The 66,060-nt window shown below is 40.6% G+C and overlaps 2 protein-coding genes across 2 annotated transcripts; one reads left to right on the plus strand and one right to left on the minus strand.

Annotated features, from left to right (window-relative positions):
- The first annotated feature begins 1,997 nt into the window (after positions 1-1,997).
- LOC120438246 lies at positions 1,998-3,767 on the plus strand. The gene is made up of 4 exons (XM_039608690.1): positions 1,998-2,210; positions 2,352-2,592; positions 3,134-3,217; positions 3,400-3,767. Exons 1-4 carry the CDS (start codon positions 2,081-2,083, stop codon positions 3,593-3,595), a joined length of 651 nt encoding a protein of 216 aa, XP_039464624.1. The 5' UTR covers positions 1,998-2,080; the 3' UTR covers positions 3,596-3,767.
- A 47,332-nt stretch (positions 3,768-51,099) lies between these two features.
- On the minus strand, positions 51,100-60,314 carry LOC120438248. Its single transcript, XM_039608694.1, has 3 exons — positions 59,607-60,314; positions 52,981-53,319; positions 51,100-52,068 (listed from the first exon to the last, which is right to left on the minus strand). Exons 1-3 carry the CDS (start codon positions 59,674-59,676, stop codon positions 51,842-51,844), a joined length of 636 nt encoding a protein of 211 aa, XP_039464628.1. The 5' UTR covers positions 59,677-60,314; the 3' UTR covers positions 51,100-51,841.
- Positions 60,315-66,060: the final 5,746 nt, after the last annotated feature.

Consider the following 66,060-nt stretch of genomic DNA (forward strand, 5'->3'; position numbering starts at 1 on the left):
CCAAAGAGCAGATGATAGCAGCTTCACCCAAAGATGGAGCCTTGTCTGCTCAACCAAACCTAAACCACAGAGAGAAAGCAAAAAATACATGCACATAATGTAGAGAGAGAAAATCCATAAGTCTTGAGGAATATGATAAAAACAAAAACAAACCGATTTTATATTTCTGACTAAAATAAGGAAGGCATCTCTCATTTAGGGGTTTTTCTTTGCTCCACTGAGCTGATGGAAATGGAAACATGTCAGCAGGAGCACTGGAAGGTTTTCCAATTTCTCTGTGCTGCCACTCAGTGAACACTTTGAAATTAACCGTTTTTTAGTGATCAGGTGTCATTCTGGAAACATTAACTGGAAACTGAAAAAGGAAAGAAGTAATATATTCACAGGATTTCACCTGATTAAAATTTCAAACACATGTGCTAGTTTTAGATGATGCCGCAGCACTATAATAGAGAGAAGACTGCCCCCTTCATAAGTCCTTTAAAAACAGACAATCTTTTAATTTAATGACTCAAAGACCTAACCAACTCTTCCATAGAGCTTACCCAGCTGACCGGGCTAAATGGAAGGCTTCATAATTAATTTTAGGAAAAAAAGCATCTCACAGTTCAACATTTTTTGTGACTTTCTGCCTCTTTGGAGCAAAAACAGGCCAATTAAGCACATGAGATATCAGTGGAAAGGCCAGGATCTCCTCTGTTGAGCTCATCAGGACTTAATATTTTCCATATTATATTACCGGTAACATTACCACAGTGAGATGACTTCAGTCTCATGAACAACATTAGCTAATTATTATTTACTAACTAATCTTGAAATGACTGTTCAGTACAGAAATGAAGCCCAACTATCATGTTTTACAGTCCTGTGGTCTCAACTAATCAAAGTGATGTCATGACAAAAATGAATGAACAACAAAACATTTTTTCTCCTTCATTTCTGTCAAACAAAGCTGTGTGAAACATTTCTCGCGGTTAGTATCATGGTTGCTAGGCAACCTGAACAGCGCGACGAAGGCTAGACCGTCCCATTTCACAAGCCTCTCACTTCCGCACTTCCCGTACTTGTAGTACGCACCGTACGTAGTACGCATAGTGTGCGTACTTCAAGCGTGCATACCCTGAATTGGGACACAGCCTCAGTCTGTTCTGCTGCTGCTGAATTTGTTCATGTCAGGTTTGTCTGATGTTTCTCTGTTTGTGTCTACAGTCTCCCTGACTACAGTTTTAATTACAAGGTCAAAGGTCAAGCTGTTCATCAGACTGTGCAGAGGAAAAGTTCTCAACACGTCTAGTTTAGAGGAAACTGCAGAAAATGGCCTCAGGTCCAAAAAGAAGATGGAGCAAAGAGCTACCTCCTGATCTGTCTGACTTAATGAACAAACTTATCGAAAATGCAGCTTCATTCATCAGTGAACAAAGAATGGGAGAGATTGCACATGAGTTTGAGTCACTTTCTGAAGAAATAAAAGAAATGCAGAAGGCAACAGATTGGCAGAGAAAATATGGAGCTATTAGTGGAGGAATAGGAAGTGCATTATTTATTGCATCACCAGCTGCTGTAGCTGCTATTGGAGGTATAACTGCTGTTGCAGGTGGAGCTGTTGTTGTTCGTACCAATTTAACAAAAATTATGTCAGAAAGGGGAGTAGCAAAGAAAATAGAAACATGGGGAAAAGAATTCATGGCGATGGCTGAACCAATGAATAACGGTGTGTTCACACCGAACGCAATAGAGGCGGCCAGAGCGTCAGGTTTACATGTAAAGTCAATGGAAAGAGCGCGATGACACGCGATTGCGGGTCCCGCGAAAATTCGGAAGCAGATTTCCGTCGCGAAAACGCGTGAAACGTGAGGCAGTGTACCGCGTCTGGCGCGTGTGACTTGCGAAGAAAACCACGCGCGTAAGTTTTTGTGTTGCATTTTGTGCATACGCGCATATCGCGTCAACCGCTCGAGTTGGAAAAATCTGAACTCCAGCATCAAATCGCGCCGCAACAACCAATCAGGAGCCTGGTGACGTGGCTGTGACCTAGGTCAAAGGGGCAGATCCAGCCAAAGCCCTTCATTCTTCATTCAGTATGGAGGAAAAGCTCATCACTGCCGTGGCTAATCACCCAGAGCTGTATGATGCTAGCTGCTACTTCTACCGAGACAGGAATAAAAAGGACCTAGCTTGGAGGCACATAAGTGAGGAGATCGGGCAACCTGGTAAGTTCATTCATTCTTCTTTTTAATTTTCAGACTGACCCGATGAAGCCGCGCAAAAGCTAGCAAGCCCGCCTACTGTCCCGCTATTTTCCCAGTGATGTACAAATACCTTTCCGCTAACAAGATAATGTGTTTATTCAGAGGACATCATCTGCAGGAGAAAGTGGAAGAGCCTCAGGGACACATATAATAAGGAGAAGAGGAGTGGGTCTGCAGCAGGATCGGGGAAGAGATGGAAGTTCTTCGCGGTCATGGGGTTTCTGGACCCCTTCCTCACCCCGCGGGAGACTAGCGGCAATATGGTGCGGACCGTGGAGAACTCCCCCCCCCCCCGAGGACCAGGGACAGCCCGGAGAGGCAGCAGGGGAGTGTCAGTCAGAAGGTATGTTTACAATGAATTAATGTAGGCAGTTAATTTATGCGTGTTGTCATATAGGAATATATTTTGTTTGTTAATAAAACAGTATACAGTGGTCCCGCTCATCCGTCACTGCCTCGCCTTTTCGCTGATTTTTTTTTTATTGCACCGTACAGCTTTCAACAATGCGCATTGCATTCTGCAGCCTGACTGACAAATCTCCTCTGTGTCGTGTCTCCTGCGCTTGCCAAACTTATCGTTTTTGGTTTTGATAACCATCACGTCCAATAGAAAAAGGCGCACAAAAACACTCATAACTATGACCCTCATTCGGAGATACACACCTGCACCGCGAGGGAAAAAGCCGCACAAAAGTGGCGCCATAGACGGACAAAAAGCGCGGCATAATAATACTTTTACGTTTTAAAATCGACAAAGGTTTGAACTTTGAGAATAAACTTGTGAGAACTGCGACTACTGTTCATGTGCTGCAATAAATGAGAGACCACTGTATATAATTTCTCTATTGTTTTCAACCTGTTAACATTTAATATTGTCTTAATAGAGCCATCTGTAGCAGAGCCATCCCCTGTTGCTTCTCCTGGCTCCCCAGTCCCTGGTCCCTCCACTCCTGCTGCTGCATCCACAGGTATGTACAGGAAGCACTGATAGCTTTTTACTCACTTGGATTCCCTTGTGATTACCTTTACTAAATATCTACAACCAATCTGTTTATATCCTGTTTTTTTTTTGTTTTTTTTCAATTTTGAAAATGAAAATCTAGTAGCAGCCTTCTCATTTCTTTGTGTTGTTTTGTGCTGTGTTTTACAGGCCCACAGAGGAGGACAGCTCAAAGGCGGTCGAGGGACGGGTCCCAGGACGGTCCATCGGCGGTGGAGCTGGCCATCCTGGAGTCCCTGAAGAGGCCACGCCCGTCTCCAATGGAGCATGTCCTCCTCGGCCTTGTTCCTGCTCTGGAGAGCATGCCGCCTCAGACACGAGAATTCGTGAAATTTCAAATGTATAAATTAGTTTTTGAAAACAGCACAGCTGTGTTAAATTTGGAAACATTGGACTCTAATGATCAGTAGTTTTCTGATGAGGCAGCAGGCTCTCCAGGGCAGAAACAATGTTGTTATATTTCTCCTCCTTCTCCCTGAGGCTCTTCCACTCCAAGCTGGGTCCTTTTTATTCCTGTCTCTCTGTCAATAGTTAAATTTTATATATTTATGTTTAATGTTTTTGTTAGTGAATACATTTTTTACAGTAAACATTTATAATGATTAATGTCTCTGTTCTACTACACAGCAAATATTGGCACCCAACTTGACACATGTATAATTTATTTCATATTATACTAATGACAACATACTAATACAGTGGGATGCAAAAGTTTGGGCAACCTTGTTAACAGTCATTATTTTCCTGTACAAATCGTTGGTTGTTACAATAAAAAATGTCAGTTAAATATATCATATAGGAGACACACAGTAATATTTGAGAAGTGAAATGCAGTTCACTGGATTTACAGAAAGTGTGCAATAACTGTTTAAACAAAATCAGGCAGGTGCATAAATTGGCAACACAAAAAAAGAGAAATGAAATGAATATTTAGTGTATATCAATGTGTGTCTCCTATATGATATATGCAAGTGACATTTTTTTTATTGTAACAGCGATTTATACAGGAAAATAATGACTATTAATAAGGTTGCCCAAACTTTTGCAAAACACTGTATATAGGAACATAGTGAAGACAAGTTATTTAAGAGAGTAAAGAGAGGTTAGTTTATTTTGGAGTAGAGCTCCATTTATTAAGAAAAATTTAAAAAGGCAGGGACACTCTTTAGAGGTTTGTGGGTGGCTCTTAAAAGAGCCGTTGTGGGGAAGTCACTCAGACTTCAAACAGGCTACTCCTTTGGTTGCCAAGACACAGCTCCCTCCGCCGAGAAGTGGGCCATGAATTTCTCCCTTACCAGGACAGCCTCTCTGGAGGAGTTGTTTGCTGCTACACGACCCAGGCCTTGCACGGCTCCACCACAGCAGGTGCCCCTTTCTCGTCCAAACAACGCAAACACTGATAACAGCATAAATCAAATTAAATCGGGACTTGATGAGACCTTTCGAGTATCACTAGAAATATTATAAACAGTCGTCTCCATACCACAGTTTGCTATCTTACTGATAGCAGTAACACCGACGGCATTCACTGTTAGCATAGCACATCCATGTTAGCAGTGTATAAACGGATAGCTTAGCATATATTAGCACAGGTTTCAATAAAGGACTACCCTTTTCGGGGCTCGCAAAATTTCAAAATCCCTGGTAGGCCTTCGGGCAGGCACTCTTCAGTTTTTGGTAGCCCAAAATAAATTTAAGTAGCCCGAATAAAAAAAGAGCAATTTTTTAATGTTTTGTTTCCTTTACAATATTATACATTAAAGTATAATATTGTAACGGAAACAAAAATTAATCAGAAAATTGTTAAAATACAAATCACAACAACTGTATAAAAATCACAGTCATCAACTCAAATACTTGTTTCTAATTGAACAGAAATTTCTATGAACTTGTAAGAACTGTGTAGAACATGAATCAGTCTGTGTCAGATCCTGAATCTGAAATTTCCACTGAAGTCAAGGCTAAGGGGTGAGTGGAACCAAGATCTAGGACATTTGCTTTTTGAAGTTTGCAAAGACTGCTAAATTTTGACAATGGTAGTTCACTCTTTGCAACATAGTACACTTTTGAAAGATTTTTCAGGACTTCTTGTGCTTGGTTTATTTTTAGTATGTTTTTTTGCAATTGCTGTTTGTTCTGGGAAAGATATTGCAGACTGGGCAATAATGCATTTCTTGCATTTCTCATGGGTTCTGATGGGGTCTTTCTTAAAATTACTGGTCCCAGTAACAAAGGCGCTTGGCGACTCAGATATCGAGGGAAACTCACGACACACCTGGCAGAACATCATGTTATTTAGCTCGTCATATTCCAGCCACAGAAATTCTTTTGTCCATGAAACCAAAAAAGCTGAGCTTTCTTTTTGCCTCATAGTCTGATTTGTCATAACTTTTCCGTTTTGTGGTCGGCTTTTCATTGGCTGCCCCTTCTTCACCCTGACCTGTCTTATTTGGCTCAGCAGAACTAAAATACTGGCGTAAATCCTGCTGCTTTTACACACGTACTTACATAACGGTCAGCGATTCTTTGCGCAATCAACCTCTCAGATGTTTAAGCTTGCTGTGGGAGATTTCACTTGTCACGTTTGAATAGTAAGCTAATGAGTGATAAGATGATGCCAGAGGAATTGGTGCGCAATTAATCATTACTCACCAATCAGTGCTGCCGCTCTCTACACACTGTTCGCGCGATCGCAAAGTGAAAGTGAAAGCAAAAAACAAGCACAAATTCAAACGCGATTTCAATATGTCACATATTGACAGAGGCTCATCGATGCCAATGACATAATTACTCAGCTACATTTGCGAAAGAATGCAAAAGCATTGACATATATTTTTCCTATGATAGCCCGACGGGCAGGGCTGAGATAGATTTTGGTAGCCTGACTGGAAAAATCGCTAGCCCCGGGACGTCGGGCTATCGATTTTGCGAGCCCTGCTTTTACTAACCTCAGGCAGATGGACAGGTGCAGGTGGGATTGAGCGCCTGTAGTTGGTGTCTAGGCGGGCGATGCTTGGACCGACGCGGGAAAGCAGGTCCTCAAACTGGCCGAGTGAAAGACGGCGGTATCGCTGAAATTGGCCGTCATCCAGGCGCAGCTCCTGGAGCAAATGGTGAAACTCACCAAACTGCTCACGCATCTGGAGGACCTGATGGACCCAGGTACGGCGAGGACGTCTTACGCCGCTGCTCTGCTCTCCACAGTAAATAGAGGAGGGAGACTCTCTCTTCAAGCGCTAGCTCAACAGCTGCCATCTTGCGAAGATACCGTCTCGCACAACTTCCTCCCACATCCCTCCCACATTTCCGGTTCACGCGCGTCAAAATATACAATTTTGAGGCACGATGGATTTTTCTTGGACACGCGTTGAGGTGCGAATGTGCACGCGTCAAATTAGGGGCGTTTGGGGCGTTTTCGCTCACGTCTATCGCGTTCGGTGTGAACACACCGTCAGAACCTGGAAGAAATAAATATGGCATCTGAAAAGTTGGAGGAAATATCAGCTAAAACTCAAGCTGAAAACACTGACTAATGTGGATGAGTTTCAGAGGATCCTCAAAAAAGTGTCTGAACTGAAGGAGAAGAGTAAAGGAGTTATGATTAAATCTATGTCAGTGCTGGACGTGATGGGTGAGCTAGTAATGCTCATCGGCAGTATCATTAGACTTACTCCGACTCCTGAGCAGGATGAGAAGTTAGGAAACGCCATCATCCAGTCAGCTGATCAGTGTCAGAAGGTGGTTAAAGAGTTTGATGAGATGAAGAAGAAACTGATTGAGTTTACAGGATGTTAAAGCGTGGAAACGTCCTCCACCCCTCCTCCTCTTCCCACCTTGTAAAACATTAATTATACTGCATGTGTGAACCCACTCGAGTCATCATCACTGCAGGTGACATGCAGTCAGCAATGTCTAAGAGTTTGATGTGACCCTGACTCATCCTGACATTACACCAGAGGTTGCACCAACTATACAACCTCAGCCAGTGAGCTTAGAGTTACCAAGAATAAACTATTCAGCTGAGCTGTCTCCAGCTGTCCATGTCCAAAACAGAACGTAATCAAAGCTTAATGTTCAGATGGAGTTAGAAATAAAGTTTTATGAATAAAGGGTCATCAGACTGTGACCTGAACTGTATGAAGGACTTGTCTAGTTTGAGTCTGAAGCTTCTTCATGTCCTCCGTTCAGAGACTGGATGTTGTTGTATATCCATGTAAGGTCTATGTAAGGTATATCCAGCAGCATGACGTCACAGAGAGGTCATATGAAGAGGGTTCACAGCCTCACAAAGAGTTGCTTTCCCCCGTGTTCTCTGCTGATCTCCAATATTTGACTGTTTTTATTCCACATTAACATGAACTCTGAGACTCTCACTGACTGTATTTGTTCTCACTGGAAAAGTTGCATTATTTTTTTGTTGTTGGTTTTTTTTGTTTTAAATTCTTCATATTTTTCATTCATGAGCTTGTGGGGGTGTGGTTTGTGACTCAGCTGCAGGTTTAGGTTGTGGTATCAGGGGAGGCGGGGATCATCATCTAATCTTCTGTGGATTTCTAAAAATATGTAATTAGCATAAATGTTAAGGTTGTGGACAGGTGTTAGTTTGTGAATATATGTTTGTGTACAAAAAATGTGTACATGATAAAGAACTAAAACTGTTTAGTTTTAGTTCCAATTCACTTTAGGATCCAATTCACTTTAGCTAAAGTTATTAAGTTAGCTAAAGAGTTGGGATGCTGTGTAAGACACAAATAAAGCTCAAATACAAAGGTTTGGACACTGTTTTGCATGTTTCCCTACTGTAGGGTCTCTGCAAGCATACAGGGCTCTGACAGGGTACAAGATGACAACTTTGGAATTCTACTAGAAACAGTCGATCATATTTGTTTGTCAAAGCTAAATCCAGGGCAAACTAGGCTAAATTAGTGTTTTTAGCTAACAGCTACAATAAGCATAAAAGTTACTGTACGGCTATCAATTGTTAACATGACGCTTGTTCTTATACATGTAATACATTTATTACCAACCTGAGAGTTTATCCGCTGGTCATTCGACATGACGAATGACTTCTGAAATCTTAATTCAGCTCAAGACGCTGTAGATTCCCGTCAGTAACACTTTCGGTCCGCTAGTAAAACGTAGTTCTATTAATCTGCGCTCGTTTACTCTTGAACCGGAACCGGATGTAAGTTCCAAAAAACTGAATTGTAGAACTGAAACTGAATGGTGAGAGTGAAACTGAAATTATTCGAGAGCTGAATTTTTAAAGGATAAAATGCAGTTTCAAAGCAAATGAATTCATTTTCAATATATAAAATTCAATTTCAATTTAGTGATGATCATTTTCAAACCATAAATTCAATTTCAAATTAGACTAATTCAAATTCAGTTTTCAAAAGCATTTATTCAAGTTACAATTCAGATTCAATCTGAGCAATTCAAATTCAAATTTAACTTATTCAAATTCAGTTTCTGATGGCACAGATTTCTGCCCATACCATGCCCTTCACAAGCATTGATACACCCGTAACGTTATTCGCGCCCAGTGTTTTACATTTGTCGGTGCCTTAACTTTATTTCGAGCTGCATACTGCCACCGTCTGCGTAGGAGACGCACTGCACCATTAAACCTAAATCGACACTTCATGTGCTATAGGGCTTTGGAGCGTGATGTCACTGGAGGTGGGCCACGCCCCTTTCCGCCATGACAGTAGGCTAGACACAGGGGCCGTTTATCAATGCCCAAGTATATGGGCTCAAAATGTGGTCATAAATATTTTGTACTTGTAAATCAGGATTTGTATGTGTAAAAAGAATTTGTGCGTGCGTAAAAAAGATTTGTATGTGTAAAAAAGATTTGTGTGTGTGTAAAAAAGATTTGTATGTGTAAAAAGAATTTGTGCGTGCGTAAAAAAGATTTGTATGTGTAAAAAAGATTTGTGTGTGTGTAAAAAAGATTTGTATCTGTAAAAAGAATTTGTGCGTGCGTAAAAAAGATTTGTATGTGTAAAAAAGATTTGTGTGTGTAAAAAAGATTTGTGTGTGGACTTAGCCAAAAAAAACCCTGCAAGTTACAAGTACGAATTTTGACCCTATTTTTCTTCCTGTCATCTGATTGGTCAATGTCATGTCAATCACAAATGTAACAATCCAATCAGAGAACAGATGGGTTTGGCTGTCGGAGGGGCACTTTTTTGAACTGCAGGTCCTTGAAGGGTAATACAGTTTGAAGCTGGAGGATCTCTATATAAATATCCGATAGCAGCTAGGTCCCCTAACTTTCAGTAGCTGTTGAAAGGATAAAGTTGTGGTATGTCAGTGGTTAGAAATACCATTATTACTTTAGGATTAGTTTAACACAAAGTCAGGGCTGACCCGGGACCATTGCTGTGAGTCACAGTGCGCAGCACAAAGGTCCTTTCACATCGGACGCAGGATGTGCTGCTAATGCTAACTGCTAACTAAAAGCCAAGGATCCAGAATTTGTTGCACTGGCTGCTGAGCTCTGTGGGTTTTTGCAGCAGCTCTGCCTGTACTAGATGCACCTGCTCCTTGTCGTTTCTATCTCTGACTTTATGTCCTCTACAACAGTTTCTGGTTTTTTTGCTAGTTCTTCAAATGTTCAATAAAAACATGTATGCTAATTCATAACGAAGAAAGCTTTGTAATGAAGACTGTCATTTCCAAAACACTGCCCGCCCCGGTGATCCGCAGCGCTGTATTAAACACGTAGACCTGTGACACAAAAAAAATCACCAAACTCGGACGACCACAGACTGTTTTCCTTCGTGGTGATGAAGGAAAACGCTGGGTTAACATGTAAAGGGCATTTATTCCCTTCAAGGACCTGCAGTTCAAAAAGTGCCCCTCCGACAGCCAAACCCATCTGTTCTCTGATTGGATTGTTACATTTGTGATTGACATGACATTGACCAATCAGATGACAGGAAGAAAAATAGGGTCAAAATTCGTACTTGTAACTTGCAGGGTCCACACACAAATCTTTTTTACACATACAAATCTTTTTACGCACGCACAAATTCTTTTTACAGATACAAATCTTTTTACACACACACAAATCTTTTTACACATACAAATCTTTTTTACGCACGCACAAATTCTTTTTACACATACAAATCCTGATTTACAAGTACAAAATATTTATGACCACATTTTGAGCCCATACAAGTACGCGAGTACGTACTCGCGTGCTCGGTGAGTACGTACCCGCCGAGAACGCACGGGAGTACGTACCTGCCGAGAACGCGAGCACGGACTCGTCGGCCGTTTCTCAATTCTCAGGTACGCGAGCACAGACTCGTGATTTGTACAGTCGGAACACCTGCGTGCGTGATGATGTCACAGGTCCGGAGTTTTTACTGCGGTCCCCTCCTAATTTAACTGTGAGTAACATGTTATGAAGCTTAACTTTAATCACAGCCAAACCGATTTACTCAGGAACAAATAAAACACTGAAATAAACCAAACATTAACATTTAGAAGTGATCTAAGTGACTTATATATCATTTTTAACCTCAGTAGTGAAACCTCTATTAATAAAAGTAGTGTACATGTACATACGTGTACATACCTTAATAAAAACAAGCAGGTGAGATGTTAGAACGCTTTTTTTTCTATTCTAGTGGACACTCAATACTATAGACAGCTGCTGGGGTTTCTTTAACCTCAGTAGTGAGAAGACCGCGAGCGGGGGGGGCGATGTGCCGGGAGACGAAATGCATTCTGGGATATATAGCTGTCCCAAGTCTACACCGATGCATGCTCGATAAAATGGGCGGATCGAGAACACATCCGGGACTTTTTCGCGTTCTCGGCGTGATGCGTACTTCGAATTGGAACAGTACTTGGTCTCCGACTGATGACGTATCACGAGTACACGAGAACGCAAGTACGCACAAGTACGCATATTGATAAACGCCCAGGATACAGCTTCAGCTATGGTTCGTACGTGTTGTGTTATCAGTTGCAACGTTTGATCACACGATCGTGAAGGCAAGAAGCTGGATAATGGGCTCTCTTTTCATCGTTTTTCAACCTGGAGGCAATGTGAAGGATCCCATGTATCCGATATTACTAAACAAAGACGTCAGGCTTGCATTGCAGCGGTGAGACGAAGCGGATCGAGTTCTGTGCAATCCCCAGCTTTTTGTTGGTTTGGTCTCCGCATCTTCTTTCGGTGAGTTCTAAATTAATTCATATCACTATTAAAATGCTTTTAGTGTTATTTTCAATGTGCTGAGGTCATAGATAATGAGATAAAACATGCTAATGTGTGATGCTGCAGAACCACGTCATGTCATCGTGTCGACTGAGTAGCTTATGATTTAGCATTATTGCAGGCAAACCAGCATATGAAATGGATGTAACAAATCCAGACTGGGCACCAACACTGCTCATGGGCCTCTAAAAACATACTAAATTGCTCTCATTGTACACTAATCCGCACATAACTTCCAGATGAATCACACACCTGTCATGTGCACTAATTTTATCTTACCGCCTTTGTCCTATCCCGATCTTTGCATACCTTGTCTGTGGAGTCAGCGCATACACAGCAAACCAGTTCAAGAATTATAAATCCCTGGAGGCCCACATCCAATTCACGAACGGCTGGGTGCAAGATTTGTCCATCTTTATGCCTCCACGCTGCGACAACTGTACGTTGTCGTTAAGACAAAGGTAAGTCGGTTTGAACATGATAACTTTCTAAACAACTTCCTTGTTACAGTTTTTGATTTGCACGTACAGCCAACCCATCTATATTAGCCTTGGTTCATTACAGACCTTTTATTAAAAGTGGTTTTTGTGTGTTTCAGGTACTGCACTCACAACAACTGATTGAAACTGCACTGTGACCTCGTTGTGTGGACACAGAGAGACCTTCTGTCATACGCATCTTCCCTGATGTGGATTTCTGGGAACCACGTTTAAAGCAAGCACAAGACTTCTTTCTTAAAGTGTGCCTTCCTGAACTTGTTGGGAAATACTTCTCCAAACAATGTGCTGCTCTAAATAGCCTGTAATGTTTCATTTTGTGGTTCAAGATTGATGCCAGCTGTGTGTTGCCATGTAAATAGTTTGCATTTCATTTCTATGTACTTGCTAAGTACATGTGATAAGATCAAGAATAAAAAAAACAAAACATGTATACTATTCTTTTCTGTTTTATTGAAACTACTTCACACAAAGTACAATTATTTACAATGAACTACACATGCAACACAACAGCTTTATGAATACTCAACAAGAGCAAGTTTCATTTGGCGCTGGTTTGACAACCACACTGGGGCACATATTCACCAAAACACAGCAAACCTTAACAATCTTATCAAGCAGTGTTGTGTTTATTTCTGCTCTGCCCTGTTCATTGCACACACAATGCTTCGTCTGCCCTTTAGCTTCTGTGATGCTGTCTGTCCGATCACCACTGTCCACATTTACAGGTGGTACCTCAACCTCCACTTGTCCAACACAACTGCTGTCCACAGCTATGACATTGTAATTTTGTTGTTGTTCTTCTGTCAGATCTTCATCGATTACTTCTGCACGGGCACACCTTCAGACTCTGCAGCTGCATAAAAGCCTGTAAGATAAAATTAGTGCACATGACAGGTGTGTGATTCATCTGGAAGTTATGTGCGGATTAGTGTACAATGAGAGCAATTTAGTATGTTTTTAGAGGCCCATGAGCAGTGTTGGTGCCCAGTCTGGATTTGTTACATCCATTTCATATGCTGGTTTGCCTGCAATAATGCTAAATCATAAGCTACTCAGTCGACATGATGACATGACGTGGTTCTGCAGCATCACACATTAGCATGTTTTATCTCATTATCTATGACCTCAGCACATTGAAAATAACACTAAAAGCATTTTAATAGTGATATGAATTAATTTAGAACTCACCGGAAAGAAGATGCGGAGAGCAAACCAACAAAAAGCTGGGGATTGCATAGAACTCGATCCGCTCGTCTCACCGCTGCAATGCAAGCCTGACGTCTTTGTTTAGTAATATCGGATACATGGGATCCCTCACGTTGCCTCCAGGTTGAAAAACGATGAAAAGAGAGCCCATTATCCAGCTTCTTGCCTTCACGATCGTGTGATCAAACGTTGCAACTGATAACACAACACGTACGAACCATAGCTGAAGCTGTATCCTGTGTCTAGCCTACTGTCATGGCGGAAAGGGGGCGTGGCCCACCTCCACTGACGTCAACTCCAAAGCCCTATTACTTATGTCTGAGTAAAGGAGCAACCAATCACACAACTGGCTCCGCCCTGTCTTTCTTGATTGACAGACAAAGTCATTCTGCTGAAAAGTCGCATTATGAAATAAATAGGCCATCGGGAAAAACGGGATTTTGAGATAAAGACTGACTTTGAAAAAAGGACATTTTGGATTAAAAATGGCTGGAAATAAATAAAATTCCTCAGGAATAATCTCTGTTATTGTGAAAAATAATGACCATGAAATAATATTTCACAATAATAAGTACATTTATATAGCAGAATGCAATATATTTCAGAATAAAGAGCTTTTTTTTCAAAATGTGTTTATTTCACAATATTATTCTCGCATTACATATCTGTGTCTTACTTATTCACATAGTTATTTATTTCATCATGTCCTATTTATTTATTTATTTTTGAACACTTTGGAGTTCCATACTTTATACAGTAAAGTTACAGTGGGATACAAATACAAATAATATCAGGCTGATCCTGCCACGATTTGTTCCCCCTGTCTAAATCACGGACAAACAGGATCCCACAGCTGTTTATGTTTTTGAACCCATTTTGCACAGAGGCGCATTTTTTGAAAAATGTATTGATAGCAATGTTGAATATTATTACACATGAAAAAAACAACTACAGTAAAATAATCACACCGTGACACCTCTGCCTTTCTAAATGGAGGGAAAGTAACTGCGTGTGTATGTAAGCCTGTAAAACCTGCAGATTAATTAACAGTATTTTGTCTCTATCCGCCATTCTGCAGTTCATCTCATGTAAACAATAACGTGACGTTGCATGACGAACTCTGTATTCCTCGTCCACACGTAAACACAAAAAAGGAGTTTTAAAAAATCTCCGTTTTCGGTGATTCGAAACGCCGTTTACGTGTGGACGAAACAGCTGAGTTTTCAAAAATACCCGTGTAGGTGTGGACATAGCATAAAAGAGTTAGTAGTTTATTTTCTTACTACCTGTAATTTATTGTAGATTACTTGTATTTGCTTAATTGTTTACTAAATGTTTGAGGTGTGTGGGTGTGTGCGCGCGGGGGTGGGCGCGCGAACATTTTTCTTGTAAAACAAGAAAAAAGTTTGGGAACCACTGACCAAAGTAATGCATCATATAAAAGAAACTGGAGGGAGCTGTACAACATACTTTTTTTTTGGTCAATACAATGCCCAGGACGTCACGATGACGCCACAAAGTGTTACAAAAATGACACACTGCATGAATATATTAAAAAATAATCTAGTTTTTACTGCTTACAGCCAAAGATTCCAGACAATGCTGCTTCAGTCCTCTGGGTAAAGATAAAACATACATTTTAGTATGTAATGCTTCAAGGTCAAAGGTCAGGGTAAAAAAAAGGAACATAACATGCAACACTAGATTTAATAATGCTGACATCAGCATATATGATTCATAAAATAATGCTGATGTCATTATTAAGGACTTCCAGAAAACATGCTGAGCTCAGCATGTTTCCCACAACAAATTTCCCACGTGTGGGACTAATAAAGGTTATCTTATCTTATGTTGTAATAAAAACATCTTAAAGCATCAAAGATTTTATTTTGATGATGTATGTTTGTTTAAATGCGTGGACAAAGAACTGAAACTGAAACACACTGATTTATGATGTATTTTTATATGTATGTTCCTGCTGTGCTGCTGTTGGACTTCCTGCCAGTGATGAACACTTCGCCTTCCTCACATCTCAGTTTATATATCCTCTCCTCCACTTTAGTCACATCAGAGAAAGCTGGAGCTTTATTTAAAAAGCTAAAAATCATGAGAGAAGACATGCAAGGCAACAGACAAAGAGAAGGATGAGTCTGAGGGTATGGTAATAGAGAAAAGCTGTGAAGGAGAATCACAGGAAATCACTGGCAGAACCATAAAGGAAAGCTAATAAAAACAAAGGTTTCTCAATGCAGATGCTCTTAATACCTCTAAACAGGGTCAGCATGTTCTCAGCCTGATAAATAAAGCTGTTAAAAAAGAAGGTGAACATTTTATGACCACAGAGAGCCACAATGTGGGACATCAGAGTTCCTCTAATCAGGAGGAATTTCAAACATGACAGCAGGATGAAGCTGCATCAGTTTAAATATTGTTCAGCATGGAGAACACCACACTGCTACATCACCATCTCACCTCATCTTAAACCTCCCAGCATGGACACTGTACACATACCCAGAAACAGTATGGTAATCAGATTACTGACCTGCACCTGAGACCATATGATGAACCTTTGGTCTGAACAGAAGAAAGAGCTTTTATTGAAACAGCATCTTTAATTTCATTCGAAGGAATGAATCAGCTGACTTCAGAACAAAGAAGATGATTGGTGTTTCTTTCTGGGACCTCACTCTCTCTGTGTCTCAGACGTAGATATTCCATTTCCTCCTCTTCACTCTAACACAGTCTTTTCCTAAAGAAATATTTGGAATCCGAGATGACATCACTGCATCCCTGTTATAACTTGATGCTATGCTTCAGTATATTAGACATATGTTGTAGTTAATTTAGTTCATGTGTTTCCTGGTTCAGATTTTTGTGTTAGTGTGTTTTCAGATTTCTGTTGCTTTCTTTATTATTCCAGTCTACTGTGGCTCTTTCCCAGCACGCTCTTTGTTTTTCACTGAGCTTTCAGATTTCTCTGTTTTCACTTGGTGGATTTGGTACTTTGGTCTCATCCACATAAAGGTTTTGACTCGTGAACTGAAACAGAGTTCTTAGTTTCATTGTGCTTCTGCTCTGTTCAGATCACTTAATGTCACCTCAATGATTCTTAAAGATGAACATGTGATGTTTGATGTCATCAGATAAGATGACATTAAAGAGTTCGAATACGTACTCACTGAAATTTCACAGCTGAATAAAAACACCAAAGGTTCATTTTTCAATGATAAACAGATTGCTGATATGTCTGATGCATTTTTGACTTTGCCATAAAAAAAACCTTCACATATAAAAACATCATTTTGTGGAACAACAGCTGGAAGATCTCCAGTTGTCCTCCTGCTTGTGAACCTCCATTGATATGCTGACAGAGAGTCCGACTGCTCTCACACAGACTATTTTATCATGTGATGGTGGATGTTGTTGTGGAGATGGGTCTGCTGTGGAGAAACTACAGCTTCCTGTAGATGGACTAAAAACAGATCATCCCACAGATTTCAGAACATCAGTTCTTCCTGCAGGATAGATAAAAATATCTCTTTGTTACTGAGGTTGGAGTTTGAAAGGAAAATGAAATGTTTGTGTCAGTGAGATCAGCCTCTCATCTTTCCTTTTTCTGCTGCAGAGATGATCAGTCTAACTTTGATTGCTTTAATAAACCTCACAGAGTCTTTATTTAGACAGATTTCTGTTTTTGTTATAAAACTGCATTCAGAGTGATGATCAGAGTTCAGCTGAAGGTTCAAACATATCAGGATACAGAAACCACAGTTGGTGAACAGCACATGCAGCCCTGAAACTGGTTTCTGTCCGACAGGAGGAGGACAGAGACTAGATACAGGATCACCTCTTTTTCTTGTGTAAGTGTCACACAGAGCAGGAGGGCTCCCTGATGTCTGATTCAGTGTGTAAATATCAACACTTCACCAAGTTCTTTTGATTCCTCAGAGGCATCCGATGGAAGACGAAACACTGCTCAGTATACCATTTAACACTTTATTTCACTTTCACAATACTTCTAGAAGGGTGATGCAAACTGCATGACATGTTGCAGCGGATCTCAAAATGGTGGTGTGCCCCTAACAGTTTTATCACAGAAGCTCTCTCATTCTAGTCTAAACAACAGTGTCTCACTAACTTTCCACTAGAGATGGTCCCCTCTCATCTACATTTTCCCAGGCAAGTGTGAGCGAGAGTCTGCAGCTTTCTACTCCCCAAGGACACATGGTCTCATGCCTTTATTTTTCAGGGCTGTGTCAGCTTAATACTACACTATATAACTTTATAACACTTATTTAAAAAAGCATAGCATTATTGAGCCACTGCAAATTATTTAATTAAGATTAAGATTTTCCCTATTTCAGTCAAACACGCTGTCCGTCTGTAGCTGCTACACGGTCGCTAGGTGACAGGCGATAGACCACCCAAAATAAACAGCCGCTCACTTCCGGTCTTCGCTACCTTCCCTTAGAAGGACAGCCACAGTTCACTCAGGGCCTGAGTGAGGACATTTGAGCTGTTCAGACATTTTGAGGAGTGAGTGGTCGGAGCTGCTCAGCCTCACAGCTTGTGCAGAGAAACAAGTAAGAAAATCAAACTATCCGTTGGAAATGTTTTTAAAAGTCTTTCGAAGTTTCTTTTGAAGTCTTTAGGGTATTTTTCCTGAAATAATCCGTCTGAACAGACGGATTTATCTGTACCGTGTCTGTAACGGACGCAGCAGGACCTGTTCTGAGAAACCATCCTACTCTGACAAAACGTCCTACCCGTGTTATAATTTGACCGTGACTTGCGACTAAACCTAACCCTACCCCTAACCTTAAGAAGTATTCTGGATGGGTGAGAGAAAAAGAAGTTAATTCGGCGTTGGTGTTGTGCGCATGCGGCGCGTCTGCGCAGAAACGTTGGGTAGGATGTTTGTTCAGGTAGGATGGATTCCCAGAACACCGGTGTTCTAGATTAACTGGAGTCGCAGATTAACTGGATTTGGTCGAACAGATGTGTGGCAGACTTGCGTTTCAGGAGCTGCTACCGACAAACCAGCAAAAACCCCCTCAAAAAAACGCCAAATGTGTCGTCTGTGACACTTGTGAGGTTATCTCAAACACACTCCGTCAGTCTTGATGCTGTTGAACAACAAAATGTTTAAAAATGTCGCGAGTTTACCTGGTGATATTCTCGTGCGCGACGCGATCGCGAAAACAGCAAACAATTTTTACATGCAAAAGCGTGTTTTAACACGTAGGCTTTTAGATCAGTTTGACCTGAGTAAAAGCCTTGCTGATTGGAATTTGGAATTTTGTGACCAACAGGGCACGGGTGTGTTCTCTTGCCCTTATTTTATACACAAACGTGTCGAAGCAAGTTGACGATAGAACCATATTAAAATATGGAGATGACACAGTCAGTTTTAGTCCATAGGAGCAAGGAAACCAGCCATGGACCTGTTGTTAAGCACTTTGTTGGGTGGCAAGGAGATTTTTATCTCCAGCTCAACATATCAAAAGCTAAGGACATGAGGATTTTAAGAAATATTCCAGCACTCATGAGGCCACAAACAGTCATCTTGGGATTATTATTGATTCAAGACTGAATTTTGACACAAACTGTATAGCTGTTTTACTTGCAGAAACCTTCTCCTTTCAGAATGATGACACTACTTTATAGATCTTTTATTATGACAGTCTTTTCTTTTTCCTTAGTGTCACAGTATTGTATCCTCTCTCTGAAGGATAGGAACAATTTAATACAAATTGTGAACTGGTCAGGTAAGATGATAAATCAGTCAATAGTAGCTTAACCTAGACTCTTGTATGTCAGCCAGTTGCAGAGGAAGAGCAGCTTCATTTTAAATGTTGACTCACACCCCTAATGTGGGGAGGGTTAAGTTGTTCTCTCGGGACGGAGGTTCTCAGCCCATAAAGGACAAACCATTACAGAAACAGGTTTGTCCTGGCTGCTGTTGTTTATTTAATGAGCTATAGCAAATTGTTAACGTATGTGTATTTGGCTATTCATTTATGTTTTTTGTTTTTCATTTATTAGTTGTGGGGTTTGAAGTTTTTTGCTGAAGCTGGGAACTTTTTTTAAAAAAATCCGTGTGTATGAAGATTGTCTAGTGTCTGCATTTGAGAAGGAAGCCTGCTCTGTTAACTGCAGAACAAATCTACCTAAGGGTGTCAGTAAAAAGAACCTGAACCTGCTTTAAGAGTGTTAATGACAGAGAAGGTCAGAAGGCAATTCACTGCATCTTTTGTGGATCAGAGAAAGCGGATGATAGGAGAGGAACGGTGGTAGTGCATGGGGAATTTAGGAGGGCCAGAGGGTGTGAGGGTGGTGAAGTGTGTGGTAGATGAGTTCAGGGTGGGATTACATCATTGATCTGCTCTGAGCCCCTTCCTGTTTGTGGTGATGGACAGTCTGACACATGAGTTCTGGCAGGACTCTCTCTGGGCTTTGACTTTTGCAGACAACACTGATCTGTAGTGAGAGCAGGGAGCAGACTGTAGATATTAGATGTTACTAACAGCATGGTACAAACTATTTTTCTGTTTGTCAAAAGTATAAAAGAAACCTGTTTTCAGGGCAACCTGTCTAAGTTGTTTATTTATTCGCTAACAACATAAAAGAAAAATCTTACATTGCAAAAGTGGACAAGCCCCATGCGCTGACCTTTGTCCAGTGACATTATCAGTAATTATCTGTCTTCATACAGTGGCTTGCAAAAGTATTCGGCCCCCTTGAACTTGAAATCCTGTCGGCTGTCGTGAGGGTGTCACCGCACTCTCTCACACTGCGCATGCGCAAACACAGAAATTGAAGTGAAAAGATGGAGTAGCACAGCAGTGCAGTGTGTGATCTGACCACAAGCGATGGAGGCACAACTTGTAGAACTTTGGAAAGCTCATCTGAGTCTTTTCGATGTAGCCTCACAAAATCATCACGACCACAACAACCGTGAAAATAGTTGGATTTACATTGCTGCTCAATCACAGCTGCCTGATCAATGTTTTTCATTAGCAATTTAGCAAAGTTGATGGTGGTGGTGTGTGTGTCTGTGTGAGTGAAAGACAGAGAGGGAGAGCGAGCGACAGATTTTCTGTTATAACCTTCATTTTTATGGACGCACAGTGTGAGCACTCAGGTCGTATCAGAGCATCGGGCCGTATAGTGTGAGACCCTGCATCGTGACCTATGAACTTCTAACCCCTGCAAGTCAATCGTGCAGTTTGAGCAGGAGCTGAATAACGCCACTGAAAAAAGAAAAAAAACAAAACAAAAGAAAAATCGCAGTATATGCCCAGCTTAAGATGTTCTGGCTTTGCGGAGGGCTTTCTTATAAAGCAGCAAACTATTTCTCCAGGCTAAATGATGATCCTCTAAATTTGTGACACGCCATTTCCTCTCCAGCTTACGAGTCATCTGCTTTAGGCTACGTGTTTGAGAATTATACCACGGAGTCAGGTACTTCTGATTTGAGGCCTTAGTTTTCACAGGCGCTACAGTATCCAGAGTCGTACGTAGTGAGGAGGTAAAATTTTTAACAAGATAATCGACCTCTGTTGGAGTAGTGTTCAGATAGCTGCTCTGCTCTATGTTGGTACAGGGCATTGAAGATGATAACAGTGGGTGGATTACATTCTTAAACTTAGTTACAGCACTTTCAGAAAGACATCTACTGTGATAAAGTCTACTCTCCACTGCTGTGTAATCAATTATTGTAAATGTAAATGTTATCAGGAAATGATCAGACAGCAGAGGGTTTTCAGGAAACACTGTTAAATGTTCAGTTTCTATGCCATATGTTAAAACAAGATCTAGAGTGTGATTAAAGTGGTGGGTGGGTTCTTTTACATTTTGAGAGAAGCCAATTGAGTCTAATAACAGATTAAATGCCATGTTGAGGCTGTCATTTTAGCATCTACATGGATGTTAAAATCACCCACAATAATTATTTTATCTGAGCTGAGCACTAAATCAGATAAAAGTCTGAGAAATCAGAGAGAAACTCTGTGTAAGGCCCAGGTGGACGATAGATGATAACAAGTAAGACTGGTTTCTGAGTTTTACAGCTGGGGTGGACGAGGCTAAGCATCAGGCTTTCAAATGAAGTAAAAGTCTGTCTTGGTCTTTCGTTAATTAATAGACTGGTGTGAAAAATTGCTGCCACACCGCCCCCTCGGCCTGTGCTTCGCGATTTCTGGTAGTTAGAATGACTCGGGGGTGTTGATTCATTTAAACTAACATAATCATCCTGCTGCAACCAGGTTTCTGTAAGGCAGAGTAAATCGATTTGTTGATCAATTATTAAGTCATGTACTAACAGAGACTTGGAGGAGAGAGACCTAATATTTAATAATCCACATTTCACTGTTTTACTCTTTGGTTCAGATGTGGATACTGTATTGTTCTTTCTTTGTGATTTTTTTTAGTTTGTTTTTTGTCTGTTTGGGAGCTGACACAGCCACCTTGAAGGCCTGTGGTACATAGCCGATTATTAGAGATAGGTTGATCATATTTAAGATTGAAGCATTAATTAATGGCAGGACTTCTTTGAGCAGTTTTGTAGGAATGGGGTCTAAAAGACACGTTGATGGTTTGGAGGAATTAATTATTGAAGTTAACTCAGAAAGATCAATTGGAGAAAAAGAGTCTAACATAACATCAATGGTACTAAAAGTAGCTGTAGATAATATTACATCTGTGGTATGATTATTGGTAATTTTTTCTCTAATGATAAAAATTTTATTTGTGAAGAAGTTCATGAAGTCATTACTAGTTAATGTTAAAGGGATTGTTGGCTCAACAGTGCTCTGACTTTTTGTCTTTCTTTCTTTTCTTTTTTTTTTAAAAATTTCCACGTTAACAAGCCAAAGAGTGTTCTTTGAGTGTAATGGATGTAAAACTGTTGAAATCAGTTGATTTATATTGTTCTCTGTCTTAGGCTAAAAACTCAAAGGGCAAGATTTAATTTCCAGATAATTCTGATAGTTATAATAACTCCAGGCTTCCATGGATTCAAATATTTAGACGAAAACAGCAACACGTCTGTAGAATTGCTAACTAGCAAAGCCTCCATAAATTGTTTTACTAAATGCTAATCATTAACAATAAACACGTTAACAATATGACCTACAGAGTGATGTTAGATATTGTATAGAACTACAAGATGATAAGATAATTTAAATCTAGCGTTGTGGTTATATTGACCTTAATTTAACAAGCAGACCCTTGGGGTAAAACCACCAGGACAGATCATTCAGTTAAAAGGACTAGATGTTACAGTCCCTGATAATGCATTGCTTTAGATGGAAAAACTCTTGAGAATGGCTGTTATGAGGAAAGGCAGCCCAGAAACTTTGCCAGCAGCACACATCGTTGTGTGCCTCAACAAAGGCTAATCTACCATTTTCCTTCCTTGGTTAGGGATTAGAGATTGATCTAGATTATCATTTTAAATTTGGGACACATTATCAGTAGTGCACCTTGGATTCTTCAGGTGTTTCGGCCATTATCACTAGACACTCTTATCCAAGGAGGCCCTGATCAGGCCCTGGAGTGTCACTGGTTTATGCTAAATTGTTATTTCTCTTTTTCTTTCTTCTGTTTAGTTTCCTATGGTTTCTTTTCTATTCACTGCAACTGAGAAACAATACTTACCTCTTTAGCATTTATGTAGCCTAACTTCTTCAAAGGGATAGAAAAGGTGTAGGACAAAATGGACAAGATAGAAGAGAGCAGAGAGGAGAGGAGATCTGGCTTCTCACACCTCCCCGCCGGATTGGGCTGCATGCTATACCTCCCCACTGCCTCCCAGAAAAGGGAAGAAGAGCAGAGGGGAGAAGAGCGGAATGACTAGGGATGGGTATTGAAACCTGGTTCTTGTTGAGAACCGGTTCCCACTGTTTCAATTCCTTGGAATCGTTTGCCATTTTTGCAAACGATTCCCTTATCGATTCCAGTCGCCCCGAATGACGTCACCACATTGCGGAGCGTCGGAGCGTACCTGGCAGGAAACACGGCGCCTAAGCGGCTCAAACGCTTAAAAGTTTGTTTATACTTTATGAGAATGGATTGTCATCCGTTCAGAGCAACTTGCAATACTTGCAAAGTAGATATTTCATTAAGGGAGGAAACACTACGAATATGCAAAAGCATTTGCTCACAAAACACGCGATGAACTTAAATGAATGTCTTTAATTCCGCTCCGGACTCGTGAATCTCAACCCAGCAGCAGCAGCGGTAACGTTTGTACGTCCTCTCCCGTTAATGCGGCAGATAAATAATCAACTAACAGTGCATATTATGTTAGCGCGATCTGCTTTATTACAAAACCTGCCATTGTGCATTTAGGTGACCATGATGAGACAGACAGAGTCTGGCTGGCGCTCGCTGGCAGTTGTCGCTGCAGTCCACCGGTAGCGTCTCTTTTCAGGCCCGCATGTCACCGAGCAGTGACTAGTTTGTGGTCAAAACCTTGCAGCCATTTGCCACAGCAGATGGTAAGTGAATGTGTTTAATTGTAGGCAGGGACATTACTGGATATTCTTGTGTAATTGCTACAGAATAATTTATGTTATACTTTGTTATTGCTACAGAAGAATATTTATTTTATTATTTTACGTTTACAATTTTCCCCGGGGACCCCGTGACACCCCATTGAAGAGCCGTAGGCTGTGGATCTCTTAAGATCTCACTGTTGGGTTTGTAAGGCCATGTTACTCCTAAATTTCTATCTTGTTGAAAGAGAAGATATAAAACAGTTCTAAGCTAATCGACCTTAGTGTTCTCCTTTTTAAAAACAAGAATCGATAAAGAATCGAATCGTTAAACAGAATCGAAAATGGAATCTGAATCGTTAAAATCTTATCAATACCCATCCCTACACACCGCCCCCTCGGTCTGTGCTTCGAGGTTCCTGGTAGTTAGAATGACTCGGGGGTGTTGATTCATTTAAACTAACATAATTATCCTGCTGCAACCAGGTTTCTGTAAGGCAGAGTAAATCGATTTGTTGATCAATTATTAAGTCATGTACTAACAGAGACTTGGAGGAGAGAGACCTAATATTTAATAATCCACATTTCACTGTTTTACTCTTTGGTTCAGATGTGGATACTGTATTTTTCTTTCTTTGTGATTTTTTTTTATGTTTAAGTTGTTTATTGCTGGTTTTTAGTTTGTTTTTTGTCTGTTTGGGAGCTGACACAGTCTCTATGGAGATGGGGTTTTTTTGGGGGGGGATAGCAGGAGGAGAGAAGCTGCAGAGAGGCGTGTAAGACTGCAACTCTGCTTCCTGGTCCCAACTCTGGATAGTCATATTTTGGGGCGTTTAATAAATTTGTCCATATTTCTAGAAATGAGAGCTGCTCCATCCAAAGTGGGATGGATGCCGTCTCTCCTAACAAGACCAGGTTTCCTCCAGAAGGTTTATGATTGATGATTTATGAATTATGATCTTACTGTATTTACGTTTACCCTTAGCCAGCAGTTTTAAATTTCCTTCAATGTCACCTGCTCTGGCCCCTGGAAGACAATTGACTATGGTTGCCGGTGTCTCTAGCTTCACATGTCTGAGAACAGAATCACCAATTACCAGAGTTTGACCCCCGGCGGGTGTGTCGCCGAGTGGGGAAAAACGGTTAGACACATGAACAGGTTGGTGGTGTACCTGGGGCTTCTGTTTAAGACTATGCTTCCTCCTCACCGTCACCCAGTCGCCCTCTTTCCCCAGCTGCTTCGGGTCTCATTACTGCTAAAGGAGGCAGAGGAGTAACTAAACATCTGACACAATGACCAGGAAAGTGCAGGAGAGACAGATGAAGATGAAGAGACCATGGTGCTATCAAGTCGGCTACGAGCTAAGCTAAGCTAGCAAAACAGTACAGACAGAGTGAGTGAATACTTTGGCTATAAATTAGGTAGTGAGTACACATGAGCACACAGAAAGTGTGTAGTTTGAAATGTTTATTTAAAAATGCATTGGCTGCATTTTAAATAAATAGCTGTAAAAAACTTTGTTGTTTGCCAAACTGAGTTACTTTTTTGAGGAGTAACTATATAATTAATTGCCCAGCATTGGTCATTATATACTGTATTTTGCAGACAGAGAGTTACAGGACTCTCTCCCAGACCACAGACTCAGACTCATAATACAAGTCAGAGCTTTATGGAAAAAAAAAAAGAAAAAAATAAAATAAATAAAGTTGTGTTTTCGAAATTGGAGTTCAAGTTATTTTTACTTCCACTAGTGTTAACATACTACACAGGCCAATGGCTAGATTTTTTTTTACATTTTCATTGTAAGTGGGCTAAAGCAGTTTAAAAGTAGTTTAACATAAATGTAAATGCTGTAATTTGATTATTTTAATAAACCATGTAACTTGGATGGAGTCGATGCTGGCGTGACCACAGTGCACACGTCTAATGTTGCTCACAGTGGTCCAAGGGATCGCTCAGGGAGTTTGTGTGTTCGCTCAGACACATGAAAAATTAGAGGGAACATTGCATGTTTAGCAGTAGCTAAACATCTGACACAATGAGCAGGAAAGTGCAGGAGGGACAGGTGAAGTAACCATGGTGCTAACGAGTCGGCTACGAGCTAAGCTAAACTAGCGAAACAGTACAGAGACAGTGAGTGAATACTTTGGCTATAAATTAGGTAGTGAGTACACAGAAAGTGTGCTTCGGATGAAGCACGTGAAGATTATACTATGAAAAAAGAATGTATTTAAAAGTTTTTAAATTAATTGCTAAGCAGATAAGCTACTCAAAAACACCACTGTTTGAGCAGGAACAGGAAGTGATACTCTACCACAGAGAGAGCAAACACCAAGTGACAGCGCCACCAAGAGTTAGGAGGACCAGAGCACCTTCTTCCACATGTTTGCTGTGTCCCCCGCATGGCTTGTGGCAAGCTGCAAACGGGACTTCTTATGGTTTTCTGTTAACAATGGCTTTCTTCTTGCCACTCTTCCATAAAGGCCAACTTTGTGCAGTGCACGACTAATAGTTGTCATATGGACAGATTTCCCCACCTGAGCTGTAGATCTCTGCAGCTCGTCCAGAGTCACCATGGGCCTCTTGGCTGCATTTCTGATCAGCGCTCTCCTTGTTCGGCCTGTGAGTTTAGGTGGACGGCCTTGTCTTGGTAGGTTTACAGTTGTGCCATACTCTTTCCATTTCTGAATGATCGCTTGAACAGTGCTCCGTGGGATGTTCAAGGCTTGGGAAATCTTTTTGTAGCCTAAGCCTGCTTTAAATTTCTCAATAACTTTATCCCTGACCTGTCTGGTGTGTTCTTTGGATTTCATGGTGTTGTTGCTCCCAGTTAGTGATGGCCCGCGTGAAGCTGACGCTCCGGAGCGTGTGTCGAAAAAAACAACACACTGGTTCAGAAGCACTGTGTCGAGGCTTGCTTCGTTTGGCAAAAGTCACATGACCAGTGACGTCCGAAGCTTCATTACGCACGTAACTGCTTCGGTACCTGATTCAAATGGATATAAGGAAGTGAATCATTCACGGGATTTGTGGAGTGTGTTGATGGTGACAGATAGCGAAGTACCTGGCAGGACCTCACAGCAGAGGCATGCGCCATAATGTGTTGTATGTTATTATATGTATTTTGCATCTATTTTATTTACCAACATCAAGGAGTCATAAGCAAAGAAAGGCCACACCATGGTGCATGTTTACATAAGGAAAGTTTATTGATCAAAATGTATTAAGCAAATAAGCATTACAATTTTTTCAGCCCCCCAATTGAGGAAAAAAAATAACAATTACATGTTCAAAGCAACGCAACTTTGGCCCAATATCAGAGAGAACTCCACTCTGGAGCAGAGATGGGCAGTAACGCGTTACTTGTAACGCGTTACTGTAATCTGATTACTTTTTTCAAGTAACGAGTAATGTAAGGGATTACTATTGCAAAAACGGTAATTAGATTACCGTTACTTTCACGTAGGAATGCTGCGTTACTGCGTTACTAAAATCGTGATTTTTTTTGCGAGAACGTCTCATGACAGTGACGAAGCGAGTGCGACGTTCGTGACAACAGCTGTCTGCAGATCATAATATATCGAAAAGGGACAGAGTGTAGCATGCAGCGTTTAAAGCGTGGAAGTACTGACCTTATTTTGAGTTTGAGTCCATAAAAGTGACAAAAACATTAGTGTCCACAGCGTGGAAGAAAACGTCTTTTACAGCGAAAAAACCCCTAAACTTCCAAGCAAGCACCGAGTGTACTACGACGTAATGTGAAATTCACAGAGAAACTCGCGGATTCTTCCACTGACCGCTGCAGCACACCTGCACCAGGGTAAACCTCCTCCGCCTACCCCAGTCCTGCTTTACAGGTGAAAATAGAGCAACAGGACCGCTAGTCTTTGATTTTATTTATTTTCTGCTGTGTTTTACTTGCATCTATTTGAAAGAGTGAGTGTAAACACACAAAAAAATATTTTATGTGCTGGAATGTGCAGAAAATAGGTTTAAATGTTAAACAAATTTCTTCCAGTCAGAGAATGTTGCATATAATTTAATTTTTGCTTGATGCATAAAGTTAAAAGATTAAAACTAATAAAACAAGTTTTAAAAAGAGACTTTTCCATTTGATTACATTTTGTATGGTGAATTATGCAGAAAAAGTAGAATTGGGCTGAAAGATCTATCGCTTTATCACCTATTCAGGTTGTAAATCGTGTTTTTAAAAAGTAACTAAGTAACTAAGTAACTAAGTAATTGATTACTTTTGAAAATAAGTAATCAGTAAAGTAACGGGATTACTTTTTGGGGGAAGTAATCAGTAATTAGTAACTGATTACTTTTTTCAAGTAACTTGACCAACACTGCTCTGGAGTGAGCAGTGATAATTAAGCAGTTCGTTTTATTTTGCAGATTCAAGCTGCTCTTCATAATTTTCGCCACCAGATGTCACCGGAGAGGACTGTGTTGAAAAGCTTTGAGTAATGAACCGTTTTTCAATACAAGCTTCAGCGCTTCAGAAAGCTTCATTTGGCCATCACTACTCCCAATATTCTCTTAGACGATGGCTGTGTCCGAATTCAGGGGAAGGATGCTTAAAATGCCATATTTGGAGGCAATGACGTCACAGCGACGCAACGAGGACTGTCCGAATTCAAAGAGCACTCAAAATGTGGCGACAAATGTGTCCTACTTTTCCGCGAATTTGAGGGTTAGTCGTGTCCGAATTCAGGGAAGGCTGCGCCAATGCCATATCTGAGAGGCAATGACGTCGCGCGGCGGCGACGCCGATTTAAGGCTGTCCAAATTCAAAGGGTACTCAAAATGTGGCGACAAATGCGTCCTACTTTGCCCTGAATTCTAAGGATGGTCCGATGTATCCTTCATGTCCTACTATATCCCAGGATTCATTGCGGGTCATAGAGGAGATTTGTTTCTGATAACGATGGTGGTCGAAGCAGGAGAGGAAAACACTTTCAAATGTAAGTATATGAAAATCTGGTTGTACAAAACTTAAATTGTTATATCGGTCATTTTGATAAGCTTTGGGCATCTGCATAGACATGTTTCTTTTCTTTAAAATAACCATAAACCAGCTTGTATCGGGGGTCCCGAGATTTTTCATGTATTGCCGCTTACATACAGCTAATTTTGATTTTTTCGAATTGGTGATATGTTGTGGGGAACAAAGACCAAAAGGCTTAATTTATTACAACGAGGAGAAAACGATCACTTCTTCACTGGGGTGAAGAAATGGGCCGCTACGGCGTGGATGTACAAGAATAAATCAATTTACGCATCATATTCATATGAGTACAGTCCTATTAACCCTCATGCTGTACAGCAGCGGTCCCCAACCTTTTTTGCGCCACAGACCGGTTTATGTCAGACACGGAGCCTTTAAGGTATCGCGGATGAATACGACCACATAAAATGATCCGACCAAGACAAAAACTGTGGTATTTTGTAAATATAATAATAAACGTGAATGTACTGTGTAATTGTGTAACTTTATTAGCAGTGTCCTCCTGAAAATGCGCCAATATTGACAGTAACATCCTCCTCAATGCTCTCTGGTCGCTATGGTAACGTGTAAATATTTCTTTCAAAATAAGACACACAACTACAACAAGGGAAAGACTCAGGGAAACCGAGTTAACGATAAAAACCCTGAAAACCATAAATTTCACTCTCGTGGCCCGGTACCAAACGACTCACGGACCGCTGCTGTACAGAACCTGTGATGTCCAGACGGTGTTCCTCTGGTGTTCTGCTGTGAAAACCTTTGGGCTTAGGGATTAACATAGTTGCCATGGTGTCCTTTCTTCTCTTATTTGTTGTGTGTGATCAGGACAATTCTGGAGAAGATGGGCCTGCAAGGGAAAGTCACCCCCTTGCAGGCCAGAAGACATGAGATAACTTTAAAGAATACAAAGTATGTATGTGTGTTATCAAGAAGATAATTCTTAAGAACACAAGTTAATAAATGTGCAATTACTAAGAGTTGTGGTGTTTTTATTTGCCTGCTGTCATTTTTGATTTCCTCTGCCTTTAGGATTGCAAGTATCCAGGCTCAGGAGAGGGGGTCAGTGGGAAGCCCACTGCTGCTACTTGGCCCTGGTTTGCCCTCATGGATGAGGTGATAGGACAGATGCCTTCCATTAAGCCTCCTGTCCCATTTCCTCTCTCCCTGAGGACACCCAGGGCCAAGCGCAGCAGTGGGTGACCAAAACGACAGTGATGACGAAGTTGCTCAGCCACCCACGACAGGGAGAAAGAGGAAAAGAGACAGGGATGATGAGCTGCTAGACCTCATCAGAGAGGACACGAGGCAGCAAAGAGAGGCTGAGGAGAGGAGAGCAGGGAGAGGACGGACAGACTGTTTTCACTTCTAGAAAGGTTATGTATTGAGAAATTTATTTATTTGAATATATTTGTTACATTGTTATGTGTTGCATTAGTTTAAAGGTTTTATGTTATTAATAAATTGATTCAAACAAACAGTAATTGTCACTGGACTCAATTTGATTTACAGGCATTTGTAACACGTATGAACATAATGCTAACTTTGAACAATATTACTTGGATATTTATTTGATAGCAATAAAGTAAATAACAATAACAATTAAACAAGAATATTTCAAATACACAGTATGTAAAGATGGAAAAACAATATTTTCAGTTGTTCACACAGGATTAACCTGAGTGACCTGTTCCTGGACCGTTTCTTGAACAATTGTAATAGATTACAGGAAGTCTCTGGCAGTGTTGCTGAATCTGCCCGAGCAAGATCAGACGTGGATGGGCTGCTGCAACTGAGACCTGCGGTTTGTCTTTTCTGGTGGGCGAGTGGAGAATCACACAGGGTGGTCTGCAAAGAGAGCTTTAGGATGCTTCCTCCCAGAGGTGTGGACTCGAGTCATTAATTTTATGACTTTAGACTTGACTTGAAAAAATGTTCTAAGACTTGTGACTTGACTTGGACTTTTACACCAATGACCTGGGACTTGAATTGGACTTGAACCGGTTTACTTGAAAAGACTTGATATTTCACCCCAAATCTAAAATTTAACACGCATATTATATAGAAAGTGTGCAGCAATTCAATTCATTCATTCATTTATTCAAACCACACTCCGTACCTATGTGTGCGTGAGCTGTAGCACAGCCAATCAAATTAACCAGATTTTTTAAAAAAAATGCTCAAAAATGCTGCGAGTAGTTATTTTTTTTCAGGTACATAAACTATGAAGTAGTCAACAAAAAACTGAAATGCAATATGCAAAACATGCAAGAAGAGAATCACAGACAGAGATGGAACAACTTCCAACTTTGTCCGACAGTTGAAGTTGCATAAAGAACGGTGGTGCTTCTCTTTTGCTACGATGAGATAGCTGACTTCATCTAACTAGCAAATGTTGTCCAGGCTACATTGGTGATACTGTTTTTTTTTTTTAAAAATGTGTATGATATTTTTGTCATGCGATTTTAAAGCCGGTCCTACAAGCGCATCCAAGAATAACATGCAGCTTATCTCAGAACTGTCAGTGAAAATTATTCTTGGAGCTAAGTTTAATTGAGCTGATTTTATAGAGGTGCAATTTCACAATTTGTGTATATTTTCTATGTTCAGTATTTCATCATGTGTTGAGAAAAACAGATTTAAAAATTACATGGTCTAATATTTACATTTAGCATATAACTGCAACATTTTTTTTTTTTTTTTTTTTTTTTTTAAAGACTCGAAAGGACTTGAAATTCAAAGTTTCAGACTTGTGACTTTACTCGGACTTTTACACCAGTGACTTGAGACTTGACTCTGACTTGCCTGACATTACTTGAGACTTGACTTGTGACTTAACGATAAAGACTTGAGACTTACTTGAGACTTGCAAAACAATGACTTGGTCCCACCTCTGCTTCCTCCCATTGTCCACTGCATCGTCCATCCACAGGGTTTGCAGGGCTGGCTCACTCGTGGCTGCCACACCACTAAGATGTTTACAGAAATATGCAAGCAGGAGATGGTGGATGCTATATTATTAGTATAATACTTGTAACTCTGTAGCAGACAACAGTTTGATAAAGTGCTATGTAAAAAAACAAACAAACAAAAGATTAGATTCTATACGTTTCAAAGATATTTAGTTTATATATTTTATATGATACAATACATGTGTAAGAATGACCGATGTTGTGGCAAAAAATGATCGTCTGCCAAAAAATGATTTCCGGTTTTTGCCCTAAACTGATTGCTCGTATTTAACCTGCTATGAATAACTTGTTGGTCTATAATACGTGAAACATGTCAAATGTGTCCCTCATTAGTGATATCACGTCACTCTGAGCCACCAGCAACATTCCTGTAACAAGGTAGAAGCTGCAATCAGTTTTTGGCAGTGACTTTTATATATCCTTTATTCATCCAGTTAAAAAAAAAAATCTTATTGACATTACTCTTAAAAAATAAATTTCTAATCTGGCCAAGAGGACAGCAGACAGCGCAACAAATATATCAATTGTACCTACATTATAACCAGCGTTATAAAGATACTTGAACAACAGGTAATTATTGTATATATAAAACCCCTTAGTAAACCATGTTCATCGAAGTCTATTTACCAACATACATAAAGATATTACACATATTACACTCGGAAACATTGGAAATCAGTTTTGGCAGGCGAACACTTTTTTGGCACAACGCCGGCAATATTTCAATTATCCGTGTAATTAGCTAAGTAATTCCTAAATGCGTGTAGATTAAAGGAAATGATTTTACCTGGATATGATTGTCTCTGATGAGCCTAAAGTACAAAACGTGCGGGCGGCGACGATAAGGTTTTTCTAGCTCCTCGAGAAATAAAATTGTCCAAACAACGGAGCGACATTTCTGGGTCCATTTTAAAGTTTTCGCACTGTGGCGCTAGCGACCGGGAAAAACACGCAAGTAAGGGCAGAGTTGAAGGCTAGGAGGCTGTCCACAGCCCATCTGTTATGTTGGATACTCATTGTTTGTTCAATAAAGTTTCTATGGAGAAAAAAAGGGGGCTGTCCAAGCCGCTCACTTCCTGACTACCCGTCCGTCTAAGGACACTACCTTGTGACGTAGGTAGGTAGTGTCCTTATGAGCATCCTTCCCCTGAATTCGGACACAGCCAACCTCAGAGGCCGTCACAGAGCAGCTGTATTTGTACTGACATTAGATTACACACAGGTGCACTCTATTTAGTCATTAGCACTCATGTTGCCGAACTGCAGAGCTCCTTCAGTGACAGACTGCTGCATCCTAGATGCATGAAGGAGCGTTTCCGCAGGTCCTTCCTCCCTGCAGCTGTCAGACTGTACAATCAGAACTGCTCCCAACAAACATAGATGTTTACATCAGCGCTGTAACTGCAATAAGTTAATTAACTGATTCGCACTACAACCTGGTTTGCCTCTTATCTGTAGTTATTTTTATTTAATTTAATAACTGTACAATACTCTGTATATAGTAACTATTGTCCTTAATGTAAATATGTAAGAAAAATTGTGTATGTTTCTGTTCTGTGTCCTGTGTACTGTTTGTTTGTATATGTGTCTTTTTGGCTACTGTTACAACCAAATTTCCCCTTGTGGGACAATTAAAGGATTATTCTATTCTATTCTATTCATCAGGCAAGGTCTATGGGCAACTGACTGCACTCAGACCAAAGGGGGCTGAATAATTACGCACACCCCACTTTGCAGTTATTTATTTGTAAAAAATGTTTGGAATCATGTATGATTTTCGTTCCACTTCTCACGTGTACACCACTTTGTATTGGTCTTTCACGTGGAATTCCAATAAAATTGATTCATGTTTGTGGCTGTAATGTGACAAAATGTGGAAAAGTTCAAGAATACTTTTGCAAGCCACTGTATGTATTTGCATTACAACACACATTAATCGCTTAAAGAGTCCAAAGAGGAGCTACAGATGTAAAATTGTGTCTTGGCTGCCAGTTAACATCAGAAATTGCTGAAACCACAAGTGATCTTCAGTGTTTTTAGTAAAAATGATGTTTCTCTTTGTGTGTCCGCAGATTCTCCCCGACCACAGTGTTATTTACAATCCAAACCAAAAGGTCAAAGGTCAAGCTGTTAATCAGACTGTGCAGAGGAAACCTTTCTACACGTCACAAAGGAAAATGTATAAAATGGAACAGAGTTTATCATATTTAAAGAAAGAGCTTAGAACATATGTATTTTTATTCATCGAACAATTTGACAGGAATGAATCAAAGATGAGACAGATCGTGAGAGAGTTTCAGAGGATTTCTGATGAAGTAAAAGAAATGCAGGAAAACACTAACAAAGCAAGAAAAGTAGGAGCTGTTACTGGAGGAATAGGAGCAGGATTCATTTTAGGAGGGCTCCTATTAGCTCCATTAACTGGAGGAGCGAGTTTAGTTGCAGTTGGTGTTGGAAGTGCTACTGCTGTTGGAGGCGGAGCTACTGTTGTTGGATCCAACATAAAAAAAATTTTGTCAGAGAGTAGATGTGGAGAGAAAGTAGAAATGTGGGGAAAAGAATTTATGGCAAAAGTTGAACCAATGAAGGAGAACCTGAAGGACATACAGGTGACGTGTGAAAATTTGGAGAAAGAGTCAGCTGAAGCTCAGGCTGAAAACACTCTGGCTGATGTGAAGGAGCTTCAGAAGACCCTCGCACGAGTATCTCGCCTAAAAAACATGGCTGAGGGACTTTGGTTTGAAGCTGACATCCTTCTGTTTGTTCTGGGTGAGCTGGTAAAGATCATCAAGCAAATCTTCAGCCTCACTGATACCCCTGAAGAGGATCAAAGGTTAAGAGACGCCATTATCAAATCGGCTGATCAGAGTCAGAAGATCATTGAGGGGTTTGATGAGATGAAAACAGAACTGAGAAAGTGTATGAATGAAATATAAGAGTAGAAAAGTCACCTCCACCCCTCCTCCTCCACCCTGTGAGCCTGTACTGTTCACACTGACTAACAAAGTTTTATGAATAAAGGATCATCAGACTGTGACCTGGACTGTATGGAGGACTTGTGTAGTTTGAGTCTGAAGCTTCCTCATAATCTCCATTCACAGACTGGGTGTTGTTGTATATCCATGTAAAGCTGATCCACAGCAGCATGATGTCACAGAAGGTCACAGAGAGGTCGTATGAAGAGGGTCCACAGCCTCACAAAGAGCTGCTTTCCTCCATGATCTCCAATATTTATTTGACTGTTTTACTCCACATTTAACCTGAACTGTGAGAGACTCGCCGACTTTCTTTGTCCTGGCTGGAAAATGTTTTTTATTCATGAGCTAAAAAGATGATTTCATTAATTTGGTCGGACTCTTATTACAAAATAAACCTGAGAAACTTCCTGAGCGCAGAAATGATTTCTAATTCTAATAGAAGTTAAAAATTTCAAAGCTGGAGAAACTGGTGAAAGCAACAAAAATGACCTGGTTGGAAACTATAAATACATTGTTAAAATCACCTTCACATGGATTTGAAAATATACACTTGTTCAAATGCTTTAGTATGTGAATATATGTTTGTGTAAAATGCTGATAAAGAGCTAAAAGTGTGCTCGTCTACAAATGTATACAAATATTTGCAGAGTCTAAAATGTCTGCTATACCACCTTTGTTACCTTAAGACTGGTTTATGATGGGATTTTATGTTGTTTTATTTTTATTCTTTTCTCTTCTGCATGAATCAGAGCTTTAGGAATAAAAAATAAAGATCTTCATGCTCCACACAGGTGTTTCATGAATAGCCTCTGAATGTTTCATGTGTTTCAGTTCTGATGAAAGTTTTTATTGTGAACTCAAACTAAAAGTAGGTGAGAAATAACATTTGTTGAAATACGATTCAAACCAAAAATAACGTCAATAATTTCATATTTTATCATTATCCAATCTTATATTTTGAGATTGGCATGATAGGGGCATTACATGTTTCAGTCATGTGCTCGTTGATAATAACTTTGCATCTTTTGCTCAGCTTTCTGAAAAATGTAATCTCCCACATACACGTCTTTTTAGATATGTGCAGATCAGACATTTTCTCCAATCTCAGACACCAAATTTTCCGGTAGCACCAGCTGCAAGCCCGGGACATATGCTCCTTACTCTAGTTCCGATACATAGAGGATTTATTTGTCTTACACATGACAAAATGGTGACCATGAAAGGTTCTTCAATGGGTTTAAATTAGATTAAAACGCCCTGGGAACAAGATTTAAATCAGTCACCAGAATATTATTATTACATGATAATAAAAATATTTAAAGTCTAATTCTGGATGAGTCAGCAGCAATGACGAGTCGGCGTACAGAGATGAGATTCAGCAGCTGGCGTTCTGGTGCAGTGAAAACAATCTGTCACTGAATGTGGACAAAACCAAGGAGATGATCTTTGACTTCGGGAAGATTCGCTCCACATAGACACCACTCAGCATCCACGGTAGAGACTGTTAACAGCAAGGGCATAGATTTGGCATGGACGGAAGGGACAACATGTCCCCACCAATAATCTGATCTCTTCGAGCAAAGAAAAACAAAACCGATCGAAAGAAAAAAAAAAAAAGATCTGTCAACGTCTCATTCACCCAGCGGTGCAGAAAGGGTTAAATTATGTTCTCTACTGGAGTTCTACCTTATGTCACAAATATGGTCAATGTGATTGGCTGTGCCTTTCAGGGAGCTCTGTTTAGTTTTAGCAGCGGTAAGCCTGCGCTGCGAGGACCTGCAAGGAGGAGAGGAGGATGGCAGCAAAAAGGTAGAACCTGGATATAAGAAAGTATTTTTCAAAGAAACCTGTAAGTCACTTAAAGTCAAGTTCACTCATAAAATGTGTCCGTCTTAATAACGTTACAGGCTATACCAGGCCATACATGCCAACCCTCCCGATTTTTCCGGGAAAATCCCGAATTTCAGTGCCCCTCCCAAAAATCACCCGTCCAATTTCATTCAGTCGCTCATTTCCGGTCTACCTGGCTCTCGGAGGACCCGGCTCAATTAGATCGCGAAGGCAAGGTCCTCAGGCGGACACAGCCTCTGAATTTGGACACCCCCAGCCTTTTTCCGGCCGGACAATAATAACGGTGACATTTAACTATAAGTGTGTATACACACACACACACACACACACACACACACCTCCCCCCACCGACAGCCCTTTTGAATGTCTTGCTAATTCTGAGGTCTCAATGTTGGCAAGTATGTACTAGGCTTTCGCCCACATCAGTCTAAAATTGTATGTAAATGTAACGGAGACCAGGGGTTCCATTACCTTGTTTGTATTTTTTATTAACTGATAGATTGGGAATTACAAATAATATAGTAAAGAAAACACATTTGTTCTTATGAATTCTTTATTAGGTTTATTTTATGTAGGATTAAATTGACAGCTTGTAAAGGTGAAGAGACAAGGGGACTGGCCATCCTACCCGTGTCAGAAAAGAGCCGAAATTAGAGCTGCTTACTAGTGATGTGTCCTGTGTGTTGAAGCTTGGAAACCCATGTCGGGTAATCTCGGGGGAGTTTTTGTGAAGCGCGTATCGAGGCTCGCTTTGATTACGTATGCAGTGACGTTCGAGGCCTCGCGGGCAGTCCGTACCACGTGACCGATTCAGGAACTGGCTCGCCGGTTCGCGCCAGATTCGAAATAAAAATGGGCAGCAAAACACAGCTGATTTCCCATCACATTGAGCTGTGGAATTGGATTAAGTACGTGCTACATAGTTACTTGAGCATTTCTTCTTCGATGGAACCAGCAAGGAAGAGATTTTTTTTTTTTTTATCTCATCTCCTCTAATAAAGTATGCACACAATAATAAATATCAAGAATGATGAGTACCATAATATAAATAAACAACACTACAGATCCTATAATCTGATTTCTGTGTTTTAGTTTATTAAAAAGTGAAGCGCCGCACACTAGTTTGTGTCATTATCCAGATGTACATAGGCATTATTACACAGTTACACAATCATACCAAAACTCTGCCCTGATAGTTTCCACTTTCTCTTTTGTATCAGACATATTGAGACAATATTCGGGATAAATAACCATGAAAACAATTTATTCAGTTTAGAGGTTTACACATCATTATAATCAAAGAGCCTGTTTCACTTGAATCGTCCACTTGATGGCGCAGTAGAGCAAATGAATCATCACAATGCTTCGAACCATGAGTCGACCAGTTGGATGGAAAGCTTCACTTCATCACGAGGCTTCATCTCACCATCACTACTGCTTACATTTAATCATTTGTCGGTAACCTGAACATATGTGAAAAGAAAATTTGGAAAAGTACTCACCTGTCCTGGTTGCTTCTTGCAGGGTGTGGAGCATAAGAGTGAAAGCAGCTCAATCACCTGCTTAAGAGCTCCTGGAGCAAACCAGTGTGCCAGGTTGGGGGAATATGGTTAAGAAGGGTTTTAATTTAGATAGTAATGGGTGAAGCTTATGTTATTGATTTGTTTATAGTACGTGTTGGAAATATGTATGTTTGTTATGTGCTTTAATGTTATTGTATGTTTGTTTGTGTGGAGGGTTATGTTTTCATTTTGATTAGGTAACCCCCATACTTGGGCTAGTCCGGATGATCGCCTGAAAAGGTAGCGTATAAAAGGAAGCTATTTTGTTTTTAGTTGGGGTTGGGTGTTTGTGCTGTTAACATGTGCCTTCTTAAATAAAGTGCCAGTCCATGGATATATTTCATTCCAGTCTCACGCCATGTTATTGGAAGGAACCTATGAACGCTGGCCAAAACTGACTGTAACCATGAATAACGTGATGCCATGTCCACCAGGAGAGACTGGACAGTATAGATGTAAAACAAATATGCCAGCAGTTTATCTCAGTTAACGAGAGGAGAAGGCATGTGTTTGGCTCCTTCACATAGTGGACATTGAGTTGTTGTGTGGGGCACCAGTAGTCCATGTCTGTTGCTGTAACAGTAGTTCATGTTTAGAATAAAAAGTCCCAGCTCACTGATTTGATCGGGGCAATAGTGCCTAAAATGTTGCATAATTTTCCTGAGAGATCTTTTACTTTGTGGTAATCTTAGATGAATAGTTTTATGGACAAAACCCAGCAGGTCATTCAGTGTTCCCTTAGTGCTAATGTATCAGAGATGTTGGTGCACTATAACTGAAGTAATGTTGTTAAGTCCTTAAAGTCATATTCTTTATTGTCATGACTGTATTTTTATTTTTGTATGATACCTGATTTATATGGAATATGGCTGAAGTAAACTAAAGCCTAAAATACTTAGTCATTTGTTTAATAGTAATTTAACATTATATAATTCACATATAAAACTCTGAATTGTAATTTTAAATGGTTTAAAAGCATGTAGAATAGCATATGTAGGCAAGTATGTTTCTCCTTTTTTATCAAGAAGCAAAGACAAAAAGGAAAAAAAAAAGAAACAGGACAGGGTTTGGTGGTTGAATCATCCGTCCCCACCAATGCCAAAACCAAATCTACACCCTTGGTTAACAGCATCAAGCTCCTGAGAGTTCACATCACAGACGATCTGTTACGTTCCCCTAAAAGGGTCCAGGTGGTGAGGGGGAAGTAACAAAAAGCGTCCGGGTCGGAAAAAGGAGACAGAGAGGCAAAATGGTTAAATTAAAGAGTTTTCTTAAAGTTTCTAATTACTCAACTAAAAGAGAGGGACAAGTCGCTTTCACAATTTAAAGAAACAAAACAAAACTCAAACGTTGGTCAGTAAACTGAAAAGTAAGTCAGAAAAGAGATTAGTAACCAAACACACTCCTCTCCACCGAGCAGGAGCAAGCAATTACAAAATACAGCTCATTAGCTGCAACCACCAACATGGCTCTCTGGCCCAGAGCTCACCTTTCTCTGGGCTTAAATACCTTTAATTGCTCATGTGAGTCAGCTGTACAAAAGAAAACGGTGGCACCTAAGACAGGAGAGCTGGTGGGACATGCCCACACAGGCAACTTCAGGAGGTGGCCCTGCTAGGGCCGCAGCACGACCTCACCTGTGATCTCCTCCTAGTACAGCAAACTAACCTGTTTATCCTGAACAAAAGTACTCAACAATATTTTCAGGCAACATTTGAATAACAAAGTTAGTATAGCTTTGGTTGTTTAGCCAAATGTTTCACAATGATGCTGAGAACATTAAAAAGGAATCAAACAGGATGAGAGCAGCAGCCACGAGTGTGTAAATGAGGCTCAGAGTTGGAGGGAAGTGTAGATGAAGGTGATGCTTTACCAGCATGCTCTCTGTTTTTCCCAGAGCTGACAGATTTCTCTGTTTACACTTAGTGAATTTGTACTTTGGACTCCGAACAAGAAGAAACTGAGGCGTTTTGGATTTTTTGTTTTTTATTTGTATGATGCGTCTTTTATTTATTACCTTCATGTCATGTTTTGTTGCTGTCCTTTTCTTTTTGTATAGAACATGTTAAGGTTCATTTTAAGGAGAGAGAGGTGGAGGAGATCGGAATAACACACTGACCCTGCCAGGTGGAGTCAAACGATGATTTTAATGAACACACGCGTGGGAGATGCACCCTGCAGAACATCAGAGGTGGATCTCTCAAACAATGAACAAAACAAAGGTTTTATAGGGTCGGGGCAATACAACGCCCCTTCATACATTAAGCAGATACAATACTTGCATACGTCAAATCAAAACCACAATGACTTTTAACACAGTTTGAAAAGATCATCGCAGGTGCTTCCTGTTGCCACCGGACGCTCGCCTATCTGTCTGGAACATCAGGCACACGTTCTGCAATAAACGGTACTTTTGCAGGCACAACTTGCAGTTACAAGCATAATAACTTTCACCTATAAATGAACCCACTAACTGTATGTGTGTCTCGTCCTTAAATGCTCTCTTATCTCACCCGTTGCAGTTCTGACCTTTCACCAGAACAGAGGCTCATCCTTACATGTAATAACCTAACTAGAACTATAAATGTAATATGTTGAATAAATGTTTTAATCAAGAACCTCTACTAAAAGCTTAATCAAAAGATATAAATGAATAAAAGATAATACAAAATAACCTGCTCAAAATAACTTGCACTCAGACTCTGCTTTCGGTTTCACTTCCTGCAAAAGCATGCCCTGCAAACATGTAGTTTCCTGTCTCATTTTGGCACAGAGTATACTCAATGTTAGGGCCTTTCTTTTACAATGCAGTCTGCATATAAACATTTAAGCTTATAGATTCAACTCAACAGTTTAAAGTGGTTCTAACTGCTCCTGTAATAAAGGCTAATATGATACCAATATGTTTGAACATCTGAATGCAATATCAATACTGTTATTAATGAAATGGTAATGATAATTATAAAAATAGCAGCAAATAATAGCAGCAAAATATCCTCCTACTCCTTACAAACATTATTTCTAAAAGCTTTTTATTAAATAGAAATGTTTGTTTTATTTATATTTAATTCATTCTTTTTATTAACCCATTCGTGCATGAATTATGAGATCCTCAGTGAAGAAATGTATTCCTCTTTGGGCATAAATATATATATATAATTGAAATTTTGTTTGTGAATCTATTTTTCATGGCGTTAAAAACTCATCTGGACATGTATTTAACATATCAATAACAGAAAATGACCAACTGTGGGAAAACTATGAAATAAAAAGTTTTAATGTTTTTCATGTTTTCTCACATTTTAAGATATTCTAAAACTCTTCAAAACAAAAATGCTGAACTTCACACCTGAATGATGAACTGCAGGCTTTCAAGGATTTTATAAATACTAAAACACACTCTTAGAAAGCAGCATGGTCTTTTCAGTATTACTGTCAATAACAATACTTCTGACTTGTGGGCTGTATCAGGGATGGACAGGAGGAGGAGTACAGGAGTGTGGTGGACAGCTTTGTCGAGTGGTGTGAGCTTAACCACCTACAACTTAAGATCACAAAGACAAAAGAACTGATTATGGACTTTAGGAAGCAGGCTCCTCCTCCTAACCCTGTCACCATCAGAGGGGCTGATGTGGAGATCGTTGAGGACTACCGGTACCTGGGGGTACACTTGGACTGTAAACTGGACTGGACCAAGAACACCAATGCTATCTTCAAAAAAGGGCAGAGTCGGCTTTTCCTACTGAGGTGGCTCAGGTCCTTCAATGTTGGTAGGAAAATGCTGACCATGTTCTATCACTCGGTGTTGGAGAGCGTTGTGTTCTTTGCAGCTGTGTGCTGGGGAAGTGGGGTGAAGACAGCTGATGCCAACAGGCTGAACAAACTGATTAGAAAGGCTGGTTCTGTCCTGGGTGTCAGACTTGAGAACCTGGAGGAGGTGTCTGAGAGGAGAATGCTAAAAAAGCTTCTTTCTATCATGGACAACCCCTCCCACCCCATGCACGCCCCCATGATGGACCATCGGAGCAAACGCAGCAAAAGACTCATTGCCCCGAAATGCAGACCTGACCGCCACAGTAAATCCTTTGTGCTGGTGGCAATAAGACTGTTTAACTCTTCCTCACTCTGTAGGTGATTCTCCTGAGACGATTACCAATGTTATTCTGTTCCTTTTCAGACCGTGCAATATTATCCAACAGTACCTCATTGAATATTATATATTTGTTTCATCCCCCCATCATACGCTGCTACTCCCTTTATTCTATTGCACAATACTATGTCACTTTCTAGAATCGCCTGCACTGATAGCTAAGTTATTTATTCTCCAGGACACAGTCATATATATTACTTCGTTAGAGTTATTTGATACTATGTCTTGCACTATCCTACTACTGTATATTACTGTATACTACTATTCTTACTGTATATATTGTATATCTTATTCATCTGTTCCTCTGTCTCTCCTGCTGCTTTGAGCATGTACATGACAAAAGAATTTCCCTCGGGATAAATAAAGTTATTCTTATTCTTATTCTTATTCTTATTCAAGAAGATATTGCAAAGTATACAGAGCACAATTTAAAAAAATAATGTAATAAACATAATGTCATAAAGTGCCAAGTGAACCAAACAAAGAAATAAAAATATTGTCTGAGCACACAAATGTTGTTTCTCTCGTCTAGTTTGCCATCATCCCCTCACATCATCATAACCCTCTCATCTCCACTTGGAAACTAACAAATCAACATGAATTCAGACTTACTTTGTTTACTTTGTTTGTAGAACCATGTATATCACCTGTTAATAATTATTTTTGCTTTGTCCTGTGAAAGCTTTGTTACATTTTCTTGTCAGTCAGACTGAACAGTTGTAACAAGTCCCCAGTTAACCAGCCACTACTTTTTACAGTGTCGTGGGCCATGAATCCACAAACATTTTCAGATCTGAGGGTCACCTCCCTCGTGGCTCCTAATGACGGGAATGTCAAACCTCCAACCTTTGGAAACTAGCTCACCTGTAAACACAACAATTGAAGTGCATCATTATCCACAGTCCAAATATAAATGTGTAATTATAATATAAGACAGAGAAGTGTTGTTTGTATTTACTTTAAAGTACTCTAAAAGTACTTGTTGCCCAAAACACTTAAAATACATTTCAACATTTCTTTTCCTTTTATCATGTAGATAAATTTAGATAAACTGTTGAAATTGCACTTTCCTTTTCTTCTATTAAGATATCTGAGACATTTACTGTGCAGGTTCACTTCTTTACACTTCTTTACACTGACACTGTTACTGGTTCAGCAAACGTAACATCAAATTAAAGCGATGCTCTGATGTCAGAGTTCATGTTGTTTGTGAGCAGATGAACTAACCTATCATGTTTTTTCTTCGAGAGTGCACGTGTTTACTTCTGTAACTCTGATTTGTCCACATTAAAACAAACAAACAAAAAAAGCGATAACAGGAGACCACGTGATTTCTGATTCATGGTGGGACTGAGTGAGTAAATACAACGACATTTCGAAGAGTGACTCGTCGGAGCTGCTCAGACTCTGAGCTTCTGCAGACCAAAAGGTGAGAATCAACATGTTTTCACATTAGACCAGGTTGTTCTGGTTTGAGTTTCTCTGCTTCATAAATGAAATCATCACATCAACTGCTTTTTGTATTTATCCGGGTTGTCCTTGTTAGATGATTTGAAACATTTAAACGCAAAAGAAAACACTTTAAGTGCCCCAACTGTTTGTTGGAGCACTTAAAGTTTTGTAGGTTTATTTTCTTCTTCTTTCGGACAGGGCACACACAGTCCTGACTCCCTTGTGGCAAAACTTTCAAACTTCACCATCATCAGCTGAAACAACCACATCTTAACACCATCTTGACGAACTGCTGATCCAAACCTGATCCATCAGTGCTGGACAGCACAGATACTACATGCCACACAGAGACTGCTGTTTTCTGAACTGCCACACCAGTAAGTCTTCAGTGGAGAAGATGACACAGCCATCACCTGACCTCCTGCCAAATCTGGAGACCATCACAATGCTGCCACTCTCCACACCTCTGAAACCATCAACGATGACTCATGCTGAGGAAACCGTACTTCCTGTCAGAGTCCAGTGATCTTCAGAGCAGAGACAGAGTTTTTATCTTTGCATATAAAAAATACATGTCAGTGCTTTTAATTCAATTAATTAATTTAAATACTGTTTATGTTATAAATAATTCCACACTTAAATGATTGATTGTTGGCACTTTTCAAGTTTTAATCCACATTATGGATGACAAATCTATGTTTTCTTCTACTGTCTCTCTGTGCAGGTACTGCTGTCTTCTGAGTTTTTCAGTTTCCAAACTGAGACATTCAAATCTCATCACAGAGCTTCGGTCTTTCCTCACCATCACATGAGTGTGAGATTGCTCTGAATTCTGGTTATGTGCCTGCAGCACCTATAAGGTATTTCAGTATTGTTCATTGTATAATTTATTTGCAGTTTTTAGTAAATATTTTATATCTTATGTTTCAAAAATTATTTAAATGTTCCACTTTTCTACTACTGTGTTTCTACTAAAATTTCTGCCAGTCTTTGGAATTTCAATAACATTTTTTGTTTTGTTTTCTCTCTGACTGCACCATCTGCTGACAGTTTTGCTTAACCTCCTAAGACCCGAACCCTTCCACGGTATGCATTTTTAATTTCTCTTTGATATTTGGGCTGATTGGGACCTGATGAATGTAAAAACAAAGAATTACCAGATTTTTATTTTTACCTGATTTTTGTTTCTAAGAAAAATAAGGAAATAAGAGGATATTCGTTTAAAAGTTTTGATAGAACAGTAGCAGTATAATGTACTCGTAAGTGGATATCAGGCCCTTGTAGAGTAAAATTGAATATTTTGGTGTAAATAAGCCAAAATGTGATATCCACATATGTGGACGCCAGGTCCTAGGAGGTTAATTATTACATTTCTGTTAAATTATTGCAGTTCTGCCAAGTTGAAATATTTCTGCCGATTATTACATTTCTGCTAAATTATATTATTTCTGCTAGAGTACACTGAAATGTACATAAAAATTACAGTTAATAACTGTAAAATGGCAACGGTAAATTACCATTAAATCAAAAAGAGTAAGTGATTCTAATATGGACATTACATTTCTGTAAATTGAAAAACGGTGATTTGCTTTTATTTTTACTCTGCTAATATGTTGAAAATATATTAATGTACTGTAATATGGCACATTGTCTTTGAAAACAACAGGAAAAATCTGTAACATTATTTACAATTAATCACCCTACAATTTACATAATAACTCTGTATGAATGACAATCTTTCCTGCTTTTTTCATTTGAATTTACGATTTACAACTGTATATTAATTACCGAAAACATACCGTACTTTTAATTTTAACAAAATGTCAAAACATTGTTAGAATTATTGTGAAAATTACGGTGAAATGTTTTTAATATTAACAAGCTCAGGCTGTTTGATAAAACAGTATATGTTAACAGTAAATACAAACAATTACTAATAATAAAAAAAATGTATATTTCTAAGTAAGTTCTAGAGTCTCACCAAGTATAACACAGCTATTTACAATGAAAATTTTTTTTTTGTGGCATAGGGAGGTTTAAATCATGGATTTACCACTGCTCAGTTCGTGTTCAATCTGTTTGAGTGTGATACCACCTGCTGAAATTAAAATTAATTGATCAAAATGAAATACAAAAAAAATAATGAAATAATGTTAATAAATTGGTGTAGTTTGCAAGGTCAAGAGCAGTCAACGAATGTATTATAAAAGCTGTAACAATCAGTTTCCTTAAAGTCCATGCACGTTTTGGAGACAATGCATCACGTGTCTAAACCGTCACCTAAATATATATATATATATATATATATATATATATATATATATATATATATATATATATATATAACTTAGACAAGGAGGGTACTATGTTGTCAGAAATAGCTGTCTGACTGTGAGGTACTGCAACAGCAGAGGGCACCAATACTCCTTGTAAGCGTGTAGTCCGCCAAACCAACGAAGAAGAAGATAGCACCACTTCTAACGGTCCAGACAGACTCCTGCTCAGCAAGGGAGTGCCAGCAGCACCCTGCACCCAACAACCTTCTATTTCAATGTAGGTATATCATTAGACTTGAAACGTATATCAGCTGTAACCATAGTTCGCTTAGTCAGTTTTCTTGTTGGATTGAAAGCGTTCCTCTGTTACAGGCTTTGCCTTCAGTCCTGTTTAGTTTTCTGGAAAGTTCATGCTAATGCAGCAGGTTGAATATTTTAGCTAGCCTTACTGTGAAACAAACGCCAGTTTAATTTACCAGGAGCAGCTAAAGACAATGTTTCTTTTTGATTTCTGTGCCAAGTCAGTGAAGTCGCTGAGGGGTTATGTATTTCATTGCGACCTGCTTCTGCCATCCTGACCATTGTAGAGGAAATTTTAAAAAATATATGAGTTGGGTCTGTCATATACTCTGAATAAGCTCACTACACTTCTTAAAACTAAAACAACATTATCTGATGAGGGTATTTCCAAGCTTTGTGAGGCAGTCAAGGGATTCAGATATGTGTAACAGGTGAGCAATCAGCTGAGTCTTCATCAGATGTACTGTGTGACATTAGTGATGGTCAGATATTCAAAAGTATTACTTCTTCTTCTTTTTTTTTCTTTTCTTTTTTTTTTTTTTACCAAAATCCATTATGTTTCAAACAACTGCTATATCAAGATACCTTTGAAGTCGTTAATCCTTTAGGTTATGGAAATAAATAGATAAAACTGTAGTTAAAGGAACCTTGTTTTGCATGCTGGAGATAATTTGGGCTCACATTGCACTGGTGGCTTCTGCTTTAGTTGTACACAACATTTCTGTAGATACTGTTTAATGACACAATCTGTTTTTCAGGGTGGTGATCCAAATCAGTGTGGAGCAGAATGCACCATAGAGATATACAACTCTCCTGTTGAACACCTCAAGACTGAAGGTACACCAGATATAGAAGGAGTAAAGTTTGAGTCAGTTTTCAACTGTTTAAAATATTTTCACATCTGTCAGCCAGGTTTGCCATTTTGTTTAGGACACAAGATTTTTATGGCATTTTGTCATATGATGTTGTGCTGTTTCTTAAACTTTTTTGTGAAAAAAAAGAATGGTTCACCCACTCCATTCTGAATTGGAGCATTAAACAGTTTAAATGCTCTGACTCTGATACCTCTTCAAAGCTGTGTGAGGTTAGTCCTCAAACAAACTCTCAGCACAAACAAAACTGAAACTTTTTAAGGCTGTTGCCTCTCATAATTGATGACGTGGTGGAGTGGAAGATGGAGCAGATGATTTTTACCCCACTGCATCCAGACTGCAAATGAATCGCGCATGTGCGAAGCCACTGCTGGCATGTGATGCGCAACAGCAGAAGAAAAGGACCTGTGAGGCTCAGTAACAGAGATTTTATTAGAAAACTACAGACATTTTGCGCTGAAAAATATAATTTTTTCCTAATGCATCATGATAACTTCATTTCAGTTTGTTTCTTTTCATTAACAAATAAAGGAGGTTACATATAAGCTACTTTTTTTATTGCTCAAAACTTGTCTGAAGACAAACTGCACTTGTTGGTCCACTGTGATGTATGTGGCTGAAGAAAACAAATTGCTGTTATTTTTAGGATGTACAGTCCTGATCAAAAGTTTTAGACCATTTGAAAAATGGCAAAAAATCATATTTTGCATGGTTGGATCTTAACAAGGTTCCAAGTAGAGCTTCAACATGCAACAAGAAGAAATAGGAGTAAGGCAAAACATTTTTTGAGCATTCAATTTATTAAAAAAAACACTTAAACTGAAACAGGCTGTTTTACAGCTGATCTAAAGTTTAGGACAACACCTCCAAAAAACATGGATAAACCCCCAAAACAGAGAGTTCCAAACTTGAACTCAGTAATTAATTGGTCCGCTGTTCTTCTTGATCACTTCATGCAAGCATTTCCATGAGGTGAGTGGGAACATTTCTCCAAGCGGTGAAGATGGCCACACGAAGGGTGTCTACTGTCTGGAACTGTTGTCCATTCTCAGTTGGATTTAGATCAGGGAAAGATGCAGGATGGTCCAAAAGAGTGATGTTATTCTCCTGGAAGAAGTCCTTTGTCCTGTGGGCATTGGGTACTGTAGCGTTGTCCTGTTGAAAAACCCAGTCGTTACCACACAGATGAGGGCCCTCAGTCATGAGGGATGCTCTCTGCAACATCTGGACATAGCCAGCAGCCTTTTGACACTCCTGCACCTCCTGAAGCTTCATTGTTCCACTGAAGGAAAAAGCATCTCCCCAATCATTGTGGCACCCCCTCGTCTGTAGGGCGTAGAAAACATCTCAGGTGGGATCTGCTTGTCATGCCAGTAAGGTTGGAAACCATCAGGACCATCAAAGTTGCATTTTTTTTACAGGAGAAAAAAAAAGGTATATTTTTATCTCATCAGAGAATTTGTTTTTGAAGTCCTTCAGTCTCAGATGCCATTTGATGGTTATGGGGGTGCAGTCGGCACCACTAATGGCCTTAATTTGGGTTGAGGATTTTTTAGGTCTTCCACTTCACGTTTTTGTTCCATAACCCCCAGGATTATTTAAGAAATGACCGTCTTAACTGCATCCCACCTCAGCAGCGATGGCACGCTGTGAGAGACCCTACTTATGCAGTTCAACAAGCCAACCATGTTCAAAAAGGAAAGTTTTTTTGCTTTTGCCATCAGAACATCCTGACAGTCTGACTACCTGACAGAAAATGACAATGAATCCACAGTTTTGCACAGATTTGGCCTTTTAAAGGAATGTGGTCCTAAACATTTGACCAGCTGTAAAACAGCCTGTCCCAGTTTAAGTTTGTTAAATTTAAGTTAAATGTTTTGTCTCACTGCCATTTCTGCTTGTTGCATGTTGGTGGAACCTTGTTAAGATCCAACCATGCAAAAGATGATTTTTTTTTGCCATTTTTCAGGTGGTCTTAAACTTTTGATCGGGACTGTATTTAATAATCGATTAGTTTCTTCTGAATGGATTAAGAATGCTTTTTTTTCCGCATTGCAGTGCATCACAATTGTAAATCATTATACGATTAATTGTGTCAGCTCTATTAGATGTAAGATTGTATATTTGCTTTTGAAATGGGCAGTTTGATATTAATTAGATCAGTGCCTTTTTAGTCATTAATTTGATTATTAAGCATTAACTGTTTAGGGCAGCACGGTGGCACAGTGGTTAGCACTATTGCTGCACAGCAAGAAGGTCCTGAGTTCAATTCCACCATCAGGCCAGGGTCTTTCTGTGTGGAGTTTGCATGTTCTCCCTGTGTTTGCATGGGTTCCCTCCGGGTACTCTGGCTTCCTCCCACTGTCCAAAGACATGCAGTTTGTGGGGATAAATTAATTGATTAATCCAAATTGCCCATAGGTGTAAATGTGAGTGCGAATTGTTGTCTGTCCCTGTGTGTTAGCCCTGTGACTGGTGACTTGTCCAGGGTGTTCTAGCAAATTATGACGAAAAGTCAAAGAATGTAAGTTTTATGCCAGTTAGCCCTATTATGTTTATTACCTCATTTGTTGGACCTTAATTTTTTTTAGACGACATTCTGGCTGCAACAGCTGCCAATAATTTCGTGTAAATATGAACTTTTGAATAAAAAGGCATGTTTTGTATTATACAGCTCTTCTGTGCTTTGTCAGTAAACGGTAAACAAGCTTATTAAAATGTATTTTAACTGGTTTCCTTTATATTAGTTTTTTATTTCAATGTAATAATTGTACAAAAACCAAAGTTCACTGTGAATTTTACATTTATCAGCAAGTATACCGTTATGTATTCTGCATTATCACTATTTTTTCCACGGTGAAATTCTGGCAACCACAGCTGCCAGTATTTTACCGTAATATTCAACTTTTTAATATTTATTTTATACAGTTTCACTGTATTTTACAGTGCAAAACTGTAATCAGGTTAATGGAGTGTTTGTTGCTTTTACATGAGTTACCATGAACAGGTTTATGATTCTTTATTGTGAATTTTACATTTTTCAACAAACTATACCGTTATATATTCTACATTATCACTATATTTTCCACGGTGAAATTCTGGCAACCACAGCTGCCAGTAATTTACCGTAATATTCAACTTTTTAGGTATGATACCGTATTATTTTATACAGTTTCACTATATTTAACAAAGTAAGACTGTAATCAGGTTAACGGAATGTCTGTTGTTTTCACATGAATTTATGTTTAAATTCATTCATTTACTGTAAAAGAAATAATTATTATTTACTGTGAAATTTAAGGTTACCAAAATAGGATACCGTTTTGTGTTCTACATTTACAATTTATTTTTCACGGTGAAATTCTGGCAACCACAGCTGCCAGTAATTCACCGTAAATTCTACAATATTTTTTTTTACAGTGTACTTCTGCTAAGTTATGTTATGCTAAATTATTGCATTTCTGCTAAGTTATTATATTTTTGCTAACTTGATATGGTTCTGCAAAGGTATTAAAATTTCAGTGCCTTTTCAGATACTGACTTTGATTTCTTCAGTTTCTTTAGATATTTTCAGCTGTTTTCAGCAGACAGCTTCAGCTTTACAACAGGAAATTTTTCTAGTTTTATTTGTATACTATCTGTGTCACCAGGTAATGTTGGTGACACAGGCATGATGTTTGACTCAGTCTGAGGTTTTGTTCACACTGAACCTGCTGCTTGTCATTCGGCTGTTACTCATATTTAAGCCAGAAAAACTGGAAAAAAAACCCTAAATGGTCATGAAAACTGTTCCATGTATTGTAATGACCTTTTTTTTAAACTCTTTTTTTCTGAGTAGGAATCACCATCGCTGAAGTCAATCAATGTAGCAAATAACATTTTCTGAAAAAAGTAGATGCAAAACTAGAGAACAGACGACAGTTATTGCTGAAAACATTCATACTTTGATCCACTTTAACATTTTGTTATTATTTTTATTATTATTACAAGGTTATTACCAGGAAAAGTTCACAAAGATCTCTGATACACTTCACTTTCTCATTTAAAATAAATAAATAAAAGCTTTCAAATCATAGTACATCACAAAAACATGCACAAAAAAGGACGTTCATTTGGTTTACATGTAAATATTTATTGAAAAAGAATTAAAAATGGAAAAAGTTTAAGCAATGCTGCACATGATGAAGAATGTCACAGAATTTATATTATATAGCTTTCTTGTAACAAAGGTTAGATAAGAGGTTATCGAGAGATCAGAAGGAGAGAAACGTGTCAGTGTACAACTACATGGATCTTTACTTTCATAAAACACTTTAAACACTCTATAAGATTCAACCTTTGATAAACTGAACTGACTTAAATGATTATGCAAACTTGTTAATTAAAAAAGAAAAAAAACCCTTCACCTAAAGAGGGGATTGTCACACAGAGTTGCTGCACTCGAGGAGGAAAGAGTCATAGTTTAGATCAAGATAAAAAAAAACAACAACAACTCTGCTTTGAAGCATTTTATACAATTCTTTATACGACCCTTATAATTCCCAAACTGTGCCAAATGTCATCCAGTCATAGCTGATCAATAGATCCTGAACATTATCAGGCACATTATTGATCATATATAAGCCACAGAACTTCATCTAAACCCAGATCATCACATACAGTGTTTGTGTTTTCTGAATGTCTGACATCTAAATTCATCTGCTGATGAATGTAGGATAGTTGATCACTAGATGTAATCACGTTCAGGTACCTTGTATGAACCCTTGTCATTACAATATTTGCACATCATAAAAACAGGAAGAAAAATAACACCAACAACTACAGTAATACTACCACTAACAACAACGGGCACAGCAGAAACTACCAGGAAAAGTAGATTTATTAGTCCAACAGATTCATCCTTCTTCCTTCCATCCTTCTTCCCTCCATCCTCTGTGACTCCTCTTGGCTGACCTGCAGGTGAGAAACAGGTGTGAGGTGTCAGCTGTCAGGTAGTGAAGAACAGAACAGAATCCATTTCCTCTTGTAGTGCAGTAGATTATATAAAAAAATGTATTCAGATAAACTGCTAGCTTTGTTTGTCATGATCCAGATATGGCAGACTGACAGCAGCATCCTCAGTCCTCTGTCCTCACTCGGTGTGTTCAGCTTCACACTCGTTTAATTCAAAGGTTTTATGTGTAAGGATGTAGTTAAAAAAAAAATCTGATACTACCCTTTTTTCAGGTTGCATGCACATTTATTACTGTTGGAGTAAAGCTAGTATAACATTGGAGATCTATATTTTATGTATACTGTATATGCAGTGGCAATGTTGGAATGCTGCAAAAGTAGAGGGATGTTGAGGATGCAAGATGGTGCTACGTATGGACATATACACACTTTTGTGTTTTTTAGGCCTTTTCATTGTGTCTTCCTGCAGCACACTGATCCCCTCCAATCATCAGGAACTGATAGACATCAGCCTCAGCCTGAACCCAGAGTTCACTTAGGATTAGACCCACAGTATCCCAACCTAGACTGCAGGACTACAGTGCTCTCTGTGGGTTTTTGTCGTGTACAGCAAGTGCTGTGGATTGTGGGGATTCAGAGCTGGCTCTTACGGTGCAAAAACAACACAAACCCCCGACCAAAGCCAGATCACTTTCAAACAAAACAGAGGCCCTAAATCAGAGATTTACTACAACTGTTTTGTCCACGAGTGCTATCTACTGATTGTAACTGAATACTGGCTCTACTGGCAACAAAGATGGTTCAAAGATTTCATCACCTCAATCTGTCAGACCAGGTCGATTGAGGCCACTCAGCTCCACAGGGCAACATTCTCACCTCTGATCACACACACACTCAACTCTACTCACTAACCTGGAGGAACAACTCTCAGGTGGATGATCCTGATGAGCTCCCATGAGCGTGTTTCTTCCATGAAGACACGACACTCGTATGTTGCAGAATCATTAATCGTCACATTCTTCAGAATCAAAGACACGTCTCCATCCTTCATCTGTTTGTCCTGCAGATCCACCCGGTTCTTAAAAGATGGATGCTGGTTGGATGAATCAAAGTAATCATCGGGGTACAAAAGGACATTTCCTGTCTCCAGGCCTGGTCTGGTCCACTTAACAGCTTCTATGATGTTGTTGTTTGGAGCTCGACATATTAGAGTGACATCCTGTCCAGACTCAGCTGTGATGATTTTCCGGTCTGAAAGAAAGAGGAAACAACACAGAGCAGAGAGGTTAAAGGTAATTCTATTCACTTCTACAACAGCCAATGAGAGTGAAGATCATACACCACTGAGCCCTTATACACTCTTCTACACACATACACAAGTAGGCAACAAACGTGCACAGACAAACTGAATCAATATAAAATAAATCTGCTCGTTTCTTTATCTTCATCTGTGATTTAAATGTCATACTCAGCACAGATGCCCAGGAAGCGCCCAGGTGGCATCCTTGTCAGATACCCGAACCACCACCTCAACTGGCTCCTTTCAATGTGGAGGAGCAGTGGCTCTACTCAGGGACTCAGGGCGGACCTCATGCACCTCAGGAGCTCTGCCACCAAGGAGTTGTTTAACTGCCTGAGTAACCTCGCGCTCGGAGATAGGTCATATTTAACCAGTACTCTGTTTTCTCTGGTTGATTGGTCTTCTTTGGCCTTATGCAGGATGATTTGTTGGTATTGTGGAGGTAAGCATTAACGGCACAGAGCTCTCAGTTCTCACTCCTTCTTTATTCCTCTCCAACATCCACCACACATGCCCCCCCCGAACACCCAGCAGAACTAGTCCAGGACCCGGGGCTTAAGCAAACGACCGGAACGGCTGAACTGGGGGGGTGGGAAACTGACAGAGGGCAACCCAGCCCGGGAGCGAGGCTGGCACTGGCGGTCAGAAAAAGCTGCAGACGACTCGGACTCCGTTGATTGTGGGTCGCTCCTGGGGGAAAAAACAGAATCCATCAGCCCAGTGGCAGGTGGGCGGCCGCGGCGAGGGGCCTGGGCCGGGACCACCTGATCCTCTTGCATAACATGTGCAGGATTAAGTCTGTCAACAGAGACAACCTCCTGCCGACCGCCAAAGTCCAAAATGAAATGTTTGTTGCCTGGTTTAAGAACCCTGTATGGCCCGTCATATGGTGGACGCAGCAGAGTCCTATGGGCATCGTGCCTGGCGAAAGCGAAAGCGAGCAGAGTCCAACGAACTGGGAACAAAAGTGTCAGGCAGGCAGTGGTGCACAGGACCAGGAACAGGAAATGAGTCTCTTGGGGGGCGAAAAGGCAACAAAGAGGTATCGAAACATGGGGGAGGGCTCTCAGGTAAGAATTCCCCGGGGACCCGGAGGGGCTGGCCGAGGACCAGTTCAGCCGGGAAACCCCAAGGTCTTCTTTAACAGCGCACGCATAATCCCAGCAAAACCCACGGAGGCGGTCGACCCAGTCGCCACCTGTTAAGGAAGCCCGGGCGCGGCCTTAAGTGACCGGTGAAACCGTTCACACATCCCGTTAGCTTGCGGGTGGTACGCCGTGGTGTGGTGGACCTTGACCCCCAGGCCGTCAGCCATAGCAGACCAAAGCTCAGAAACAAACTGGGGGCCCCTGTCCGAGGTAATGTCAGCAGGGGGACCGAAACGTGAAACCCACGTTGACAAAAATGCTCTGGCCACCGTCACCGCTGTCGTGGACGCCAGGGGTACCGCCTCAGGCCACCTGGTGGTGCGGTCCACCACAGTCAAAAGGTGCGTGAAACCCTGTGACTGCAGCAAGGGACCAACCAGGTCCACATGAACGTGATCGAAACGCCTACCGGGGACACGGAAAGGTTCGAGGGTGCCTGCGTGTGCGGTGGATTTTGAGCGTTGGCATGGGATACAAGCCGCCGCCCATTCCTTCACCGTTTTGCGAAGGCCCGGCCAAACAAACCTGGCGCTGACCAGCTTAACCGACGCCCGGACGCCGGGATGAGAGAGGGCATGCACCGAGTCAAAAACACGCCGACGCCACGAAAGGGGAACCACTGGGCGGGGGTGGCCGGTGGAAACGTCGCAAAGAAGGTGCGGACCGCCGTCCCACACCGGGGTGTCCTCCAGCACGAGGCCCGTTTTCGTTGACTGAAGGGCAAGGACGTCCGGGTCAGCACGTTGTTCAGCGGCCATGGCAGCGTAGTCGACGCCGACATACACCGGAGAAACCAACACACGTGAGAGACAGTCAGCGACATGATTGGACTTACCAGCCACATGCTGAATGTCTGTGGTAAACTCTGAAATGGCCGCCACGCTGCTGGCGTGCGCTCCATGGGTCAGAGACCTTGGACATCGCAAACGTCAAAGGTTTGTGGTCAACGTATGCAGTAAATTTGCGACCCTCGAGGAAAAACCGAAAATGTCGTGTTGCGAGGTGCAGGGCCAGCAACTCCCTGTCAAGAACACTGTACTTGAGTTCAGCATCCCTGAGCGTCACGACTGAAAAAAGGCGGCGGTTGCCAGAGACCTGAAACCCGCTGTTCCAACACCCCACCCACTGCCACGTCGGACGCGTCGGTGGTCAGCGCGATCTCCGCCGACGGAAGCGGGTGGGCCAGCAGGGCGGCGTCAGCCAGCGCAGACTTGGCTGCGGAAAACGCCTGGATGCGTTCCGGCAGCCAGTCAACAGGATCTTTGGCTGTTTTACCTTTTAAGGCAGCATAGAGTGGCTGTAGCAGGTGGGCAGCTCTGGGGAGAAAGCGGTTGTAAAAATTTATCATCCCCAAGAACTCCTGCAACGCTTTAACCGATGTGGGGACGCGGAAAAGCTGAAACGGCCCGGACTCTGTCGGGCAAAGGAACCACACCTTCAGCGGAAATGCGGTGCCCGAGGAAATCCAGAACAGGCAACCCAAACTGGCACTTGGAAGGGTTGATGATCAGGCCGTGCACTGCCAAACGCTGGAAAACCTGGCGCAGATGGGACTCGTGCTGGCTCGCTGAGCAGCTGGCCACCAATATATCGTCCAGATAAACAAAAACGAACGGCAGCCCACGCAAAACGGAGTCCATCAGCCGCTGAAAGGTCTGGGCGGCACCTTTCAGGCCAAACGGCATGCGCGCAAAAACTCGAACAAGCGAAGAGGGTAATGACAGCGGTTTTAGGAACGTCTTCGGCGCGCGCACGGGAACTTGGTGATACCCCCGCACCAAGTCAATTTTAGAAAAAATCGACGTTCCAGCGAGATTGGCAGAAAAATCCTGAATGTGGGGGATGGGGTAACGGTCATTCTCCGTGGCATTATTCAAACGGCGGAAATCTCCGCATGGCCGCCACCGACCGTCCGATTTGGGCACCATGTGAAGCGGAGAGGCCCATGCACTGTTCGAACGCTGTACAATGCCAAGGCGCTCCATGGCTGCAAACTCTTCCCGAGCGACGGACAGTTTCAGCGGGGTCGAGGCGGCTGCTGCTGCCGAACACGGGGGCCCAACCGTGGGAATATAATGCTCAACCCCATGTAGCCGTTACCGTGCTAGAGAAATTAGGGACAGACAGCGATGGAAACTCTAAAAGCAAACGCTGAAAAGCATCCCCAGAGGTCACTACATTAGCCCGAATCAGGGGCTCGGCAGCCCGAGTAAAACAGGGTAGCGAAGAAAACGAGAGAGCATCAATTAAGCGTCTGTTAGCAACATCGACAAGCAGTCCATGAGCACACAGAAAATCAGCACCTAAAATAGGTACAGAGCTAGCGGCAACAACAAAGTTCCACTGGAAATCCCGCCATGAAAACAAACAGTCACCAACCTTTCCCCAAGCGTTTTGATGGGAGAGCTATTAGCTGCCATGAGCTGCGGTCCACAGTTCGCTGCTAGTCCGTCGGCAGCGGTAGGGGAAGGAGGCTCTTCTGTGAGCCGAGTCCACGAGAAAACGTCTCCGAGCGCGAGTCCTCTATGAAGAGCAGCCTTTCTGTATTGCCAGCGGTCGCGGCTGCTACGGGCGCGCTGGCGGGTCCGCTTTCCTGGGCCGTGAGCGCAAGGCGGCAGGCAGCGGCGCGCTCTGTCGCCAAAACGCTGATGGTAGAAACAGATGCTCTTTCGGGCGGTGCCGGCGTAGCAATCCCTGCCGCCAGCAGGGGGCGGATGCTCCGGGGAGGCAGGTGGAGGCGTGGAAGGCGCCGCCCGGCGAGTCTGTAGCCAGGGCGTGAACGCCGAAAGTGCGGCTAGCCAGGAGAATGCGATCCGCTTCTTCAGCCAGGGAGCGATAATCCTTCGCAGGCAGAAGCGGGAGTTTGCGAGGACAGCTCTCACGGCGGCCGGTAGTTGGCGGAGGAAGAGGTGGACGAAGAGGAATCCCCCGTCATCCGGCCCGAGCAACGATAGCATGTACTCCATGAGCTCGAGCGCGGTACCGCCACCCAAGCCTGACAGGTCGAGGAGCTGTTCGGCTTGTTCAGCGTCGGAGAGGGCATAACGCCGAAGAAGCAGCTCTTTAAGGGCGGCGTATTTCCCTTGGGCGGGTGGGTCCCGGAGGAGCGTCATCGCGCGACGGGTGGCCAGCGGGTCGGCGAGGCCACCACATGGTGATACCGTGTCGTCAGCCGAGATGCCGCGAAGGGCGAACTGAGCCTCCACGTGAACGAACCATGACGGGGGGTCATGGAGCCAAAAGTCCGGCAGTTTCAGCGCCACAGCGAACGTAGCTGCAACAGGAGGCGGAGGTCCGGTGGCCGCTGATGCATCCATAGCGGAGTCTGCGTTATCTGCGGCCCGTTGCATGCTCGAGTCAGGGGTCACCAATGTGGAGGTAAGCATTAACGGCACAGAGCTCTCAGTTCTCACTCCTTCTTTATTCCTCTCCAACATCAACTGCCACATCGCGCCACACAACACAGGAACACACTTCCTTAACACTGGGTGTGAGTGGAGCCCTCTAGTGGTCCACCACAGTATCACTTTATCTACTATTTACACTTTGTCTGCTAAATATATTTCTAGTTTACTGCCCTCTTATTTATCAGAGTACATGTTGCACAGACATTTTAGTCATAGACTGCGGTCTCAGGACATGATTACATGCAGTTGGCACAGAGCTTGGAAAGTAGGAATTTACCTATTCTGCCCCATCTTGATGAAATACATTACATGAGGATTTGAAGCTCTCTCATTTCACTTCAAAACATGTCAAAATGTTTTTGTGAAATCATCACTAGGATTTTTTTTGTCATGATATTACTGTGTACAGTAGACAAATTTAGCTATTTTTGTATTTGTTTTATTGTTGTAATTTTAATATGTTTGTGTGGAACTGATCTCTCTTGCATCTCAATGGGACTACATGTATGAATAAAGGTTAAATAAAAATAAAGGTCAGTCTGTTCACTTCCACAACAGCCAGTGAGAGTCGAGATCAGATCAGAGAGCACTGAGCTCTGCTTAACAGGTCAACACACACACAGAGTTTTCAATAATATAACTCCTTACAGATTTTAATCACTGTATAACATTGTCAGGGTCTGAAGAGGCAGACTGTGCGGTGGTGTGTGTGGTGGACCCAGGTGCGAACACAAGTGAGCAGACCGGAGCAAACTTAAACTGAAAGCGAGCCTTTACTGTGGCTGATGACAGGTCTCACAACAAAGCAGAAACAGCGTGACTAAACTGAACCTAAACTAAACTGGGAAACAGATACTGATAAACTAAGGAGACTCAGAAAACTATGGCGATGATTGTACAGACTGGCTGCGAGAACATGGAGGGTGGGTACACAGACGACGTGACACTGAGCACAGCAAGACTGAGGACTAAATACACACATGAGGCGATCAGGGGAAGTGGAGACACATGAGAACACAGCTGACTAGAATGGAACATAATGACAATACAGGGGAGAGTAACACTAACTACAATGAACAAAGAACACCAGACTCTTCCAAAATAAAACAGGAAATACGCAGACATAGACATGGAAATGAAACATGGCATGAACTTAACATCACTGCATAGACATGAAACATGACACGTAGACACAGAACCAGGGAGACTGAGTACAGGGGAAGATGGCAGAAATAACTACAAGAACTTGACAACATAAGACACACAGACATAACACACATGAAGGGCAAGAGAGACTAAACACAAGGGTAATATAATTACAAATGAGCTGGAATAACTTAATGAACCTAAACAAACAATAAACATCCAAATAAACTAAAACTCAAAACACTGGGTCGCATGACCCAGGACCATGACAAACATATAATGAATAATGCTACAGTGGCAACAAACATGAAGGTGATGGAATCTCCCATACATTTAAACAAGTTAATGTGCAGAAAACTAGAACAATATCTGTATAACAAATATTTTTACAGGTTCAAACCTCTAAAAAACAGACTTGGCAGACTTTGACAGCTACACAAAGCTTTGTAGTTTTATACTGACTCCTGAAACTACAACACATCACACTGACACATCTGTCATTGAAATCTCATTTAGTTCCTGACAGGTAAAACTCACCTGCAGAGGTAAACATGCAGAGGCTGAATAACAGCAAAGTTGAGCAGAGTGATGCAGCCACAGCAGACATTTCCTCCAGCACCGATGATCTTAGTTTGTTCTAAATGTCTGAGTCTGTTGGTACTTTCAGTGAATAACTGAACCTGAGTTTAAACCTGACTACCTGAGATTACATTTAAGGTTTAAATTAAGCTGAAAGTCTAGTTTCCATAGAAATGATTCCAGATTCAGATACTAATGCTGGATAATAATCTCTTCTATCTCTTCTTAAGGCTTTTGAAGTATGTGAGAGAACTGGATCCTCAGCAGCTCTGTGTGGGTGGAAAAGAGGCATGTGTGTCTTCCAATCTTCTGGTCAAACTGGTCCTGTAATGTTTGTTACCTGGTGTGTGTGTGCGCGCGCGTGTTTCATATTATATGATCTCCCAGGGTGTAAAGGAAATGTACATTTATAAACTCTTAAAAAGAAACTAGCTTTTTTGTGAGGGTAGTGGGAACAGTTTCACTCTCAGTAGGTGCTGGAGGTCGTAGGAAGGAGGGTAGGCAGTTGGCAGAGGTAGACAATGTTTCAGGGGAGACATCTTGTAATTTAAAGCTTGGCTTTGGCAGGTAAGTAGATCCATGGCTTGGGACAGCTCCTCAGCCACACAGAGAACATTGGAAAGCCAGAGAGACGTCATTGGAAAAAAGTATATAAACACATGCATTGAGGAGCCTGATTACTGCACTGGATATGCAGACTTTATGCACAAGCTGCGTCCTTGTGGGGTGGTTAAGTGAATGAGCAACAAGTGCATGGACCAAAGAGCAGATGATAGCAGCTTCACCCAAAGATGGAGCCTTGTCTGCTCAACCAAACCTAAACCACAGAGAGAAAGCAAAAAATACATCCACAAGAGCCACTCATGAAAAATACGTCCAAATACATACACAATACACACTACACAATTTGGTGCTTAATGAGGTTTATGTATTCATGTAATTTATTCATTTAATGAAGTGCTGAGATCTACAGTCCACCAAAATAAAAGAAAATATTATCAGCAACCGAATACATTGATTTAACCTGAATTTATGAATGTGTGAACTTTAATTTATAATTAGGAGCTTTTTCAAAGTTAAACATGTGAAGAGCTCATAAATCATGATGTTTTATTCTGTGAACCTATGAAACGCAATGTAGAGAGAGAAAACCCATAAGCCTTGATAAATATGATAAATATGATAAAAACAAAAACAAACCGATTTTATATTTCTGACTAAAATAAGGAAGGCATCTCTCATTTAGGGGTTTATCTTTGCTCCACTGAGCTGATGGAAAGAGAAACATGTCAGCAGGAGCACTGGTGAAGGAAGGTTTTCCAGTTTCTCTGTGCTGCCACTCAGTGAACACTTTAAAATTAACTGTTTTTTAGTGATCAGGTGTCATTCTGGAAAAATTAACTGGAAACTGAAAAAGGAAAGAAGTAATATATTCACAGGATTTCACCTGATTAAAATTTCAAACACGTGCTAGTTTTAGATGATGCCGCAGCACTATAATAGAGAGAAGACTGCCCCCTTCATAACGTCCTTTAAAAACAGACAATCTTTTAATTTAATCACTCAAAGACCTAACCGACTCTTCCATAGAGCTTACCCAGCTAACCGGGCTAAATGGAAGGCTTCATAATTAATTTTAGGAAAAAAAGCATCTCACAGTTCAACATTTTTTGTGACTTTCTCCCTCTTTGGAGCTAAAGCAATTAATCAGTGGAAAGGCCAGGATCTCATCTGTTGAGCTCATCGGGACTTTAGCAGGGTAGCTCAAATAAGTCAAAGATATAGAAAACAAATGCCTGATACAGTACTCTCAGGAGGATATAATCTTTTAGCCCTGATGTTGTGCTCCTTTCATTTTAAACAGTTTTGTGTTCCCGGCCAAAAATGGCTCTTTGATTAAGATTCATCATACAAACTATTATAATTGATATATTATCTACCTGTTGTGTTCTCAATCCCAACTCATCAAATGTGTGACGCATGGTCAGGCTCCCTCTGCTTCACTTATCGACGCGCAGGGTACCCCCCTCGCATCGAGAATTGACGTGCAGGGTCCTCCTATTGAATACTATAGCGCTCCCTAAACGTTGTTTATTGACGACAAGAGATTGCCGCGGAAGAGCCTGTTGTTCGTATATTTATACATTTCCGAAATCACATTGTAGTGACGTGTACTGAACACAATATATTATATAATGTAAACAACTACCTGAGAAACATCAGATACAGCAGATAAATTAATTATAGGCCATTACTTTTGTATCGTTTATTGCATTTATGGAGGGAGTGATGAATGCTGGGTAATGGCACAGTATAGCGACTGGGTGGCTTTATTCACCCGCTTTGGCTGTTATCAGTCCATACAATGGGCGTTATTAGCAGAAATCAGTCCCACAGATATGGGCCATCTCCACCTGCTAGATTGAAGGTTGTTCTCATCCATCCAGATGGAGGATCACTAACTGGAGCGTGGGAAGACTCCAGAATCCACTCTGGCTGGAATCTGGTGGATACAGCAGTGTTTACAGGTAAGACCATTTAAACGGACAGCATTTATAGAATGACTATTAAAAGTCAGCAAGTGTCAATAATGTTAATGTGGTTATGTTAGTAATACACCGAGTGCTAATATAACAGCTTTAAGATGCATTTGTAGATATTATTACGTGTTTTACCGTCTTTATGGTGCTAGCTTAAAGTTACGGTGTAAACGTTAGCTTATATTGTAGTAAAGCTGTTACTGTTTAAACGATGTTGAGACAGAAAGATTAGCTTCTGTCATGACCAATAAAGTTACTAGTTAATACAGTTTACAGTAAAGTGATTAATCACAGCCACAGATTGACATAAATATCTCGATTAGCTTCAGTGCATCTATAATAAATATGTCCACGTTTCAGTCTTTTCAAAATTCTATATGCGAAAAGTGAGCGCGAGAGCCCTCGGTGCGCCTGCTCGCTGCTGAAGTCAAAGTAAACTTTATTGTCATCTATGCTACATACAGTCCAGTATATAGAGAGACGAGACGACGAGGCTTCATTTACAGCAGTGCAAGTAAACAAACAATAAATATAAGAAGAGTAAGAAAATAAATATACACTTTAGGACTCGGGGTAAAGGGATCAATAACAATTTAAGATTTATATTTTTATAGTTTGATGATTTAAAGTCTCACACACAACCCGTCGAAAGCGGAGGGGGGCGGCTGCTTCCAAATAGAGCACATTTCATTCATAATGTTGTAAATCCAAGCCCATTATGTATTCATGATTTGAATCTGGTTGTGCGAAATCCAAGAAATAAACCCTAGACAAAGTGAATCTGTGAACTAAGGTGTAGGTCTGTTAGGTTATGTTGTGGTGATTCTCGGGTTGGGGGATGGGTGTTCATACTGGAGTGCAAAATTAAAACCAAGATGGACAAGAAACATTCAAAGCCATCAGGTCCTCAGTTTAGGAAAAAGAGAAAAGAAGAGGAGGAGAAACGAGCAAAAGATACAGGTAAGCAGATGTGTCATTGGATAATGGCAGGTCATCCTGAAACAATCAGAATCAGAGTCAGTGGGAGTGTTCGCCCAGGGCGCCAAACAGGCTAGGACCGGCAGGCACTGGTCCTAACTATCACAAGAACATTTATATAAGCCAGTAAAACTATGATAATTTCAGTGTGGAGAGTCCAAAATTATCACTATCACAACCACAGCAGGAGTAAGACAGGATTTACACGGTAGATTTTGTGCAATTTGCAGTAAATTGTGCGGCACAGACTTTGTAATTTACATTTGTGTCACTCATTTAAATCTTCTTCTCCTGAAAGTGAAACTCTTACAAATAAATATGTCATATCTTTGAGTCACAAACTGACACTGAGTCTCTTCAGTAAATCCAGCAGCTTTTTAACTTGAAAAGACGTCTTTGAGCTGCTGCACATGTTAGTAAATCTGACCCCAAATGTACATTTAGGGTCCTTCTTCTTTAACATTCAAATGTTGTGATGAAGGGAACTTTTTAACAGGCTGTTCTCGTTTGTACAACAGTAGAGTGTCCGTCTTTAAAAAAATGTATTTATTATTTAAAGGGTTTAATTTCTATTGTTTGTCCACTCAAGGTTTATATGGATTTTAAGAAGTATTTAGTTAAATACTTATGTAGTAACTAAGTTACTTTTCTGACACAGTAATTAGATAAGTATTTTAAATACAATATTGACAAAGTATTTAGTAATTAATTACTTTTTTAAGTAACTTACCCAAAACTGCTTATGTGCAAATGTTTAGTAGCAAAGAAAATTAAAACATTACTGTTGGCCATATGTCGGCAAAGTTATGTGACATTAGGGATGTTTGTACTAACTTGGTTTTAAAGTCTTTAAAATATACGAGGCACAATAGTTGACTTTAATATTACAGAGAATGTGATGATTTTATAGATAATTAAAGTCAGTCATCCACAAACACAACAAGCTGAAAGTCAGTGATGCTGCTCGGTTTGCAGTCCTGAATATGACGGCACAAGCAGGATTCACTGCACTGTTAATGTTAGCTATGTTATACTGCTGCCTCTGTTCGGTGGTGTCGAGCCAAACGGACTTTAACGTGTGTTTGAACGAGCTGACGGTTCACTCGTTAAGCTGAAAGAAAGATGCTTTAATCACAAGAGTCACACATGTGTCCACTGGACCATCTGGGAACTCTTCTTGTTTAGCACTCGTAATAACACAAACACTAAATCCTCCTTCTCTTGTGCTGTTTTGTAGCAGTGTGTACACCTGAGACTGTCACCTGTCTGTCTGTCCTGCACTCTCTCTCTGTTTCTTTCTCTCTGATTGTGGAATAAAAGTATGAACATGTATTTATAAGTTACACTTGGACTGCTAGAAAAGTTTAAAATAACTAATTGTCTGTCCTGAATCAGTCTTATTAGGTAATGTTCAAACAATTTTATCATTCCAGTGTTTTCAGTGTGGGAGAAAGTACTCAGGGCCTTCAAGTTACACACTATGAAAGGCAGAAACAAGTTTAATATTCAGAAACATAAAGTATGTATCAGCAGCAGAATGGAGCTAAAAATAAATGTTTGTTTCAGTTCTATGAAGCGTTGAGTATTTTGGATTAGTAGCACTGCTGTGTTTGTTGCATCATATTGCTGTAATTGTTTATATGCTTTATATATTCTGAGGTAAGTGGATACATCATATTCTATAAAGATGTTATGTGTTTGTATACTTTCTGCCCAGTTTGAGACATTTAGCAGAAGTCACCCTGTTTAAGGCTTTGATGTCTATTCTGTATGACTTAAAGCAGTTATGACATGGTCTGATTTTCTCACCCAATAAAGGAATATTTCATATATCAGTCTGATCTTCATTCTATCAGAAACAGTTTTCACAGCATTTTCTTTTTATAAATATACAGGGAGTGCAGAATTATTAGGCAAGTTGTATTTTTGAGGAATAATTTTATTACTGAACAACAACCATGTTCTCAATGAACCCAAAAAACTCATTAATATCAAAGCTGAATGTTTTTGGAAGTAGTTTTTAGTTTGTTTTAGTTTTAGCTATTTTAGGGGATATCTGTGTGTGCAGGTGACTATTACTGTGCATAATTATTGGGCAACTTAACAAAAACAAATATATACCCATTTCAATTATTTATTTTTACCAGTGAAACCAATATAACATCTCCACATTCACAAATATACATTTCTGACATTCAAAAACACAACAAAAACAAATCAGCGACCAATATAGCCACCTTTCTTTGCAAGGACACTCAAAAGCCTGCCATCCATGGATTCTGTCAGTGTTTTGATCTGTTCACCATCAACATTGCGTGCAGCAGCAACCACAGCCTCCCAGACACTGTTCAGAGAGGTGTACTGTTTTCCTCCTTGTAAATCTCACATTTGATGATGGACCACAGGTTCTCAATGGGGTTCAGATCAGGTGAACAAGGAGGCCATGTCATTAGTTTTTCTTCTTTTATACCCTTTCTTGCCAGCCACGCTGTGGAGTACTTGGACGCGCGTGTGATGGAGCATTGTCCTGCATGAAAATCATGTTTTTCTTGAAGGATGCAGACTTCTTCCTGTACCATTGCTTGAAGAAGGTGTCTTCCAGAAACTGGCAGTAGGACTGGGAGTTGAGCTTGACTCCATCCTCAACCCGAAAAGGCCCCACAAGCTCATCTTTGATGATACCAGCCCAAACCAGTACTCCACCTCCACCTTGCTGGCGTCTGAGTCGGACTGGAGCTCTCTGCCCTTTACCAATCCAGCCACGGGCCCATCCATCTGGCCCATCAAGACTCACTCTCATTTCATCAGTCCATAAAACCTTAGAAAAATCAGTCTTGAGATATTTCTTGGCCCAGTCTTGACGTTTCAGCTTGTGTGTCTTGTTCAGTGGTGGT

Source organism: Oreochromis aureus, linkage group 3 (assembly GCF_013358895.1).
Source record: "Oreochromis aureus strain Israel breed Guangdong linkage group 3, ZZ_aureus, whole genome shotgun sequence".
Classification (NCBI taxonomy): Eukaryota; Metazoa; Chordata; class Actinopteri; order Cichliformes; family Cichlidae; genus Oreochromis; species Oreochromis aureus.

What these genes read in the sequence shown, in the direction of transcription:
- LOC120438246 (XM_039608690.1), top strand. Translation starts at nt 2,081, where the DNA reads ATGGAGGAAAAGCTCATCACTGCCGTGGCTAATCACCCAGAGCTGTAT. An exon ending in AGGGGAGTGTCAGTCAGAAG is followed by an intron (nt 2,593 to 3,133) that starts GTATGTTTACAA and finishes TTGTCTTAATAG; the next exon opens with AGCCATCTGTAGCAGAGCCA. An exon ending in TCCTGCTGCTGCATCCACAG is followed by an intron (nt 3,218 to 3,399) that starts GTATGTACAGGA and finishes TGTGTTTTACAG; the next exon opens with GCCCACAGAGGAGGACAGCT.
- LOC120438248 (XM_039608694.1), bottom strand. Translation starts at nt 59,676, where the DNA reads ATGTCTGCTGTGGCTGCATCACTCTGCTCAACTTTGCTGTTATTCAGC. An exon ending in CTGCATGTTTACCTCTGCAG is followed by an intron (nt 53,320 to 59,606) that starts GTGAGTTTTACC and finishes TCTTTCTTTCAG; the next exon opens with ACCGGAAAATCATCACAGCT. An exon ending in CCTGAGAGTTGTTCCTCCAG is followed by an intron (nt 52,069 to 52,980) that starts GTTAGTGAGTAG and finishes TCTCACCTGCAG; the next exon opens with GTCAGCCAAGAGGAGTCACA.